General features: G+C 36.3%; 4 protein-coding genes across 17 annotated transcripts; 2 read left to right on the top strand and 2 right to left on the bottom strand.

Annotated features, from left to right (window-relative positions):
* The first annotated feature begins 10,591 nt into the window (after positions 1-10,591).
* LOC112289655 (uncharacterized) lies at positions 10,592-12,948 on the top strand. Its single transcript, XM_024535038.3, has 2 exons — positions 10,592-10,929; positions 11,435-12,948. Exons 1-2 carry the CDS (start codon positions 10,843-10,845, stop codon positions 12,608-12,610), a joined length of 1,263 nt encoding a protein of 420 aa, XP_024390806.1. The 5' UTR covers positions 10,592-10,842; the 3' UTR covers positions 12,611-12,948.
* Positions 12,949-14,317: 1,369 nt separating this feature from the next.
* On the bottom strand, positions 14,318-16,118 carry LOC112284772 (uncharacterized). Its single transcript, XM_024524992.2, has 2 exons — positions 15,622-16,118; positions 14,318-15,063 (listed from the first exon to the last, which is right to left on the bottom strand). The coding sequence occupies exons 1-2, from the start codon at positions 15,874-15,876 to the stop codon at positions 14,641-14,643; spliced, it is 678 nt and encodes a 225-aa protein (XP_024380760.1). The 5' UTR covers positions 15,877-16,118; the 3' UTR covers positions 14,318-14,640.
* Positions 16,119-16,984: 866 nt separating this feature from the next.
* LOC112284742 (uncharacterized) lies at positions 16,985-25,892 on the bottom strand. 10 transcript variants are annotated; one of them, XM_090250395.1, is made up of 20 exons: positions 25,531-25,892; positions 24,910-25,020; positions 24,311-24,406; positions 23,607-23,811; positions 23,236-23,451; positions 22,842-22,929; positions 22,148-22,571; positions 21,236-21,773; positions 20,791-20,922; positions 20,400-20,507; positions 19,947-20,134; positions 19,657-19,809; positions 19,235-19,412; positions 18,991-19,101; positions 18,686-18,901; positions 18,286-18,478; positions 17,976-18,046; positions 17,677-17,796; positions 17,276-17,411; positions 16,985-17,079 (listed from the first exon to the last, which is right to left on the bottom strand). In XM_090250395.1, exons 3-19 carry the CDS (start codon positions 24,385-24,387, stop codon positions 17,283-17,285), a joined length of 3,147 nt encoding a protein of 1,048 aa, XP_090106521.1. In that variant the 5' UTR covers positions 24,388-24,406; positions 24,910-25,020; positions 25,531-25,892; the 3' UTR covers positions 16,985-17,079; positions 17,276-17,282. The 10 variants fall into 10 exon arrangements, with proteins under 10 accessions (XP_090106521.1, XP_024380699.1, XP_090106503.1 ...); XM_024524931.3 differs by having other exon boundaries at positions 25,387-25,647; XM_090250377.1 differs by having other exon boundaries at positions 16,985-17,411.
* A 1,423-nt stretch (positions 25,893-27,315) lies between these two features.
* On the top strand, positions 27,316-36,935 carry LOC112287826 (putative serine/threonine-protein kinase SIS8). 5 transcript variants are annotated; one of them, XM_024531322.3, is made up of 22 exons: positions 27,316-27,892; positions 28,612-28,646; positions 29,130-29,390; positions 29,959-30,162; positions 30,447-30,638; positions 30,752-31,023; positions 31,143-31,256; positions 31,648-31,731; positions 32,023-32,097; positions 32,232-32,300; positions 32,626-32,709; positions 32,910-33,038; positions 33,195-33,281; positions 33,558-33,638; positions 33,884-34,001; positions 34,252-34,576; positions 34,792-34,915; positions 35,064-35,083; positions 35,242-35,398; positions 35,674-35,962; positions 36,224-36,296; positions 36,407-36,935. In XM_024531322.3, the coding sequence occupies exons 1-22, from the start codon at positions 27,814-27,816 to the stop codon at positions 36,493-36,495; spliced, it is 2,961 nt and encodes a 986-aa protein (XP_024387090.1). In that variant the 5' UTR covers positions 27,316-27,813; the 3' UTR covers positions 36,496-36,935. The 5 variants fall into 5 exon arrangements, 3 of the variants coding, with proteins under 3 accessions (XP_024387090.1, XP_024387098.1, XP_024387109.1); XM_024531330.3 differs by having other exon boundaries at positions 27,321-27,892; positions 32,629-32,709; XM_024531341.3 differs by having other exon boundaries at positions 27,326-27,892; positions 29,136-29,390.
* The last annotated feature ends 25,152 nt before the right edge of the window (positions 36,936-62,087 follow it).

Below are 62,087 nucleotides of genomic sequence, written 5' to 3'. Positions count from 1 at the left end.
AGTATTAGCACCTTTAATTTTTCTACCCTTTTACTAATATCTATTTTTTCAAGATAATTTGCTACAATATTTTTGAAGTGAGATCCTCAAAACATGATATATTTCTTCACCCTTTCACCTACTAGTCATATTACATCACGACAACACTCTTACAAGTCATGTCAACATAATAAAGCACACAATGTAATGTCTCTAAGACTATTGCAGCCAATTTTGCTACCTTTGGCATATTGGGAGCATGTAACTATGGATCTCATTACATGTTTGCCACAAACACCTCATAATCATACTGTAGTTGTCATCTTTGTAGATTGATTCTTGAAGCAACTTTACTTAGCCATGGTGTGCTCAGATATTAATGCTCCAATGCTTATACAAGTGTCACGGACACAAAATACAGACTTGAAATCTAACAAGAAGTTCAAGAAGAAGTGGCAGAATTAGATTAAACAGATGAGTACAAGAACAACACCAGAAAGGTGAGCTAGAACTCCAAGAGATGTGTTGTCGAGACTGAAGAACCCTTCAGCCTCGACTCCTATATGTACTACTGAATAGGAAGCTTCTCGAGCTACTTCCGCTAACTAGGACGCTTCTCCAACAACTTCTACTAATTAGGAAACTTCTCGAGCAACTTCCTAGAATCTATCAAAATATTCTAGAACCTTCTAAGAATATTCTAGAACCTTCTAAGAGAATCTTTAGGGAATATTCTAAGAATCTTCTAGAACCTTCTAAAGGAATCTTTAGAGAATATTCTAGAAGAATATTCGAAGAATCTTCCAATGTATGTCCATGACATCACCTCCTCTTCTAACTTCGAGGTCTCCGAGAAGCAATGTTGTTATCAGTCAATACCAACGCAAGAAAATGAAAATCTGTCGCATCACATTCGCTATGAATTCCAATTGTTATTCGCGAGGCAAATGATTCATCGGCCCTTGGAGCCAACGGTAGTGACCAACACCTTCAACCTCTGACCAAGCGTGGACTTCTGTGTCTTCATTGTGAAACTGTCCTCCAAACACACCTTCTGGCTGACCGTCGTAGGCAGGCTCGACCTCAAATACAATTACTAGCGATCTGTTGCTCGGTATCCTCCGACGTCGTCGTGGTGCAGGCGGTTCTTCATCTCGCGGTCGTCTTCGTGAGCTAGTCGCTTGAGATGACATAACAAGTGTAGTATCTTGACTATCCATGTCCAAAGGCTAAAATGATGAAAGCAAACTATAGTTGCTAACAAAGTTCTACACTATCGAACTATGGGTTTTGGAGGTGCCCTCCCCCCTTTTTATGCTACTTGATGAGTAAGCTTCAGCAAGAAGCTATCGTTGAATCGGCTTAGGTTTATGAGGATATCGTTGATGAAATTCTTGTACCTTTTTTGGTGTATTGGCAAGATTTTTGGCACGTTCCCACGTTCGTTCATTGATGTCGTATCCACTCCAATGCACTAAATACTCCAATTTTCTCCTATTACGCCGTGAATCTAGTACCTTTTCCACCTCGTATTCCTCATGGTTTTCAATTTCGATACTTGGTGGCGGACTTTGTACTCTTTGGGGAAAAGCTGACTCTCGATAAGGTTCCAACAAAGACACGTGAAAGACTGGATGTACCTTCATAGTAGCTGGTAACTCCAGACGATATGCCACCGGATTGATCTGCTTCTCGATAACAAATGGCCCTAATCTCCGATAGTCCAATTTGTCACATGGCCGCTTGGTCTTGATATTCCTTCGAAGAAGCCATACTTTACTTCCAACTTTAAAAGTAGGCACCTCATTTCGATATTTATCTGCAGATGCCTTGTAACTCTCTTGGGCAGATTGCAATTGAAGCTTCAACGTCGCTTGAAGCTCCGATAGTTGCTTCACAAATCCTTCAGCTGCTGGGTTGTTATTTGCTGAAGAACTCAATAAATCGAGCTTGGGGTGGTATCCGTAGTTGGAGAAGAATGGTGTTTGTTGAGTTGACGCATGAAGAGTGTTGTTGTATGCGAACTCAGCAAGCGGTAGATATGCAGTCCAATCATCTTGTTGATAGTTGATGCTGCATCGTAAATATTGCTCCAAAACTTGATTCACCCGCTCCGTTTGACCGTCAGTTTGAGGATGAAAAGCCGAAGAGAGCTTAATATCCACCTTCAATATCTCAAAGAGGGACCTCCAAAACTTGGATACAAACTGAGTACCTCGATCCGACACGATATCATCTGGTAGGCCATGATAACGATATATGTTATCAAGAAAGAGTCTTGCGGTGTCTTCACTTGACGATGTTTTCTTGCAAGGCACGAAATGCGCCATCTTTGTAAATCGATTGACCACAACAAAGATGCTGTCAAATGAATTCGATGGCGGTAGGTCCGTAATGAAGTCCATAGAAACTGAAGACCATGGTTGGTGCGGAATAGGCAATGGCTGGAGAAGTCCATACGGACGATGTCGAGGGATCTTGGATCTTGAACAAACATCACAAGAAAGGACAAATTCCTTCACATCCTTCCACATTTGGGGCCACCAAAAATCTCGTGAAATGAGCTCCAAAGTCTTGTTGAATCCAAAATGTCCCGCAGCTGGAAAGTCGTGGCGAGATTGAAGTACTCGGAGTCGAGTTGGTCCTTTCGGGATATACAACCGCTCCTCAAAATACAGAAGATCTCCCTCCACCTTAAACTTGTCATTATCGACACGTTGTTTGATGTCAAGAGCTATAGAATCCTTAATGGTCGCAGTACGTAGCTCGCTGAGGAAGCCATCATCGAGAGTTGCAACAGTAGCAAAAATCCTGAATTTTTCTGGTTTCAACAATGTTGTACATTGTTGATCAAACGCTGCTTCTCCAGCCTTTGGCGCAAGATACGATCTCCTCGATAATGCGTCAGATAATCCTTGCTGTTTTCCAGGGCGGTAGGTGATAATAAAGTCAAATCGTGATAGAGACATATTCCATCGAGCTTGACGACGATTCAAAATTCGAGCTGTCATGAAGTACTCCAAATTCTTGTGGTCCGTATAAACAGTCACTGGATGTGCAGCTCCTTCGAGGAAGTGACGCCACTCTTGGAAGGCATCTACTATAGCAAGCAGCTCTTTGTCGTGGATCTCGTAGTTGATCTCAGCAGCAGAGAACTTCCGTGAATAGAACGCAACTGGGTGAAGCTTCTTGTCTATGCCCATCTGTGAAAGCACAGCTCCCAAAGCAAAATCTGAAGCATCGGTCTCTAAATAGAAAGCCTTTGCAAAGTCAGGGTGTACCAAGATTGGAGCCGTAGTGAATGCCGTCTTGAGATCTTGAAATGCTTTTGCTGCTTGTGATCCCCATTCGAGCTTGTCTTTGCTTGTTAGACGCGTGAGTGGTGCAGCAACTTGAGAATAATTCTTGATGAAGATCCGATAGAAGTTAGCAAATCCAAGAAAACACTGAACATCTCTAACCGTCTTCGGAACTTCCCAAGATATAATTGCTTCTACCTTTTTTGGATCCATCTTCAAGCCCTCTGTAGTCGCAATGAAGCCCAAAAATTCCATCTCATTCTGGTGAAATTGACACTTCTCCAACTTGGCGTAGAGTCTTCGTTCGCGTAGTTTTTCAAGAACCAAACAAACGTGCTTCTCATGTTCTTCTTCATTCTTGGAAAATATCAAAATATCATCCAGATAGATGACAACAAAGTCATCGAGGTACTCCCGAAAGATGTCGTTCATCATATGCTGAAAGACCGCTGGAGCATTGGTAAGACCAAAAGGCATGACATTGTACTCAAAATGGCCATACCTTGTACGAAAGGCTGTCTTCCATTCATCTCCTTCTTTGATTCGCACAAGGTTGTAGGCTCCTCTTAAATCAATCTTTACACGTCCAAGTTGATCTAAGAGGCCGGAGATCAAAGGTAAGGGATAGCGATTTTTCTTGGTCACCTTGTTGAGTCCTCGGTAGTCCACGCACATCCGCAGTGAGCCATCCTTTTTCTTCACGAATAGGATTGGTGCTCCAGCTGGCGACTTTGAATGTCGAATAAAATTCTTGGCTAGATTCTCATCGATGTACTTCCGCAATTCTGCCAACTCCGTCTGCGATAGGTTGTATATTGGACCAAAAGGTGGTTGCGCTCCTTCCTCTAAGTCTATGGCGCAATCATATGGTCGATGTTCCGGCAGTATATCGGCGTTCTTCTTCTGAAACACGTCTTCAAAATCCCTATATTGCTCTGGTATATTCGATGTTGAGATATTCTCGCCGCTAGTTGGAGCTGCATAAATGACAAATGGTGCGCCTTCCTTGGACGATCTTAGGAACGCTCTCGCTCCAATAAACATGGATTTCTTCATGTAGGTTCTACCAACATGTTTATTATTATTTTTTTCAGGAAATAATATCCTTCGTAGCCTCCAATTAATGGACGGATTATGATCTTCTAACCAAGAAAGACCAAGGATAACAGGGCTTGATGGGGTTCTAATAATATTAAAAATAACGTGACTACTATGGTCCTTAAACACCACTTCTATAGGTTCTGATTCGTGGGTAACGTTGCCTGACAATAAGGGTCGTCCATCTATCACCTCTACGTGAACAGGTTTGGACTTCTGTACTAAACGGATCTTGTGGCGTTTAGCAAACTCTTCATCTAAAAAACAAGTAGATGCCCCCGAATCTAATAAAGCTAAAGTTTTTTGTTTTTGAGGGCCTAAAAACAAAGGAATTGTAAAACAACGGGCAGGTTGGACAGAGAAGGAGGAACCTGATTGTTGTCGTGATATTAGATTGTCCAGCCGCATGGTTCCTACTGTGGCTGGGCGTCGTCGTTTTCCGGAATCATCGCACTTCTAGTCTTGACAGGGTGCCAATTTTGCTTCTTTGGGCAATTTCCAACCTTGTGACCTTCTTCTCCACAGTACAAACATAACCCTTCCTCCATACGCCGTTTCTTCTCTGTTGGAGTAAGAGATCGGACACGTGTCGTGTCGATTTGCATGTCTGTTGCCTCCGAATGTGAGTTTAAGCTATTTGCAGACATAGTCACGTCGTAACGAGTCATTTGGTGTCTTGGACGTTGGTCTTGGCGACGCTGGAATAGGCGGTTGTCACACTTTACAGCTTGGCTAATAGCTTCGTTGAGCGTTTGAGGATCAGGAAGAGATAACAGCAAGTCCTTCACATCATCCTTCAAGCCCCAATAAAACTGACTCACCAACGCCTCTTCACCCCAATTAATGTCACTTGCCAATTGTTTGAAATCCGAGGCATAGACTGATGCAGAGCGTGTTCCTTGTCGTAGCGATCGGATCTTTGTTGTAGTCCATCGAACTTTATCATACTCGCCAAATGCTTCTGCAAATGCCTCCAAGAACGTTTCAAAGTTGCTCAGGATTGGCGATCGCTTCTCGAACAAGGGAGTAAACCAAGACAGAGCTTGTGCTGTAAGCAAGGTTCCAACAAGCCCAACACGCGCTTCCTCCGTCGGATAACGTTCGGGCTGTAAAATTGTTATCAACCTGATTTGGTTGACAAAACCTCGAAACTTGGAACGAGTTCCATCAAACTTATCCGGAAGACTAACTCGAGGCTCCTTTCGTTGTAGGACTACTCGATCTTGTTGAAATGGAGGTAGAACTGCTTCTTCTGGCGCAGAAGTTTGAGGCTGATATGCTTTAGATGGCGCTATCCCAGATGCTCCATTGTTATGGAGTCCTACCATGACTCCTTCGATCTCTGTTGTCCTATGTGACAACGAGGCAAGAGCATTTATGATGGCGTCTAGTTTGGATTCCAAACTTTCAGCCATTTTAACGTCTTAACCTTCGGCTAACCTTCAGAAAGAAGAAAAAAGAGTTTTGACAAGAGGACAATATTGGTTCAGAGGAGAGTACTCTGCAACCTCTAAAACGCCTTAAGACTCTAAGATGAGGGGTAATCCACTCTCTCCAAGAAAAATAAGGCTCTAATATTGAGAAAGAAGAGATATCAGTATAGAGGAGGGTAATCCGCAACCTCTAAAACACTAGCACACCTTCAAGAAGAGGGGTAATCCACTCTCTAACAAGAAGGAACTAGCTCTGATACCAGTGAAAATGCAGTCTCGACAAACTGTCACGGACACAAAATACAGACTTGAAATCTAACAAGAAGTTCAAGAAGAAGTGGCAGAATTAGATTAAACAGATGAGTACAAGAACAACACCAGAAAGGTGAGCTAGAACTCCAAGAGATGTGTTGTCGAGACTGAAGAACCCTTCAGCCTCGACTCCTATATGTACTACTGAATAGGAAGCTTCTCGAGCTACTTCCGCTAACTAGGACGCTTCTCCAACAACTTCTACTAATTAGGAAACTTCTCGAGCAACTTCCTAGAATCTATCAAAATATTCTAGAACCTTCTAAGAATATTCTAGAACCTTCTAAGAGAATCTTTAGGGAATATTCTAAGAATCTTCTAGAACCTTCTAAAAGAATCTTTAGAGAATCTTTGGAGAATATTCTAGAAGAATATTCGAAGAATCTTCCAATGTATGTCCATGACAACAAGTCTTCTTTGATATCATCTTTTGTCACCATAGATTACCTCATGTCATTGTTTCAGATTGGAATCCATGTTTTAAGGGGAGTTTTTGACAAGCCTTGTTCAAGCAACTAGGCATATAACTTGCGATGTCTGTAGCCTTCCATTCCTAAACAAATTGGCAAATAGAGCATGCAAATTGGATCTTAGAAGATATGTTGTAGGCATTTGTGGTGGTTCATCATAATGATTGGAATGAATACTTGGCATCCTTCGAGTTTTCTTACAATGTTAGTATTTATACAAGTATTAATCATTTTCTATTTTTTTTAATATCGATCAACATCCAATTGTGCAAACAACTCTCCATCATCCAATCGATACCAATAATCTAATAACAGAGGAATTTATACAATATCTTAGAACAATCTTATAATAGACATGGTACTCCCTCCTTAGTACATAAAATCATCAGAAGCAATATGTAGATAACCATCGACAACATAAGATCTTCCAAGAGGGTGATCAGGTGTTTCTCTCCAATGCCAACTTGCCACTTGTTACATCAATCCAAATTTGTAAATTAGCGCCTTAGTGGCTTGGACATTTCTTCATTTTTAAAGTGATTTCTGATGTCGCATACCGCCTCAAGTTTTTGCCACATATTTGGATCTATCCAGTCTTCCATGTTTTATAACTACATGAATTTCATATAAAGCCAAAGCTTTTTTCGGATCGACAATAACGACTACCACCACCAGTTGTAATTGATGATCAACAAGAATATAAAGTGGACAGCATTTTGGAGCATCACTATCTTTGTTGTGATAGTGGACATCCACAACTTCAGTACAAAGTTTTTTTGGAAAGGTTATCCCATTCATGATGCAACATGGGAACTTGCACAAAATCTCATTCATTGCCAAGAGACAATTCAGAGATACCATGGGAAGCAAAACAATGATATTTTGCATTAGTGGAGGAGAATTAATTGTAACAAGGTATAAATAAGATAATTATATAGGAATAGATAGTTAGAACCATAGAAGTTTCTGGAATTGGAGTTAGGTTAGTGGACCAGATAGGATCCACCATAGAACATTCTAGAAAGAATTTACGGTGGTTGTTTAGATAGGGCCCACCATAGAACCTTCTAGAAAAGGCTTAAGATAGTTATCTAGGTAGGATTCACTACCTAAGTATATTTTAGAAAGTCCAAGGTGGTAGAATAAGGTATAAATAGAACTGGTCAAGGTCTTTTGAGGCATTTGGTCATGTATGGCTTCAAATCCTTTCTCTTAATATGATTGGATTTTTTATTTTCTTGTTTTGTTCTGTTTTGTCTTAATTTCGGCTGCTTAGTTTTGTCTTCCGTGTCCCATTCCATTTAGTTCTGTTTAGTTTTGTTCTAGTCTAGTTTGTCCTATCTTGTGATGAGGTTTCATGTTGCTATGAATTATGAAGGTCCTAGACACTTGAGATAGGATAAATTAAATATTATATATATATACATATTTTAAATAGAATATATAATATTATATATAGATTGTATAAAATATAGTTACTTCTTTTAATCTTAGTTGATAGCTTTGTATCTTTAAGAATTTATAATATAAGATTAATTTTATGCAAACTTTAATATTTTTATTAAAAATTGGAATACTTTTTAATTACTAAAATAATTAAAATATTTAATAATAAATTAGAATATTCTTATTAATATATTCTTAATTATGAAAAATTAAGTTTGTAATAAGTTTCAGATTAATCCAAGTACATATTGGATTTTTTTAAGGTCAACCATGCAATTACAAAGACAACAATTGTAAAAAAGAAGTTCAATTTTTTATAATAATTTAGTATGTATATATATATATATATATATATTATTTATGATGTTAGAGATTTAATTTAAATGAAGATTAAGTAGTATATAATTATCAAACAAATATATTATTTTTATAACTTATTAAAAAAAACCTTTGTTCTAAGTTTGGTTTCTCTTGACTCAAGATGCAAATAATTTTTTGGTGAGTTAATCATGAAATCAAGAAAATAAAATAAGAATACCAGATATCCAATCTTCCAAAAGATTTTATTTTTAATTTTTTTGATAGGTTCAAAATATGTGTAACAAGTTTGTTTTGAATATGAATAATAGTTGTTAAAACTTAGGAATTACATCATTATAAATATAAATAAAGGTTGCAAAATACAATAATGCAAAGATTTCAAAAACTTTTGAGGTTTTATATAAGTCATATTCATGTGCCCAAGAAGATACAAATTGATGTGATTATTATAGTCGTACAAATTTTAAAGAGTATAAGAATGGAGACCATGGTAATGAATATTAAAAAAGTCTCTTGCTTAATTTTCATCATCAAAAAATAGTCTTAGGTACAAAAACGTCAATGTTCAAAATGGAGGAAATGGAACAAAACGATATGCATTAATGAATTCAAATGTATATTGGTTCTGTAGATTACTTAGAGAAAAATATGAATAGAACCGATGATTGTTTTCCTTAATAATCTTCATGTGTTTGAAAATAAAATGAAAGAAGATATCATACTTTGTGACACACCTCTATATATATATGTAGTGAGCACTTGAGTTCACATTCAAAACAATCAATAAAACTCCCTTTTATAATTTTGAGAAATAGATAAATAAAGAAAAATTACCCTCAAATTATGAAGCAGCTTAAACTAAATAATCGCCACACACCTAATTAACAAAAATGTGATACTCCCAATCCGGCCCTCAATTTTGATATTTACACAGTACACGTGGCGAACGAAAGAAGCACCTGGCGCCTCACAATTGAGAATGGCAAAAGAGGCAACAGCGAATGGGAACGAAACAAGATTCTCGTGCGGGTGAAGGGAACAGGTTGTCCCGGGACGACAACACTGGGCGACCCTCGTAGAATTGCGTCGCAGAAACCTCCTTGTTCAATCCACTGGCTCCGCCATCGTGGGCCATCGGATCGCAGCTGCCTCTTAGATGCAATCTCAACCGTTCATCGGATTTCTGGGAACGGAGGGAGGGAACGTAGGGGAACCAGGGGGTGGGCAGGCAGGTTGGAAGCCGGGCAGTTTGAAGGGCGGAAGGTTGGAGGAATGGAGATTGATCTGCATTGACATGGGTGTGCTGAAGTTTGTTCAGGGGCTGCCTCTCAATCCCACTTCTCAACCTTCACCCTTGCTTCAAACTTGGGGACACCCTAGTAATCATAAAAAAAAAAACATAAAAGATTCCATGAAGTTTTTTTTTATATTATTATTATTTATTTAAACATATATCTTACTATATATATTTATATTTATATGTGTGTGTAACTTGAAAACAAATTCCATTAAATACAACTTAGAAACTTCTCTAATTTATATTATATGTATATGCAAACTTTTTTTTTTCAATTTTATTATTTTATTTACTTCTTTTGAGGTTATTTAAGTCACACACGTATGTATATATATATTTCATTGCTTAATTTTATTATCTTTAATGTTATACAAACATCTTATAATGCTACAAAACAAGTTTGTAACTTAGATCTTTTTCCAATTTCTAATGTTTAATACGAATTTGATCTTATATTGTACTTCTATTACAACTCTTTGTAATGCTATTTTAATTAGAGCTTATACTTCTAAAAAATTTCAAAAATAGTCATGATAAGATTAAATAACAAGTAAATTGGAACTATATATATATATATATATATAAATTTATGTTTGAAGCAAGGGTGAAGGTTGAGAAGTGGGATTGAGAGGCAGCCCCTGAACAAACTTCAGCACACCCATGTCAATGCAGATCAATCTCCATTCCTCCAACCTTCCGCCCTTCAAACTGCCCGGCCTACAACCTGCTTGCCCGCCCCCCTGGTTCCCCTTTGTCCCCTCCTTTCGTTCCCAGAAATCCGATCAGCGGTTGAGATTACATCTGAGCCGCAGCAGCGATCCAACGGCCAGTGGATTGAACAAGGAGGTTTCCGCTGGGCGACGCCCTCGACACCCTCGACGCCATAGCCGGCAAAATAAGCTCAGTCACTCACGTCACTCACTCACTGGCAGTTCCGCATCTGCCTCGAGCTCGCGTCGTCTTCGCTGTTGCCTGCCGGTGCCGTCGAGTCGAGTCGAGTCGGGTCGAGTTTGAGGTTGAGGTGGGAGCTTCCAGGACCAGCAGCAGCAGATCTGGCGATTGTCAAGGTAGTGGCGTCACGGGTGCCATGTCTGGCTGCGGCCCTCCCTAGCTCTCCTTTCTCGTCTTCCGGCTGGCCCTGCGGCGCAGGCCGCAAGCTTAGAGGCTTGTCGTCGCCTGGAGCCGCTATGGCGTCTATGTCGACGACGCATAGCAATGGCGTGGCGCCAGAGCCTACCATGCCTGCTCCTTCGCAGTACCCTGCTCCTCCCAAGGTGCGCGGCTTTCTTACTCCCTTCGTGCAGATTCGTATTTTGAGTCGGGTTTAAGCTTGGTAGTGCCCTTACTGGTGCTTAAATTTTGGGTTCCCTACTATTGTTTGGTGACGTTACTTTGATTTTAAAAATCACGACAAGTCTAGTGAAGGTCAGTGCGAATTTTTTTGGAATTAGTACCTCGTTTGACCATCCTTGCATTGTACGCGGAGAACGTGCTTAATTGTTTTTTAGGCTTGGGCGAATTTTTATGGTTTTGAGGTTGTGGACGTCCGTAGGGTTATTTTCTAGCTCTCCTTCCTTCTGGTGTTAGGTGTCTTATTCTTTATTTGCTAGCTTATATTGAAAGCAGAGGCAGTATCTCGTGTGGGACGCATTTTGAGGCAGAGACGGAGGTTGTGAAGTTAGGAGGCATGTCCGCCTTGTAGAGGCTTCATTGAGGAAGCGAGTTGGAAGAATGCATCCACTTTAATTTTCTGATTCGCTATCAATGTCTGATTTTCAGATTCAGGTTGCGAAGCGGCTTGAACAGTTTAAGACTACCATATTCACTGAGATTAGCATCCTCGCCTTGAAGCACAATGCAATCAACCTTGGTCAGGGTTTCCCAAATTTTGATGGCCCCGATTTCGTGAAGAAAGCCGCAATTGAAGCCATCCAGGACGGAGGAAAGAACCAATATGCAAGGGGTTTCGGCATACCGCCGCTTAATGCAGCCATCGCTGAGAGCTTCAAGAAAGAAAGTGGCATTACCGTAAACCCGGAAACGGAAGTGACTGTTACATCGGGCTGCACGGAGGCGATTGCAGCCACTATTCTAGGTCTGGTCAATCCCGAAGATGAAATTATTGTTTTCGAGCCTTTCTATGATTCTTACCAAGCAACTGTGTCCATGTCCGGCGCCACCTTGAAGACAGTTACTCTGCGTGCCCCAAATTTTGACGTGCCAGAGCAGGAACTTCGAGCTGCGTTCTCAAGCAAAACTCGGGCAATCATGGTGAACACTCCTCACAATCCTACTGGTAAAGTGTTTTCTCGACAGGAGCTGGAGCTCATTGCATCTTTATGTAAGGAACACGATGCCCTTGCCTTCTGCGATGAGGTCTATAACAAGCTGGTTTTCAATGGGGAGCATGTTTCGCTGGCTTCTCTGGATGGCATGTACGAGAGGACAGTGACGATGAATTCTTTGGGCAAGACATTCTCTCTGACAGGATGGAAGATCGGATGGGCCGTTGCACCGCCGCATCTAATGCGAGGAGTCCGTTTGGCGCATTCTTACATCACCTTCGCAACTGCAACACCGTTCCAGTGGGCAGCTGCTGAAGCATTGCGAGCACCGGATTCTTTCTATGCCGAGCTGATCAAAGACTACAGCGCCAAGAAGGATATTCTTGTCGAGGGTTTGAAAAGCGTAGGGTTTGAGGTTTATGAACCGGATGGGACTTACTTCGTCATGGTAGACCACACTCCTTTTGGATTTGAGAGCGACGTTGCTTTCTGCAAATATTTGATTGAAGAAGTAGGCATAGCAGCGATCCCACCCAGCGTATTCTACACGAATCCGGTAGACGGCAAGAACCTCGTCAGATTCGCGTTCTGTAAGGACGAAGAAACTCTCAAGGCTGCTGTTGAGAAGTTAAAAACAAAGCTGAAGAAACCTGTAGCATCATCTTCTTAACTTGGGGGAGATTCATTCCAGCCCTTCGAAACCTGTATTCTAGCTGTTTCTTGTGTTGTATGGCCGTCTAGTTCCTTGATTAGTCATGATTCTTCCTTAGATTATGTATTCAATCTCGAATATTATGAGATTATTCTTTGCACGAAAGCATTCTTTGCAAACTCTAGTTCTGATGTCCGGGTGACACCCTTGAGCAAGATTTGAGGGGTTGAATAGACATCCCTGTGGACATCCATGGATGGTTCTGGGTTCTGCTCGAGCCCTCTGCAATCTGATCAGGTTAACTTTAACCATTGGGCTTCAGCTAACCCTGGGCCAGGTTGGATTTTAACACCTAAGTTGAAATTTCACCTTATGCATCCCTAGATTTGCTTGGGGGATGGGAGGTTAAGGGAGGGGAAGAAGTTTAATTTTTATATTATATATGTATATATATGTCACAATTTTAAGTTTTATTTTAATGATTTTATGTTGTAGTGCAAGAATCGAACCCTGATCATGAAGACTTAAAATAATTATCTTCAAAATGTACCTCACCTTCAAATAACATCACTACCGTAAGTAATCAAACTTGCAATGGAACTCACCCAAGTTGTAAAATTTTTCATCAAAGCTTAGGGGTTTTGATTGAGATTTATTTATCAGTTTTGTATTTTATGTTACTTATAGTAACAGGTCTCTAAATTTATACTAATTATTTCTAAATACAAATCTAGTCATTAATACCGATGAGTAGGCGAGTAGATGTGCTTGGTCTCAGAGGAATGACATCTACTGAAATGGAATATCTTATAATAATAGGCAAGGGGTGTCAAATACTTGGTTTTGATCACAAGTAGTTGTAACCCAATTCATGGCAAAACTTATTATTTATTTACTTACTAACCATGGTGAGTGGGTTGTTGATTACTTCTTCTGTTGTACGTAAAACTATTTTATTTTAGAGGTGAAATTGTGAAAAAATATGCAGCTGTATTCAAATTGTACAATTGAATTTATGATGGTAAGAAAAAAAATTACAAACTCAATTTAATGCAGATTTTAATTTATGTACTAAAAAAGTTTGGCCAAAAAGTTGCTTTTGAAAAAAATAATGTGGTATTTCGTAGCACTCATGGAATTATCACAGCATTTATTTAATCTAAAAGAAAGATTTATTTACTGAGCATTATTAAAATTTTAATTTTTTTATATAACGACTTTTACACTAGATTTAGATCGTTTTAAAAATAAATTTTTATTTCCAAAAATAATATCATAATCTAGATTGTGCTTACTGTTTCAAGTTGTTTACTATAGAAAAATAAAATACACTTTGAAGCATTTAAAAAAAAATACTACGCTTTGTAGATTGTTGTAAGAGTTGCTTATAACATTTCGAATTGAGATTTAGATTTTTAAAGGTCTAAATTTATACGAAGTAACGCATTCAAATATTTACAGGTGAATGATTGGTAGAAATTTTTATTTTACTCTTTAGTATTAAACATTACAGTAGATATTTCATGGAGTATTTATCACAAAAAAACTCAAACTCTTTTTTCTTTTTTTCTTTTTGACTCAAACCCCTTGAAGCCAGGGTCAAGCATTTTTATATTCCAATAAAGGAAAAGCCATTTGACAATACTAGCATTAAAATCTATACTGTATTAACTAATGCAGCGGAAAAAACTAGTCAACAAAATATCAATTTAAGACAGTATCATAGAAATGCAATCTTATGAATCTTTATTATCAAAATAATACAATGAATTGAGAAATTACATACAATCCTGATACTAATTCATCTAAATCGAATATTGACCAATTGGTTGAACAACCCAAGATTGGGATTCTGAAGCGACCGCGGCAGCAAAATCGTCGAGTGCATATTCACTTTCCATAAAGAAAAAAGTAACAAAGAGAAGTAAAAAGCACATTACCGGCCAAGCAAGCAAGCAGGAAAACCCACCGACACCGGCAACAACCCCGGCATACACACTAGAAATCACAGACATCGAGCTTCCCCTCTCGCAACGTGCGTTGTTGCTTCAGTCTTGCTTGGACTGGGAGGCCTTCCCCAACAAAATGCTCAAAGAAAACATGCCCAAGTAGAGAGTTTGCCAGAACCACAGAGTCTGATTGTGGGGATCAACTCTCCCAGCTAAATACCAAGCATACGTTGCTTCCAAGACGTGTAGGACCACTCCAACGTAGAGCACCGATTGCAGCACCTGAGGTGTTGCAACGGAGTACAATCCCATCCGAAGCACCTCCAGTGGGCCCAGATGATACTGCGGGAATAACGCCGCAGCGATGAGAACTGTGATTCCTATTGTCACCGCCACCCAGCCCGGTAACGGTGCAGGTTGAAATGGAGGTTGAGAATCAGAGCTCATGTCTGGGAGAGCCTGTGACGATGAATCTGCACCTATGCTTGCGGTTTCTGGAGGGTTCATAGATGGTTGATCCACCTGTGGGAAAATGAGTTACCGTAGATAGTTAAGGCTCGTTCTAGACTCAGACCATTCGGACAACTTTGAACTAACAAGCTGTAGCTACTAAAAAGCAAGACTAAATCCCGGAGTTGACATAAAGGGCACATTTTGGTTCTCTCAAGGACTATGCTCGACCTTTGCAACGTAAACCGGGATTCTGTAATTGGGTTCTCCAAGAACTATACAATAAAACGTCTACTAATGGGTGATGATAAACCACAAATATCAGTAATTCATCTGTTCTAAAAGTTTTCAAAGTCTGATCGACAAGGCCCAATGATCCGTGTAAACTACGGTTTTCTGGGAGCGATCCCTATGAACTAACAATTAATGGTAACATGGATGGAGATTCTGAAGATTTTCAGAAACCCCAGCCGGAATGTGGGAGCTTAGACGAAATTAAGCATATTGGTGACCCTGCAACAACTGCTCCGTAGATGGGTTATGGAGGTCGTTTCAAAAAAATTTAGAAGGAGAAGACAATGATGCAAAATGAAGTTCCAGCGTATTGAGAAAAGGTAACGGTGTAAGAACCTCAGATACAGCGTCGTCTGCCACTACGCTCGCTAGAGCTGGAAGAGTCTCCCCCTGCGCGTCAGCCTTCGCGGACGCAACAACGCTCCTGCTGTCATCCCGCTTGAAATTCACTCGTTTCAACCCCGCAGCAGAGAATTTCCGAATGAGGAATCCTCCTCCCAGCGACGTGGAGCTCGCGTAACACGAAGCTCTTGAAGCGGGAGCAGCCAAGGGGAGCACTGCCGCGCCAGCGCTGTGGGCTACAGCTTCCATCGCAGCCTTGCACGACCCGTACTGAAAGCTCAAATGCTAATACTCCGATGTTGTACCAGTACCCACAACATTACATGCAGATTGCGGAGGTACAATGGGGCCTACAAATGTTTACTGCTCATATGGGGTTGAAGAATGGCTTAAAAGTGAGATCAAATGTGAGGTTCAAATCCGATGGCGCTGGCAGACTAGTGGCAGGCCCCACACAAACACACACACACACAGGGAGAGAGAGAAAGAATGAGAGATTTCGACTGCCTGTTCATCAATTTTGTGGGGTTCACCATCCTCGTGCTGCGTCCCTCGAACGCCTTCGTGGCATGACGATGACGACAATTTGAAATCGATGAAGACGATGAAGGTGGATTTTTCAGTTTCAACGAGGCGTTGTGAAAGTTATTTTCATCGTTTCCTTGTGGACAATTACAATGCCATGAAGTTGGTACCGTCTTCACTTCTCGATGTGGAATTGGAGGGATTTCGCAGCGGAAAAAGGCCATGCTATGTGTAAGTTACTATTGAACAAACAAACAATTCTGAGTGTCAGATCCCATCATCACGTGCACTTTTCCGCCATTATATTGCAACGAAACTTGGGTCCAATGAACGCATGCTAATTTCATTTTTACAAGAAGAAAAAAGAACGAATTTGAAAACATTTAGTGTTGAGTGAGCATCATATGAATCCCATGAAACCATTACAATTGTGTTGCAGAGCACTGCAACAGGGAAAAGGATTTAATAGCGAACAGGATTTTTTTAATTATATGAAACTCAGAAGTAAATTATTGGGAAAATGTAAAGTTTTCTCTCGTAGATCCAACACTCTTACGATACATGAATCATTTGGTTGTGGTGCCTCGCACATTCTTAACGGGCAAAAACCGAGAGGTTCTCTCCGAAGCAGATTTCTGCCTCAACCATAACACCAGCTGTAGTTTAAGTCTGTCAGATTGTGGATTAGAATAAGATGGAAGTCCCTTCATTCAAAGTTGCAACAATAGACGTTAGAGCTTATGGACGACATCCAGCACGTGATGAGATTCAAATTGCGGTGCAACCCTTAGCAGGCATTGAAATGTGCAAAACCAAAATACTTCAAGGCAGATGACCAAATGAATCCGCAAACTTCCGCAAATTATTTATACAGTATCTCTCTCAGCCTGCTTGATAACGGGTAGTAGGCTGGTGGCTGACGAATCCCTGCAAGCCACAGTATAAATTGGCATTTACATACTCTAAAAAATCTTCTGCCTATTTGATTCCTATACAAAGTCAAGTGCACAACCTTTAGCTCTCCCATCCTACCCAAAGAATGATATGATACGTACGAGCAATGAAGTCCAGAAAATCATACGGGTCAGCGATCCAACCTAGTCGATTACAACTCATCACGTACCAATAACCTACATGATATCGGGGCAATTTTCCCAATCTAGCTTCTCACGAGCGTCCCAGTAAGTGCCCTTGTACACCCACGACGGCTCGACATTACCCTCTTCAATCGTCTTCACCTCTGATACTTCAGGATCCCTCTGTAACAGAAAAGCACAATACGACGTGAAAATTCGTTAAGATTTGTTATCCGAATATAGATTCTGTGTATTGACCTATCCTTGCTATTTGGAAGTGATGCTTTTGAGGGGGAATCGGCTGGCGGCTCAAGATTATTCGACTGTGTGCCTGATGCTTCTTCAGTGTGGTAAAAGCATGAAAATACGATCACACAATGTCTCTAAATTCACGATATTAGAAGTGAAACAAAATCGCAAGCCCTGGAAGAAGATTTAGCAAATGAACCTGGGTAAACCACATGGTCTGCCATTCTACACCCTGCTCTTTCCGCACCCTTCGAGCAATCCGCTGCTTATCTTCCAAACGCAGCTTTTCTGGGGTAGCTTTATCCAAATCACCATCCTCCTGAAATGTAAAAAGACACATAGCGTTCTTCAGAATTCATTCAAAACCAAAAAATAATAACACACACACACACATACACACACATCAACGGGGATCATGCAGCAAATATAAGAGAGCTTAAACTATGAACATAGCCAAAATAGCATACTACATACATACTCTACATATCTCGTTCTTACCAGTGCACGTTGATCAGGTCGAAACCTTGAATCGGTAGGAGGAAGTGCATAAGATAACTTCGGTGTTAATTCTGCAGTCAACAAAAGAATAAATATATTGTATCAGCTGGATGAATATAGTCCGAACTGCATGAAGCAGAAAGTGTCAGTGTACAACAAAAGGTAGAATCTCTTACTTCTTTCAGGGGGAGAAAAAACAAAATCCAAAAGAAATTCAGATCACCATACATCTGACCTGCTAATATATCACATCCTGAAGACACAAAAGCTGCACATCAAGTAGTAAACCAATAAATGTAAACATTCTCACCATTCAGGGCTAGCGAGTATCGAGTGAAGCAATATTGCTGGCGATAATCTTCTATCTGCTCAGGAGCTTTCCAAAGTAGTCTCACATCGGGGCCATTGATGTCAAAATTGGTGCATGACTCTGGACATGAGTAAACTGCTTCCATATAATTACCAAAAATGGTATAATGGGCAACCCCTTTTGAATCATACATCTGCCAAAAAACAATCAGCAATATCAAGGCTCTTAGTTTCAAAACTCTGGGAGATAGAGTTCGTCATTGAAATCGAATTGGATTTCCAATAGAGACTGACCTTAAGCTACGCCAAACCCAATATACCACAATAGTCAAAACAAGAGTAAAGTTTAAGCAATTTCAATAGTTTCAAACGTAGATATTACTTAAGTGACCAGAATAAACCTTCCCAGTGATGCGACATTGCTCCCTGCTACTTGCTTTGTGAAAACGAATACGACCGACATCGCCCGTCGTGTGGTTTATAACGGACACTTCTCCATAATTGTCAATCCATGCTTTACCTACAAGTACATTATGAATACAAAGAGTTGCCCGATTCCATGTGATATGATCTTCATACTTAGGAATTTTTAAATGGACAGCTCCGTTGCAAAGAACCTGCAGCAAGAAGCGATGAAATGAATGTCATAAGGACATTGACACTTGCCTAAAATAATAACATGTCGAGGGGTGATTATGGCACAAACCTCAATACTTCTTCCCCAAAACTTGTTCTTAATCTCAATCTCGCCATAAATTTGATATCCACCACCTATGTCTTCACTTTGAAAGGCTAGTATTGGTGGGTGATGACTGACCTGCATGAGTACAACCAAGTAAGCAATCAAAAAAACACACATACTCACAATCAGAACAAAAAAAGAATAAAACACAAAAAAACAGATCATTTCCATGCATGAAAATATTTGCATCGACGTCACTAAATCGCACCTGCTCAGCTAAAAACCAACAACGGTTATCTTGATACTCATACGTTTCCCCCAATAAAGGATTAAAAGGTTTTGCATCGCGGTGAATGCTCCCATAATAGCTAGCACAAGCGAATGCACTGGCCAGAAGCAATCGCTCTAAAGAGTTCTCCTTCTGAACTGCTTGTTCCAACAAATGACTGCAAAATATGATCACAATGAAGACATAGTAAGATCAATAAACAGAACACATGATTAAAACAGAATCAAAGTTGGAGATCTCAGTACTACACTATATGACGCAGAAGAAAAATATAAATGTAACGTCAAATTCCGCGGACTCGCCTATAAAGCTTGAGGCAACACACAATTAATTTAATTACAGATGCCTCGTCAACAAACTACAGCGTGAAGAGATAAAACTTCAAAGACAAACATACGTACCGATACTGCAGTTCTTCAGCACACTTCTGAAGCACTGAGAGGGGTTCGTTAATGGTGGCAGGCATTGTGATGTGGTTGAGGTCCCTGCCCACTGCATTCTTCAAAACTGTCCATACCGTGAAACCTCGAGAAAGTGGTCTAGGAGCTGGTAGTCTGAGAGCAGTTAAAAAAGAAGAGATTAGAAGACGCTAAGAGACGCACTTGTAAATGGATCGAGATACCTCGAATGAGATTATCAAGAAAACTCGGATGAGTGGGACTGCCGAAATTACAACAAAGCATGATCCCACCTTATCCTGGGCATATCGATCTCTTCTCCTTCGACTTCAGATAGAAAATCGGCATCCCCTGTTTCAGCTTCTTCAGGGGGTTCTTGATTACCATCAGCAGTCTCAGCTAAAATTCCTTGTTCATCTGGTGAAATTGATCGAGCTGCAAACTCATGATGATTCAAGACCTCCAAGGCCTCAAAGTACTCCTGCAGAGTGAACAGTACACGCCTGAAATTAGATGGCAATGAGACCTGAATAATGTGGTCTATTTTGTCCAGTAACTCCAATACAAAGCTAAATAAGCTACCAAACAACATTATGTAGTCACTTGCAAAATACACGAATCTTAAAGTGAAGTTTTAAATAAAAATAAACTTCGAAACACCGACAGGCACTAAAACGAGGAGTCATCAAAATTAGCATGAAAATCAGTCATATTGCTTTCTCCAATAGATCGTTCGATTTTGATACCTCGTTTCCAACATCAGGATGTACTATTGCAATCTCCTCTTCAGTATCTTCACCATCTTCTTCGATTTCCTCTTCAGAGATGTTTTTACGACCACACTCACATTGTTTCTGCATGGAAATTGGAAGGCATGAGTATGACTAGTGCAAAATGCAAACCACCAGGACGTATGTTGACGCTGCTCCCCTTACACCTCTAGGGAAAACACGAAAATGGCTTCCCTACAAGTCATTGCCTTTTCCATAATCCACTCCAATCCCACTATATAATCTCAACTAAAAATCAAAAAAATAAAATGTAAGAAGAGAATAATCACATTGAATATCTAGGGAACCTAGCACATGAATAGTTCAGAAGAATACTGCAGAAAACACTAATAGTTCTCATGTTAACCTTGTTTCTTTCCTTCAGTCTGTAGAGAGCTGCTCGATCTTGCTGAAGTTGGGGCAATGATCGCATTGCTTGTTGTAGGATGGCATTCTCTGCCTCAAGTTCGAGCACACGGTATATCTCTTCTTTCAAAGCCTAAGATCACCAACAAGGTCCAATTATCTTAACACGTGTATAGCAGCATCGTTAAAAGGGCCAGATAATACCAAACACATCCCAAAGCAATCGATTCATAGCGTAATTAGACTCAAATATTTCAAACGTCTGAATGATTATCACATGATAGCATCCTGCACGTCTATTATTAATCCACTTTTTGGAGACTAGAATCGTGTAAAATTCATCATAACCAACAGTAGAGTGAGTTTCGACTGATATCTATAGTCCAAATTCACAGATTTGTCATGTGATCGCAGTGATATAAACGAACAGAGTTGCAGAATTTGACCTCAGTGTACGTATCCTGCATATTGTTCCAAGCAGCATGAAGAGGCCCTTGGCTGAATAACTCATTTCTACCAGGGCCTGTGGATCCTCCATTATCGATCGCTCTCAGTTGCCCTACCCCAAACCTGACTTCTTTGCTACAATGACTTGAGACCCCACTTGTTTTAGAAGCTGAGCCATGTAATAGCGCTTCCGATTCCTTACTTTGCACAAAGACGTCTTTCTCCAACTTCTTCATTAGGCTTGGATCAAGTTCCTGACTGGAATTTGGAGTGAAGTTGTACACAGACTCCACATTTTTCTTCCGCTGGTGCAAGGGGCTACTGAACCTGACAGGCTGTTTTTTAGATGATGATTCAGTGTCGGATGCATTTCCATGGCCACCCCGTTTTCTTACTGGAAAACACTCAGCACCGATGCAGCTCATGTCCTGAGGAAAACAGTCGGGATCATCCATCGAAAAAGATAAACTTCTCCGTCTATCACCTCTGAATTTCTTGTCAATCAGTGTTTCGAAGACGGGTACTGACTTCTGAGACCTGAACATGTAAATACACCAGGCCAGGAATTCAATTAAATCACAGTGTAAACAAGGAAATGAATGTGCCGATGTGTTGATTCTATTCGGCACCTGTTGAAAGAAATTCGACAATAGATATTTAACTAGGCTTGGGGGAAAGTAGAACAGTTTCCAACAAGTAGGAAATTTACTGATGACTACACGGAACACTTCAAGCATTCCTGCCTCAAAAACAACTATTGATCCTTGGAACGTTGGAATTCCCTCACATAAACTTATTTCAAATTTCTTAAGTGCGGGAAAATCCCATGCACAAGCTACACAACGCAGATGAATCACAATACCCCAATATGATGCCTCAAGGATCATAACCAGCATAAGATAGACTGTAACCTGATACAACTTAGATCTATAGTGGAATCCGTGAGCGTTAATGTATCAGGGTCACTCTTCCATTTCAAAAATGAACGAGAAGCACTTCTGCTGTTAGGATCATTGTCATGAAGCTGAGATGTTCGTGGTGATATAGGCGCAGAATGATTCTGACGAGAATTTGATGCTCCCATCTCTGGAGACGATATTCTGTCATCTCCTGTTGCCGGGGAACCGTTGTGCTGTTGAGGAACGTCCGAGTCTAAAGCTTCATGCTCTGTCATGAACAACCCATTTGACCTCCAGTTAGTCTCTGGCAGCCTTGGCAAAGCAGGGAGTGCACTTGTCGTGGATTTTTGAGGCACCTCCGGAGTGTCAGCGAATCCAAGAACACCGGAGATTGTCGATAATGAATGTTGCAATGTCTGCAATTGATCAAGAAAAGCTGCACACAACGGGCGTAACGAATCGACACATTATAAAACTACAAAACACAGCGTGCTTGATCACGAGGTGATAGTTCTGCTCTTATCACCTCGCAAACCTATGTGACTTAAAAGAAGACACAAGGATGCCTGGAAAATTCAGAAGTAGCATCAAATCATCTTGTCTGCAACTTAAACTTGGTTAAACAGACTTTGACCCCCCAAATCCTGAAACAGATATGCGACTCAGCATTAAATCTAAAAAAGAGTTGGTAGAAACTACTTAATACCCTTCCGAGTAGGTTCCAGGTCCCTCAGGCGTTCCCTAACCCTTCTCTTTAGCTCCTTTTCTTGAGCCTCCCAATCCTCTCTCTTATGCTGTAAAAAAGAGGCGTTAATTTCTTCAGCAAGGGTCGAGAAAGATCGATTAGATGAGACGCAATTTTTACAAAAAGGCACTAGAAATATTCAAAAAATGTTCTTTTTACAATTTCTACCATGCATTACTGTGAATTTAAAGTCTCACTGACAAAGATCTCCTTCGCCATGTTAGGTACGACGAAACTGTCAAGATGTATGCTGATCCTCAGATAGACACATAAATTACAGGGGATACTTGAAATGCAATTGAAAACAAGCACGACTCTAAATAATACTGCATGCCAGCTCAGTTTCTGAGTCTACCGAAGGTACAGAGTGCTGAGGTAGTAATGAAGTGCCACCGCCAGCTCCACCTTGAGCCCTCTCTAGAGAATCATGAAACACCCGTAATGAATCATGAATGGCATCCAACCAAGGCTGTCGATAATCACGCCTAATAGTACGCAAGTAATACACCATAGAACCCTTCATAATCTTGAACTGCCGCTCCTTGCCAGGAGTAGGAACCACTGTCGCACCCTGTCCATAGAGAAATAAACGGGCGAAATAAATAGCAGTCTACAGTGCATTAAATTTCACACACGGTGATTGTATCATGATTAACAGTGAAGGTATTCTAAACCTTCAACTTCTCATGTAGTTCAATAAGACTCAAGAGAGAGAGCCTCACGCACAAGGAGACTGATGCACCCGTGACGGCCAATTTGATTTGAATTCTTATAGTGGAGAAGCAGCCCGGGAGGGTTTGCAACAAACCACCGCCTACGCCAGCGCTTGAACCTTCCAGCCCATATAAGGACCCAACCTGCTGGGGGCTGCCCACCTATCTCTGAACCACTGTTTGTCCGCTTATGCCACCGTCGTGGATCATATATTTTCCTGAATATAACCACGCAAAAAATTGGTAAAAGCCAGAGTTTTCGAGAATAATTTGGCAAAGAGAGCATCACCTTCAAGATGAGAAGAGGCTCAGAACTCAGATAACAAGGGACAATTCTGTTAATCCTGTGTTTCTGTATACAGTTACTGAACAATACAGCTTGAAGCCATATCCACCGTGCCAACAAGCAGTAGAGGAACGAATGCACAGAATACCAATTCAAGTTCCACATATAAGAGTTGAATGACAAGCTGGTCTATACCCACAATACTCATCTACCCTAACAACTAACCTGTACACTCAGCACCACCAAATAACAAACCAAAGAAGTAGTTCAAATGTAGAGTAGTTGAGTAGTCAATCCAACCTACTTCTCTAGCTTTCAATCCCAGAAACATACATCAAGAACTTCAACACTAAGGATATCAATACACAATCCTCCCACTTGAAAGAGTGTAATTCCATATGACAAAGATAGACAAAAAATCCCACTCTCACCTGTTGCCGTGCGCCAATTCCTTCGAAGCTGTGGAACGACGACGCCGGCGTTGTTGATGATGAGCCATAGCCTCCATTGCAAATCGAATGCGTCAACTAAGAGGCAAGGAGGCGATGGATCAGTCAGGACGTGGAAACTGAACAATGAAAGCTTTAACTGACCGAAAACCTCAAGTGACCCAAGATCAACCAAGGAAAGTACTCAACTCAAACAGGTCACAGAAAGCAACCAAGCGCGTCTGTACTGACATCTACAACCTTCCTGAGATACCAAGGTTCTAAGTGCGGGTTTCAAGAATCACATGTCCAACAGAGAACAGCTTGAAGTGCAATACTATCGAAAGGTTCAAAAAAGAAAACTCGAGAGGTTTATCATAATGAAACCGCGGATATACGTTGCAAAACCGGTATAGATTCGGGCAACAAACCTTGCGTTCCTGATAACATCCGATAACAATTAGGAGTATCTCCCCTACTATTCAAATCAGCTCTAACGAACGGTGCTCCTCTCCAATGCAGGGAACATACATACTTCCAATGTTCCCAAACAAAAACTCGTTAAATCGAATAGTTCAAAAGGGAGCTAATTGAGAAACTACCTTCAAATTCCAACTCCGTCCCCTTCGATTCTCCCTGTTTTCTCGGAAATTCCAAAGCCATCTATCGAACAACCAGAAACCGCTCAAATTCGCAGAACTTCCATACCAAATCTGCACGCGTCCACCAATCCAATGATCCCACAGTCACACGCTAAGTTCCTCCTGTCTCAGAGTTTGCTCCTACCTACTGCGTTCTACGTCCCATACCAGAAAACCAAACCCGATCTCAATGCGACAAAATCCACGCACTTCCAACCTACAAGAAATTAGAGCCAATCACAAAGCTGTAAAGCTTGAGATCGACATTTCGGACGCGCGCGAATCCGTATCGTTGAACATATCAGAAATATTACACCCAAAGCAGTATCCAGGCTAGCAATCGCTCCAGGTCCACATGCCGCATTTCTCTACTCAACGCAGGAAAAAAACTTCAAAAATAATATTAAAAAATAACTTTCAAGGCGTTTCAAAACCTACATTACTCCACGTCGAGGCCAATTTCACCGATGCAGAGACAAACCGCAACAACATTAAACCTAAGAAAACCCTAGCAAATCGGTTGCGTCCAACTCCATATTTTCCAAATTAAAAATCGAACCTACTCCTCTGACCAAGACATACCGCACCAAACTCGATAAGGTGGGCAGGGCAGGGCATCCCAGATCTGCATGTGCAGAGAAGCACCGCGGGATTCCCTCCCCGGAGATCCACATGGGAAGGAGGAGCAGCCCCTGAGGAGGGTGGATCGATCGCAACCTGATCATCCTCGAATTACCGATCCCTGTTCAATCTATCCCGCAGCAGCGCACCACCACCGCGCCCGCGCTTCATTCATTCCGCATTTCCACGGCCACGATGCGACTGGTCACGATCCAAAGGCATCGAACGCCGAATCGATGTTTCCACACAAAGCCTCCCCTCCCCGCGCGGAATCATCCCCCTGCTCCCTGCTGAAGGAAGCGCCTCCAGATGCTCGCTCCATCGCTCGAATGGATGAGCGTTACGTCTGCTTTGGCTTCCCCTACTGTAAATTCCGAACCTAGGGGGACATGGCACGGTCTTGCACCATGTCCCCAGGGACATCGCACACCCCCATGTCATATCTGACTCCATTCATTCATTCATCCATTCGAAGTCTATATTCGTTGTATTCCCGACAGATTGTGTCGTTTATCTTTATCGTAAAGGTATTTCTGTATTTCTGTATATATGTATGTATGTATGGGATGTAGTAACAAAAATATGGAAAAATATGGAAAAATAAAATAAAAAACTGACGATCACACTCCCAAGAAAATTTTAATTTTTCAAAAATCAACATTTTCGGCAAGCACAAAAAAACTAAACGGGTTGAATTGTAATTCAAGAAAACAAAAGATGTGGCTGGAAACATTAGTATGCCATTTTATTTTTTATTTTATGTTCAAATCATTATTTTGTTTTATTTTTTACCATCGTGAAGTTGGAAGATATTCCTAAAATCTAATTGTGACTTCACTGATATTTTGGAAAATTACTTATACCACCCCTAGCTTCATAAATGTATAGAGTTCATACTTGGAATATATATTGGCATCATCAAAATAATTTAACTTTGAATTGTTGCAAAAATGAACTTTGTGGTGTTCTGGTGTTTAAAACAAAATTGCTAACATTCACAGAATCCACATAAAATAAAGTGAACATAGTAAAAAACTACATTGTAAAATAATATATTTGTGTTGTTTTGGTTGATTGCATAGTTTTTTAAAAACCAGTGAGCTCTTTGGAGTGATGTCTATGAAGTGCCTTTCTTTAATTCCAACTTTAATTTTAAAGCTAATTATTTTTTCACAAAAAATCACAGCAACATTTACACTATTCTACTTTTAAGAATATGATTTGTAAATAAGCCTTCAAACAATACGTTTTCAGTTACACATATTAGTCTACGATGCTTCACTATTCAACCTCAATGATTTAATTAACTTAAAAACAGAATTAATCTTTGTAAAGGTTTTAATTGAGAATTTGATTTCTTTTTCAAAGTTTTAGATAATAGGAACTGAAACATGTTCACATGAAATATGTTGGGTTCCTGTTCAGTAGCATAAGATTTGAAATGGCGATGTCAGAATACACGGTAACAGGTGTGCTCAGAGCCGTCAAACTCCATTCCCTGTAACCACGGCCACGGTCTTAGAATGGCTCGTCAAGCACAGATTCGAGCGTTGGAGCCGGGTTCACCTGGTCGGTGTAGACACCCGGATTGCAGCCAAATATTACTAAAGCTGAGGGGATGTGTGCGTTTAGGGTAAAATCAGGGTATCAATCTGGACAGTGTCCATAGATACCCAACAGTAGCATCGCAGGTGGAGAGCTGCACACAGCACATATTGAAACAAACGAAGGATACAGACGAAACGCATGTACACGCTGTTGCTGGCGATGGCGGCGACGGAGCCGATGAGCTCTGCGATATGCGCGCATTGACACACTTCCATCCCTCAAGGCAGCTCCTTTTGCAAACAGTTTTCAGATTCTGTTTTGGTCTTGCGCTAGGCTGTCGCTGGATGGTCAGCTTACAAAGGATTTTTGTGGCAGTAGAAGAGTTGTAGTGATCGAGATGGTCGTTTAGGGGAGATGGGTTAGGCGTATGGATGCTCAAGGTGTGGGAGGATGGCCTGGTGCTTGAAAGTGGCATTTCCAAGGGGATGGTGATAACCAGGAGGAGCGTGTCCGTGCTGATTTGTTGCGGATGTGTGACGGTGTGTTCCGGTTGTGAGGGCGTTTAACGTGCCATTTTTGACATTGTGGGTATTGCTACCTCGCCCACACGAGAGTGCGAACGTTTTTGCTGCTGGTGTGCTTGGAGTAATTGGAGACGCAGAGGATAATTGTGAGGCAATCAATCGGTATCTCTTTATGTCAGAATTTCTTTCTAGGATCAAGGCTCGCCTTGAGACAGGCCAACATTACAACCTGAGCTATTCTGAGGAGTCAGGTACATATATTAGCGCTCCGCCCTGTTTTTGTTGACGCTTGAGTCCGCATTCTGGCTGAGCACTGGAAAGGTGCTGTTACATTGGTTTGAACTAATTCTAATTTTACGTTCTAGGTTGTTGTTCGAGGAATTGGGATTATATAGGGTTTCTATGCTCTGCATTTGGAACCCTCACTGGTCAGCGGCCGTCAGCTGTTCCTCACAGATGTATGGGAGTTCGCTATATAGTGACACATGTTGTTGGAATGCAGTGAAACGTGCTGCCTAGTTGGTGCTCTGTGTTTCTCTGGTTTTTTGCGTCAATTCGTAATCGTCTTTTCATTGATAGTAACATTCACTATATATATGAAAAATTACGAATAAGCGGTTGTGCAAGCGAGGTAGGTTTAGGTCGTGGTCGTTCAAACTTATTTCAAGTTTTACAGTATCTCAATTGCTCGTATCATGTATTAAGACTGCAGACTTGAGGCAATTTAGAGTTGGGATTCGAGTTTGAAGTTGTCGTCAGTTCATCAGAATTGTTGCGTACACTGTATGGAGCTTGGAAAGTGTACTGTTTTTTGTTTTTCGCTGTACAATTTTTTTCCCTTCAACTTGGCTGATGGGTTCTGATCTCTTGAAGTGTTGCATTAATAGCGAGTAGGGTCAGATGTATGAGGGATCCGGGCATGGGAACTTGTGGATTAACCAAATGGACTGATCTTTTCTGATTAATGCAGGATGGGTAAGAGCAGCTTTGGCGAACGTCGGCGAAGTGAGTGGCTTCATATGGCTTTAAACAATGATACCTTTCCTGCCTCTAGACATTAAAGCATTTTTGCATCAGAAAGTGGGATATGGTGGATTAATGATACCCTAAAGTATCGCAAAGAAACTAAATTCCAGTCGCATTTGTAGTAGCCACATGATTTTTTTCAATTGCAATGCTTAACTTCTACACCTATATGTGTAATCATCTATATAATAAGGAAGCTTAGTTACAAGACAAATACATTAAGAAGCCTTCTCATTGGCCGAAATCAGGCCGAAATCAAAGAAATCGTTAACCTGCAGAAAAATCTCCAGAAAGCCCTCCAGATTGCTAACTGTAAACAGCTTTTCCGTGCCCAACGGCACGAGTTTCAGCTACTGTTCATTAAATGGTCTTTTGAAGAAACAGGCCTCTCTTGGGTATGGTGTTATCGGGATTTGAAATTTTGTTTTTTTATGCTGAATTGGCGTTGATGACTTGTTGTAGCAACAGGAGGAATCAGCAGAATCCCGCGAAGAAGGGCAAGGTGGAGGAGAGATATCACAGCCGTGTTCCGAGTGGCAGGCGCAGTTGGTGAAAAGAATGCAGGGAGTGAGACTTGGAGCTGCGGAGAGATCTCCTGTCTTAACCAAGTCTAGAAGCAGTCCTGCTCTTGGAAGCGTTTCGTCTAGAGATGCTTCCCAAACCCTGTGGGATTCCAAAGTTCTGGATTCTAGGCTGCCCAATGGGTTTTACTCTGTAATACCTGTACGTTAGGCCTGCTTTCCAACTATAATTTATACTTCGTTTTAATTTGTACAATTTGAAGCATTGCCTGTTTACACATCAACTCTTGAAGAAAAACTCTAATCAACATATTTTCGAATTGGAAGCGCTCATATACATTTGATTTTAGGGGTAGGAAGAATTCTCATTCTAAACATTGTGATTTCTGAGAGTAAACCATCAGATATACTATCAGACATCACCATCAGACATCACTATCAGACATACCAATGAAGTTTATTGAGTATGTGTGCTTAAGATAGGATATCTGTGTAAGTAGGAACAAAGTATGCTATGAGAAACCGATATCGAGGCTAGGATGAGTTTTGTGGTTGTGTGATGTTGTCATCAGTAAGGGTTACGAATTCTTGTGGGATCTATTTTCTGATAATAAAATATTTTTAAAACATGAGATATATTCGCAGGTTTTCTTGTTAGAGTCAACTGCCTTGAAAACTTCACTGTTAGTGTTTCCTTGTGACTTGCAAACTAATTTTTATTTTCTTGCATGAGCTAGTCTCATCTGTTTTGACTGATGGATCTTTCGCAGAATCAAAGCATGAAAGTTCGCTATCGAACTATACCAACTCTGAATGACTTGCAGCAAATGGGTACCATGTTTCGTGGACTGGACGTGTTACTTGTTGACACGAACAAGGATACAAATCTGTTAAAGCTGCTGGATTTGACTCGTGTTATAGTCAAAGGAATAGGGATTAACATCCCTCTCATGATCAAGAAAATTGCTGAATTGGTAGGATTTCTCTCATTCGCAATTTGAAATATCTTGTTAGCTGGCGTCTGCTTTTCAGTGTTTTCGATTGTTCAGCGTTTGAACTTTTTATTTTGAACACTTGTAATTTGATATCATTAGCAAGTAGGACTGAAAAGTCTTTCATTCTTGGGATGTAAATGCTGAGTGCTTTATTGCAATGAACGGATTTTCGGTTTATTTAATTATATTGCAAGGCATTCTCATTTAAGTTTGTTGCATATGATTGGTATGGTATGAACAGTAGTACGTGGACATGTTGTCAGGTAGCTGACTTCTATGGTGGCCCGCTTTTCGAGGCTGGTTCCATGAAGACGACAGGAGACGGTTACAATGACACAGACGAAAGTAGCGTTGTTCGGTTGTTGGGAGATGTGAAACAAGGCTTGTGCCGACCGCGTGCTATTCTCTTTAAACTTCTTGGAGACTCTGTTGGGCTTCAAAGTCGTCTCTTAATGGTATATCTGAGAGTAATTATCTTTGTGTGTGCTGAAACATGCTGGTTTCAGGTTACTGCTGGATAGCAGTTGGTGCATACTGAACTTCTTTTTGTTGATGTTTGCTTCGACAGGGTTTACAACTGGATGCTGTACCCAGTAGCTCTTTGATATGTGCAAATCCCAACAAGCACTTGTCCAATGTGGTAATAGTGAATGGTATTGAGCTCTTGGTGGATGTAATGCGAAATCCGGGTTACCTACGTCCGTTTTCGAAGAAGGCATTAGTTAGGTACCACATAGCAGGGGCAGGGGATAGTGATTCTGCGGATTACGATTCATGCGACTCTCCTCTAGAGCCAAATAGCCCACTTTATGATGCCCCTGACAAGTTGGATCATGAAAAGTGAGTTCCTCATCTGTCGAAACTTTGTGTCAAGTCTGTTTTGTTTTGTACTTCAAGTACATTTCTCTACCATTTTTCTGTAAAAGAGAGCTTGAGTACTAATTATTTGGGTCATTCAGCTTGGAGCAGGGTATAGAATTTGGTCGTTCACTATATACAAGGAGAGGTCGGACTGCTGCTGCTGCTGCAGGGTTGGGTTTCAATCCAGTTCTTGGGATTTGTGGCAAATTAAGGTGCGTCTTAGTATTGGTTCGGGCCTTTACTTTGGAGTTGGATTTTGAGTACTTGATATCTCTGGTTTTAAAATTTCATTATTCTGCGACACTGAACTTGATCTTGAGGAGTAAGGAACTTAGTTGTCGATTTCCATATGTTGAATGAGCGTGCACAATTGATGTACTAATGTAAAAACTTCATATCAAGTTATTTTTATAGTTTGCTTTCACCTCGGCGTTCAGAAATGATCTGTATGTAATATCATCCTTTATGATACTTCTGACGGCGTTGACTGGAAAGTCATTGTAACGCAGTATCATAAGATGGCAAGTAATGATGCATAGCGCCTCAGCCAATTGCCTTGAATCTTTGTTTCGGTCTTAAACGAGCTTGTAAGTGCGTGTGCAGTCCATCTCGGAGTGAGTCAGATCTAGTCAATCCTCGTCGACGCAATCGACGACGTGCCTTTGAGGAGCAGAATACCAGTCTCAGGTTAGTTTCTTGACTTGTCCGAAGGCTGCACTAAGAAAATTCCTCTCTCTCTCTCTCTCTCGCCTTTAATGTATATATATATATATATATATATATATTTTATCTCGAAGGATTTAGGAACGTCTCACAGGATCACCATCTGCTCAATATGACCTGGGAATATGAACGTTAGGGAAATAAAAAGAAAACTGCATGTGATAATTCATGTTCTTGTTTATTGAGGGTGTGATGACTTGGAAAATTTTACAATATCTGCTGGTAAATTTGTCTCCTTGACACTGTTTCCACTAGTCCCGATCATGGTGCGGAATATCAGCTGGAGCAAAGGAATCTGGGTGTTGATGGTTTTCGAAGTTTTCCTTCCAGGTCAGATGCCTAAGTAACGTTCTCGAAAATCGCTTACAGCTGCTTTCTTACGTATGCTTTCCACACAAATAGTTCCCACTGTTACGATTATGAGGAGGTGTATTCAATGTCTTTTATGTACCTACACAATGCAGTCCAGAGCATGTGCAAACTCGATTGCGACCGTCGCAGCAGGTGGGATCAGACGATGGAAGTCTTCCCAGGTCAGAAACTTGATTTCAGTTTTTATTTTTATGTATTGTGTTGTATTTTTGATTAAAACAAGTATTAAATTGTGGTGCAACTTAAGTTAGCTGATCACTCGGATGGTGGCTTTCTAAATTCACTTACTCTTATCATTGGTTGGAATTCGTCTACTCAAGTGAAGTTTTAGTGCAGTGTGCGAGGTGACTTATGCAGCACATGAAGAAGAAGCTCGTATATGTAATGTTGCTAGATTGTGCTGACTTTTATAGGCATGGGTTGACTTGGTAGTTGTTTCATTCTTGTATTTCTGATTTGGATTTGTTCGTTGTTTGCTCCTTTCAGCAGTCCTGAATATCCAGTATTCAGACCTCGTGCGCATTCCATGTTGAGTGGGAGTCGTTTGCATGTAGGAGAGACCACTTCCAGGTATGTCTAATTTTGGCAGCCTTGCTTGGGCATGACACATGTCAGCCATGAGAGATATAAGACTAGTGCACTGCAGACATGATTATATTCAAGATACCAATCAGCACGTGAACTTTCTAACGTATTGAAGATTTGTCTTGTAATACACGATTCACAGTGAACATATAACTTGCTCTTATAGTAAGACGTATAATGTACAGTCCAGATGGATCGCCGCAGCATCCGAGCGTGACAAACAATATCGCTCCTATGATCAGGAGGAGGTCAGGCTTTTTGTCGAGTACAAGAGCAGGAGATCTTGAAAACAATTTATCCTACAAACAATTCATGTAGGACCTCCCTCGGCTGCAGGTTTTGCCTTGAGTGGTGGTCAGGATGACTCACATCGATGTACTTATGCTTGCGCTTTACTAGTCTGTGTATGCACAAAATGACAAATAGTTAACTCTTGTAGTTTCTCTGACGAAATGGCGTATTTGCTGTAGGCGGGAAAAAGCATTATCTGTTGATGTAAGGCACGATGCAACGGGGACGGACCTTCCTCAAAGCGTGGGGGATCCTTCATCATCACAGTTATTACTTTACGCACTTCCGTAACTTTGTTGACGATGTGATTGAGCGGAGAAGCAGGTTGTTGACTTAGGTGCTGTCAACATGAGGCATGGACATTGAGTAATTGTGGATTATAGGATACGTTATCGCTGTTAGGGGCCTCCAAGATTACCAATTTCTTACGGTTTCCAAGATTCTAAATATCTTTAGGATATTTAACCTGGTCTGTGTGGGTATTCATTTGGGAAGTTGCTTGAAGTAATTTACATTTTCACTCTAGAAGTCTCGTTTGACAGGTTAAGGCACAATCCACATGCGGAAATGCGAAGGCCCAGGAGACGGACTGTTGCACCTGAGGTTCCCGACGAGGTTGTCAGGTGGCATCTTCATCTTCAATTCAAATTTTTGATGCAGTGAAGCTCATTTGTTACTGGATTGTCTAACTATGAATAAGGAACATTTGAATGCCGCAATTACGTGTCATAACCTGCTGATTTTTGAGATCTTTTCCATTCTATTCGCCTTTTAATTCCCTATTGTAGCAGCTCGGCATAAATCAGGCATACAAGAGACGAGGAATGAACGTATTCATTGATTTTATGGTTGTACTTCGCGTTCTCAGGGTTGTAAGGGCCATGAATGAGGCTCTCAAGCAAGAGCGGTCTCGGAAAAAAGGACAGGACCCTGATTCTTCTTCGTCCGATGGTCACATGCTGAATTGCAGTCGAGAAGGCAAAGTGGTGTGTCTTCTTGGCTTTATGTCGTTGTGATCATGGCGTTATCAAATATAGTGAAAAATGCGTTTCAGCAGGGTTTATTTGTTGCTTACTCGAAGGTTTCTGAGTGCTTGCTTCTCTCTTCACGTTTCATCTTATTGAAACAATTGTTTCGCACGCATTTCAACCTAGGGCCTATACTCGAAAGATACTCACATTCTCTTGCGTTTTGATTAACTGGGATGGTCTCACGTGGTGGCTTGATTTTTTACAGGCTTCTGAGAAATTACTAGATGCTAGCAACGCAGATGCTGATGATAAACAGGAACATAGGGAGGAAGTTTCTGGTCCAAGCCATTATGACTTCAATGTGATGGGCAATAGTGAATCTGATTCTCACTCATCCAGATTGACCTCAAAAAATAATGGAGAAGCAGCTTGGAAAGGATCGTCTGGTGTCGTATCAGACACAAACAGTGCAGCAGCCTCATGGACTCTGCCGATGCAGTCAGCGTCTCCACCAAGCCAACCTCTTTTTCCATTTCCGGAGTGGAATATTGAATTTTCAGAACTTCGGATTGGTGTCCGTGTAGGAATCGGTCTGTACTTCCGACATTCAATCTCTAATCTTTAATCCTTATTTGCATTTTTGTCCGCAGGGTACTTTTACTGATCAGGTGTGAGCTGTATTTTTTTGAAGTGATTCGAATTAATTAGTACTAATTCTTCGCTATTATAGGTATGCATCAATGTTGTCTTGTGAATATAAGCCAAATAGTTAGTCTTTCTGAGATGTTTTGGTTGAACCATGCAGGATCCTTCGGAGAAGTATTTCGTGGTATCTGGAGAGGCACTGAAGTTGCCATCAAGGTGATGCTTGAACAAGACCTTACTGATGAAAACATGCAAGACTTCTGCAACGAGATTTCATTGTTAAGGTTGGCCACAGGACTTCATGGACCCTGCAGAGTTTCGCAGACTGTCTTTCTGAGCAGTGTTGTTTGTATCAAGTATTCATGTTACTTAGTGACAAGTATCACTGGGAATGACTAATGTACATCTTCTCTTGCTGTGTCTCTCTTGCAGCCGGTTAAGGCATCCAAATGGTAAGATCCATCTTATGTAGTTTGACGTATGAGTAGAGTCTTTAGTTATTTCACTCTTAGAAATGGATATTTTATAATAGAATATTGTTACCTTGATGCGTATTGTCGTAATCTTGAAAGACTTCTTTCACTTCTCATTGGAAAATTATATTTTGCAGTGATATTATTTCTAGGAGCTTGTACAACGCCACCACATCTTTCTATGGTGACGGAGTACATGAAGTATGGCTCACTTTACCGTTTGATTCACTCGGGTGAGCGGGGTAAAAAGTTGAGCTGGCGGCGTCGTTTGAAGATGCTTCGTGATATCTGCAGGTTTTGTCTCTGCTCTGACTTTGACTGGAATACTATTGAACTCTGGTCATTGTTTCAATTACCTCAAGATATCTGAGACTCATCTGTATTCCGTGTACTTGATAATGCGCACACGCCTCAGGTGTAAACAGTGTATTCCGAGACACTTGTAGTCCGCTTGAATTGGCAAGAAAATTTGAGGCATATTGTCCTTTTCAATTCATGTTGTTTAGGGCTCTGTTCTTGATGTAAGAGATCTGACATTGTCTGTACTGGATGCGCCTTGGTGGTTTCAGAGGAATGTTGAGTGTGCAACGGATGAAAATTGTTCATCGGGATCTGAAGAGTGCGAACTGTTTGGTGGACAAGCACTGGTGTGTCAAGATTTGCGACTTTGGCTTGTCCCGAGTCCTATCAGGCTCCACTTACTGTGATGAAACTGCAGGGGGAACCCCTGAGTGGACTGCACCAGAGTTATTGCGAAATGAACCAGTCACATATAAGTGCGATGTCTTCAGTTTAGGAGTCATAATGTGGGAGCTATGCACATTGAGACGGCCTTGGGAAGGGGTCAAGCCCATGCAAGTAAGTCCTGCCACTTGGTTCGAACTATTCATATGAGGGAGCAAAAGTGGACTTATCCTGCTATTGCCAATCGATATGGTTTAGTTTTGCGTTGTGTCTTTGCCAGGTTAGAGCTTCATTAGTGGTGAAAGCTTCAGTCTGTATGCATATGCTGAATACGAGGTGATCCTGGTCAGTATGACTTACAGGAATTAAAAGCTAGGTCGATGTCTAGCAACATATTCTTCTAAGTGTTTTTGATTGATTTTTGGGATGGCGCAGGTGGTGAATGCTGTTGCTCATCAAAAGGCTCGTTTGGAGATACCAGATGGTTTCATTGGCAAACTGATTGCTGGTATGCTGAAGGTTTGAGATTGTGAGTTGAGGTGATGGAATTTATTTTTCCTCTAAGGTGCGTTAGTTAGCCTATAGATGTTCTGACTTGTTTGTGGTGTTGGTTTTTAGATTGCTGGGAGGAAGTTCCAGAATCTCGTCCCAGCTATGAAGAGATTCTTACACGGCTTCAAGAATGTGACTTCCTGAATGAAAGCTGAATAGGAAGGGAGGAATCACTCTTGTAATCTAGGTGGAGGGTGCTACAGGAACGTGAAGATGCTTCCTCTGCAACAGTTTTGCATACTTTGGTAGGTTTGGTTGCCTTGTTTGGCAGATACACTTGTCAGATCGGTTTCTCACACGAGAGTTCTTACCTTGTATCATAGATTGAGCAAGTCCATCATTCTGATATTTTAGTTTATGTTGTGGTTGGGAAAACTACCTTGTCTCCCTCCACATGAAGGGTTGTTTGAGAGGACTGTTCATTTAGTGTGCTATGATCACATCCGTAGTGTATACTATACCGGTCTGTCGCTAACAGAGCTGACACAGTTAATAGAAGCTTGTTGAGATGTTCATTTCCGTGTTATAATATGGACGGAATCAGGCACAGTTATCTTTTTCTTGGGTAATTCGACGCCAGTTCTACTTTCCACCACTTCATTCTATGCTCCAAATTATGCAAGATTTATTGCTTGTAACGATACTTGGTGAGTCTCTAAGGTTCGAACATGTGTCTCTTTGTACAGTAGGGGTGTTGGTCATGGATTCTTGGAGTATCTGCAAGGATGTGGTAGGCTGTTTATACGAATGTTAGTAATTAATGAAGGTAATTGTACGGTGATAAGGAGACGTTGATCGGTTGATGGACAAAAATCAGGTCGTATTAAGTTCCGGCGGGGCAGCCTTTGTACGAGGAGTCTGATTGGCAGCAGAAGGATCTGCGACACATCTTGAAGAGGCATAAAATTAAGGTAGAAAGCTGGACGACGCTCTAGCTCAGAAGATCAGCTATTTGAGAAAACTTAAAATGTTGGGGAATATGGGCCGGCGTCGTCGAGGTTATAGTCAGCCGAGACATATTTTAGGAAAAGAGTAGAGGTCGCCGGGACCTGAACAAGCATGGCATTGTCATGTTGGATAATATATTTCTGTAGTGGTCCAATGCAGTGACTGACCAGTCTATATCCTCTTTCTTGGTCGGGTCTGTTTGTATAGGTTCTGTTGGATGCTAGTCTTAGTTATTACCGTTTTATGAGTATGTGGGCGGAGGTGGTGCAGCTAGCGTATATGACGATGGTTTCGCGATGTATCGAGCGTGCAATCCTCGTTGTATTGTGTCACGACCTCGTCGTGGCTGGAGTGCAAAAACCATTGTGAGAGTGATTGAGTGCGACAACGTTCCTGTTTTACTATTTTTTCGACTGAGTTATTTATCTCCTTCGATCAAATTTTGTGCTTTGCATCCATCGGTTTTGTCGTAGACAATGAGCTGGGCTCTATCATCTCTGTTGAGGCACTGTAATGAGTCTATCCTCCGTCTATCACGAAGTGAGACCCTCGGCGAGTTTCCGAAGTTGTGAGAGGAAGCCTCGACTCTTGTGTTCATTTATAAAAGTATATTACAGCCTCGAAGCTCATCATTGATATGTTAGGCCTCCCACAGTTCCATAAATTGCACTGTCTGGATTGTGGCCCTTGACGTCATTCAAAGGTCAAAGCTCATGCGTTTTTGGGTAGAATTGTTGATCAAATGGTTTTAGTTGTACTGCATTAGAGAGTTCTTATTAGATCGAACTCTTGGGACAAGAGCATTTTGTCTGGATCCAACCACCTTGTCTTCAGGGAATCGTGTAGGTACCTGGCCCTTGTACTTGAAACACGACACTTGTATAACACTGAATCGTAGAGTATTGCTGCAAAGAACAATGATACGCAACTGGGTATCCAGCACTTGGCCTACCCGACTGGTTCCAGCATCTCCCACTTTAACGTTAGAAGGAAGTTTATAACCACATGTTTTAACTTGAGGTCATTTTACAAATAGGGATTGGGCCGGAATATTACTTAACTAGGCATGGTTTATGTGACAAGGGACTGAATCAAATAAAGACTGCGAGTTAGAGTTTGTTGAATCGGTGACTAGTGCAGGTGAAATGCTCTCAATATGCATTATCCTAGCCCAGTTCTCGCACAATCAACTTTTAAAGCTAGCGTCAGAGAGCCATAGTGGTGCAGGGTTGAGTTATAACTGATGAGGGATTTCACTTGTGTACAGCATACAAGGTTTAGGGCCCAGTGGTCAGCCTTGGTGAGATGTAAACAGAAAGCGGGTATAAGTAATATTACAATCAGTGTTATCTTGCAATGAATAAAGTGAGTGTAGAGTAGCCACCAGAAAACATTGTTGGAATTAAGTCCTGACCTGCGAATGTGATTGGAAACCCATTGAATCATTCTGGATACCTCAATGGAATTTCAATACAAACTCTCACCGTTGAATGGATCACGTTGAACAGCACTAGTCATAGTCCACTTTTCGTACCAGAAATATTGAAGAAGTTGTCGATGACCCTTCATTTGTGCATGCTTTTATGGTTGGCGAAATGTTTTGTTTCTATTTCGATGCTCACTGATGTGTTTTCAGCTCTTAATGTCCCAATTGCAAAGCAAGTTCTGAGAACATGTTGACGGAAGCACCATCAGAATCAGGATCGATCCTCTCCAATTTCTAACAACTGTTACACATCTTTAGGACTGAGATGTAGATGGATGGGCTGAATGCACTTTCAAAACCTTGTTCAGGGAGAGAGGCTCCTCGTCGCAATCTCAAAAGTCAGTGAAAAGGTTGAATCGGCATTGCTTCAGTTGGTGCATTCATTTGAGGAGGGGTTCTACTCTTCCTAGATTAGATGAAGATCCAGGGGCTGAATAAACGCTCTTTAGGCATCGCAGCTCGTGCGCTGCTCTTTTGCTGTGCAGGCACTTGGTATTATACATGCTAACCAGGGCACTTGACACTAGGTGCCTGGAGGAATTGTGCGGTTGATGGGTACTCATTGACGCGAAGAAAGTTGACTTAGATACTGCAGATTGGAAGCCATATATGCATCTTGTTCTTATGCAACTTGATATGCAATGCGCAGAGCAGTCTGCTTTAGAATGAGTTAATGGGTGGGACGGAATGTTGAACATTTATCTTCAAGTTCACTCATCACAACAAGTGGTGTTCTAAAACTCCAGTTGAAGCATATGCAATTTAAACACCAGTTCAAGATGCTGTCATGTAAAAGAGTGATACAAATTTCTTCTGGTATCTTGAGGTGGTGCAGCTCTAGGTTCCGCAAGCAAGGGCGACTTTGAGAAGATCTTCATCATCGGGGATTCTTTCGTGGACACAGGCAACCGCGACCCCAACAACAGCACCTACACGCCCATAGGCAGAGTGAATCAAGACCGGGAGCCACCGTATGGACGAACTCGACCGGGAGACTCAGATGGGCGATTCTCCGACGGCAAAGTGCTCTCTGATTTTCTTGGTAATGTGGCATGGTTAAATGTACGTTCCGATCTAGGTGCTCGCTACTGCCGCATGTAAATGTTGTAGCCAATTTGTGACAGTTACTTCAGATTCAATCACTATGTACAACAACATGCAACCATACTTAGGATTTTGTGATGTTTTCTCATTAATTGCAGCTGACTTCATGGGTCTCAAACCCCCTCCCTACCGCTTACTCAACGGGTCAGCCAATTCGACCCGACTTGAAGATGGCATCAATTTTGCAGTTGCAGGATGTGGGGTCTTCGACAACTTAGGATTTACAAAAACTGGAGATCAAATTCGCCAGCTCACTGACATGCTGAACACAGATCTTTATTCTAAAGATGTTATATTCAGCGAGGCTCTTATCATGTACGCCAGCTCCGGCAATGACTACGCAGCATATCGGCTCAACAACGGTTCTACCGACATCCTCTCAATCATAGAATTCGTCAGGGATGTAGTCACCCAGCTAACGAAAGACTTGACTACTCTCTACAACCTGGGATTTCGGACATTTGCAATTAGTAAGCTGGCTCCAGTCGGGTGCCTGCCATATTCTGCGGTGGCTAAGAATTATTCTGTCTGCGACGAGGCGTACAACGCCATGGCAACCTTGCGTAACTTGAATCTGATGTGGCTGGTGGCTGCATTCCCCAGTGCCAAAATTATATTTCTCGACAATCAACTCCCGTTTGCCACAGTCGCCTACAACCTCTCTAATCGATGTGAGTCAGTCTCGTCCTCTTCCCTGGGTAGGTCTCGTCTTCCGGTTAGAGTGGTCCTTGCCAAGGTCGTGTGATTTTTGCACTAGTGTAGTCCATTGATAAAAAGAACTACAGAGATTTCTTTATAGGATATAACGTATGGTTGAGAGCCCATGATTACAAACAATCCATCGGTTATCTTTGAAATTCATATCATGGCAGAACGTTTATTTTTTGAGGGCCGTGATGATAGACAAAATTTCATAACATGGTTCTGACTCAATCCTCGAACATAGCGTCGATTTTTTGTATGATTACAAACTCGAGAGGGTCTGAATTTAACCTTGTATAGAAACAATTCCATAGAACTGGCAACACGAGCATGCGTTCTAAATTGAGAATCAGTGGTGAAGTTTTTGAGAAAACAGAGCTTGCAACTTAAGTTTTTTAAATGTGTGCTACATAATTAGCTTGTTTTGCAAGCTATCAATACATGGTTAACTTGTTGATGAAGTTTCTAACTTATCAATCAGCTACAAATACATATAAAGTCAAAATAACATCTATGAAGCTTCTAAGAAGCTTTTTTAGAAAATATTATGAATTAAATCCACTTTATTTACTTCCACTTAATCATATAGGTAAATATTAGAGTAAATATGTATGTCTGTAACATTACCTTCTCTTCTAAGGACAAGTTTCACGAGGAGGGATCATCATCTTTCATAGATCTTATAATTCTTTAGTATGATTTTGATAGATGTTGTCAATAAAAAGCCTCAATTCTCTTTGTTGCATTTGCAAAATTCTTTATTGACTCCTATATACATTCACTAATATCATATCTGTACCAATGAATAAGATATTCCAATCTATTTTAGTCTTACCTTAAATCTAAAACTTCTTCTACTTCAAATTCTTAATTATTATTTACTTCTATAAGAAAAGATGGAATTTATCTTCTTCTCGAGATATTTATTGTGTTATATGGCTCAAGAAGAGACAGAAGAAATACAAGATGGATCTTAATAGATTTTGATAGATATAATTAATAAGCAATAAGATTGACTTATTCACAAATAAGAAAAGATCTAAGCTTACAATAGTCCAACTTGTTACAAGGACAAGTAATTTTAATATTATGATGGAGTAACCATAGCTTGTCACCTACATTGAATTGTGGTTGTTCTTTATAATTGGCATCCATATTGATCTTTTGTCATTTTTAAGTTCCCTTTAGGTGTACCATTATTGTTGTATGTAGCTCTTACAAACGATTTGCTAAATCTTTTGTTAGAAAATTATTAACTTTAAAAAAGTCAAAAGTATCAAGTTGTTGATGATAACCATAATCAGAAAAAAAAAAGATGTTTGTTGAATAAAAAAATATATAAAATTATTATACACAAACTTTGCTAATGGCAAAAGAATTGTTCAATCATCTTGATGATAATTGATGATACACCTCAAACACTATTCCAAAACTTAATACACCTATTTTGTTTTTCCATGAATTTGAAGATGAAAAACCAAAGAAAGCTTTATATTTATCTTTAAAATCTTGAAAAGAGTTATCTAAGATCTTGATATAAATTGAGTCATTCTTTTTGATATAATATCTTTAGATAATCCATGATATCGATAGATGTTGTCAAGAAAAAACTTAGTTATTTTTTTATTTATGATAGATTTTGTACATGGTACAAAATATGCCATCTTGGTATAATAATCTACTAGCACAAAAAATATAGAATCATAGAAACTTGAGATTAGAAGATCTGTGATAAAATCCATAGAAACAAAAGACCATGGTTATTGTACAATAGGTAATAGCTGAAGAAGTCTATAAGGTCGATGATGAGGAATTCTGGATCTTAAATAAATATCATATGATTATAAAAAATCTTTGATTGCCTTTCATATTTGATGCCACCAAAAATCTCTAAATATTAGCTCAAAATTTTTGTTGTATCCAAAATGTCTGATTGTTAGAAAGTCATGACAAGCTTGAAGAATATGTAATCATGCTTTTCCTTCTAGAATATATAATTGTTCTTCAAAGTAAAGTATATTATTTTTAAACTCAAATTTAAAAGTATCATAAGACTTAAAAGAATTATTTTTGATATCATAAATAAGAAGATTAGAAGATATACATTATTGAATTTACTTGATAAAGATTGAATCAACAAACAGTGTTGATTTTATTGCTCAAAAATGAAAATGCTCTAACTTCAAGAAAATCATTTTTTATTGATCAAAAGTTGTATCTTTCTTCTTTTAGTGCAAGATGAAATGGTCTAAAAAAATTATTTAATAAACCTTATTATTTTCCAAAGCTATAGTGATCTTAAAATCAAATCTTGATAAAAACATATTCCAACAAACTTGGTAATAATTCAAAATATGTATTGACATGAAATACTCAAGATTCTTGTGATTTCTATACACAGTAATTTTAGATCTTAAATAAATATCATATGATATATAGTTTTTTATTTTGATATATAATCTTGCATTTCTAAATTATTATAACACATAACGAATATGATATTCATGTTCTTTAGGGTTCTTAAAATAGATTAGAATATTGTCAAAATAAAAAAAATAAAATCATTAAAAAAATCATAAAAAATATCATTCATCTAATGTTGAAAAGTAGCTGGTATATTTATGAATCCTAAAAGCATTTTCACTTTTATTTCACAAAAATCCAAGTCATCTAAAACAATCTTCACTTTGTAAGGCTTTTATAAAGTCATTACAAATTCAAATCACCTAAAATCAATGTTTATAGAAACCTTATTCAGTTTGCTTTCAAATTCCACTATTTGATCTCCAAAAGAACCCTAGAGTTGCCATAGGAGTGTAGTTTTGTGCCTCAAGGTTTGATTTTGATCCAAGTTGACAACTAGCCCTTTTCGGATATCAATTCTTGGCTTCTTGAGATAAATTTTGCTAAAATCTATTTTTAATTCCTTCTTATACATGATTCCATCATTTAATTTTCTAATTTATTCTATTTTTCTTTATTTATGGTCCTACAAAGTAAATAGAAGTCTATTTTATAAAAGGCAATATTAACACTTTTTAGTTTTTATTACCTTTTTGACTATTATCTATATTTCTAAGATAATTTACTATAATATTTTGAACTAAGGTCTTCTATAATATAATAATTTTTACACTCATTTATCTATTAGCTGTATTACATCATGACAACATTATCGTATTGCATGGTTTTTTATCTGGAAATATACTAGGTACCTAATTATAGAGAGTTTAATTTTAACTTATTGGCCAAGCTCTAATAAGTTATTTAACTTTAAAAATAGAAGACAAATAAATACTACAATATCAAAAAGATATTGTATTAATAAACCCTTTTATATTTAAGAAGATTTGTATATAAGACTTTCTAAAATACCTAGAAGTTTTCTAACATTCTTGGCTATACCAAATACTTAGAGTCTTATTCTGGTTTAGTATAATGCCTAGTAAAGGTGACTCCAAGTATTTAAAGTTACTACTAACAAAATCAATTTCAAAAGCCAGTATCAAAAGAAAATAAAGTTATAAAAATTCTAATAGTAATCCTTTTAAACAACCTCCTTTTAAAGTAGTAATTTAACCACATTCTACAATCAACTAAAATCCAGTAATATGGCTTTCATCATGTTGCTAAGTAAATTGTACATTAAATATATAATCACATTATTTTCACATGGTAGCCAAACCACAATATGACAACATATTGTCAAGACATATATATTTACTTCAATAATTACTTATATGATTAAATAGAAGTAGGTAAATATAGATTAATTTTATAAAGTCTTTTAGTAAAGCTTCCTTGAAGCTTCATAGATGCGGTTTTGACTTTAGATGTATTTGTAGGTTGGAAACTTAGCCAACAAGTTAACCACATATTGATAGCTTGTGGAATAAGTTAATTCCGCATAGTAGCTTCTAGAACAAGCTAACCATATGGCACATACATAGATAACTTGCCTTACAAGTTAAGATATGTGGCTTGCAAAGTCAACATGTTTTGAAGGTCCTATAGGACATTGCCATGTAGCTCCTAGTTAAGAGTATATATGGAGGCAAGAGTGAAGCCTTCTTTAGTCTTATCAATGCCATTCTAGTCTTTAGTCTTGTTTTAAGACTTTCCAATCTTTTTATTTTTGACAATATCCATTCTAGTTAATATTGCATTATCTTTTGAGTGACTTTCTAGTTTTCTTCAGTGACACAAGAGTGTATTGAAGATTCTTTTTTTTTAAAATTTATGTTCCTGACAATTTGATAAGAGTGCTAATATATTATTCCTGTATTGTTTTAGAAGTAAGTAGATTATCTCACTTCTGTTATTGTATTTTGAAGGTTACGGACTACCCATCTTTTAAACAATTTTTTTTTTTTATTTTTTAACACTGATCTTTCTTTAAAGAGAGTAGATTATCCCTTTTTGTAGAAATTTTTATTAGAGATTGTAGATTATCTTCCTCCAATTTAACCTTTTGGATTTGTTTGAGTTGCCTAAAGAAAGAAAGATTATAGATGCTACACCTAGAGGAAGTGAGAATAGATTTGTAACTATTGTAGATCTTCATTAGCTTGTCAATAGTCTTAGAGTGGAAATCTCATATATTTCTAATGTAAATCATGGAGATACTATGCCTACACCTATAAAAAATTTTTAGAGTGTGTGGCAAAAAGTTGTGGAATTGAAGGAAGCAAGTAGATCAATCTCACAATCAAATCCATGGAGTTTTGTTTCTACAAGTATGATGAGGACAAGGATTAATATGCTTGAGAATTTTAATGGAACAAGATCAAAATTTCAAGGATTTTTGCAACAAGTCAAGCTCTATCTAAGCTTGCATCCTTTCCAATATCTTCATGGATTTACTCAAGTTGGATTCATAAGCGTTCTTCTATTAGGAAGTGCTCTCTCTTGGTTTGCACCTTTAATGAAAAAAGATTTGTAACTCCTTTATGATTTGAATTCATTCCTTGAAGTGTTTACGGCCATATTTGGAGAAAGTGATTGAGAACGAGTAGCAGAAATCAAACTCTTATTTTTATGATAAGGATCACGATGAGCCACCACATATACCGATGAATTCCAAAACCTTGCTTGCAATGTAGACTAGAATAATAAAGCACTCATCAATCAATTTTGATATAAATTAAAGGATAGTATCAAAGATTTTTTTTATTAACAATGCCGAAAGCAAAATCTTTTGGAATAATTTATTGTTTAAGCCATTATATGCCACAATCAATTATTTAAAAGACATCAAAAAAAAAGATTTGGTTAGAGAAGAATAAGTCAAGTAATGGAAAATAAGTTTTTTGAAATGAATTCATCAAGGCTAGAACCAATGCAAATTGATACAATACATTTTAAAATTCTCACAAAGTAGAAAAAGACTCAACATTGCCAAGAGGGTTTGTGTTTATATTGTAGAGAAGCTAAGCACACTGCTCAACATTGTCCAAAGAAACAATGCAATTATAAAATGATGAGGATAATTACTAAAAAAGATAATGTATTGAAAAATAAGTTTCTCCAGCTACAATAAAGACAGTGTGGCTGAAATCATGTACAATAGCTAGTATAGGTCCTATTTTCTCCTCAGTTCCCTCACATTGTTTTATAATAGATATATATTTAGGATCTAAAAATCATAAAGTCTTTGTCTTATTAGATTCAAGAACCTTAGTCTATTTTAAAGACAAAGATTTTGTCAAAAATCAAAAAATATCTTTAATAAAAAAAAACTAAATCCATACATGTAAAAGTCATAGATGGCTATTCATTGTCTTTTAGAAATGTTATCCATGAGACTGTTCTTTTAGATGTAACAATTAAAGATCATAAAAATGTAGTAGTATTTAATATAATAAGATCTACATCCAATTTGGTTATTTTAGGATTATCATGGCTAGAAAAATATAACCCTCAAATAGATTGGATTTCTTGTAATCTTAACTTTTTTGGTAGTATAATCCAAGATCAAGTTAGCAAAGTAGAAGTACAAAAGTCTAGTGCTTCTAAACCTTTACTGATAGGTACGAGAGCTTTCATGCATGCTACAAAAGAAGGATCATCTTTTGGTATATATGCTATGTCCATTTCTAATGGTAAAAAAATTTCAAGTGGTATTTCTAGCCAATATGAAGAATTTCAAGATATTTTTGAAAAAAAGAATGTAAATATTCTTTTAAAGCATCAACCTTATGAATGTTTAATTTATTTGCAAGAAAGAGCTCAACCACCATTTAGTCCAATCTATAGCCTATCGTAGAATGAGCTAGCTACATTAAAGGAGTACATTCATGAAAACTTAGCAAAAAACTTCATACGCCATTCTAAATCTCTAGTCAGAGCTCCTATCTTATTTGTGAAGAAAAAAGATAGATTTTTGTGAATGTGTGTAGATTATCGAAGACTCAATAAGATCACCATGAAGAATAGGTATCCTTTACCTTTGATTTCAGGACTTCTTCATCAATTCAATCAAGCAAAGATCTATACCAAAATAGATCTATGAGGAGCATACAACTTAGTTACTGGGTCGAGTTTGTCATCCATTTCTATTTCTAACAACACGGCACCTATAGCAAAGTTTGACATGTCTATTTTCACAAAAAATATCTTGGAAAAGTTGACGCAATGCAGAATTGGTGCAAAAAAAAAATTCCTACTTTAAGTCACCTAAAACTATATCTTACCATTTATTGAAGGAAAGACATATCATTCTTGAGGATCTTCATGTTAATTCCATCGTCTTGAAGGTTGTGACAATCTCAATGTTTCATCTAATAAATCTGCAAATAAAAGCTCTTGAATTGAATCTATTGGTTGTGGATTCTCCATCTCCTTAGTGTCATAAATACACACAAGCTACAAAGAAAGTTAGAAGATAGAATGTTATCTTCCTTTCATCTTGTTTCTTTTATACTGAAGATTTGCTATTCTTCATCTTGATTTTGATAGATTTTATTGATGAAAAGCTTCAACTTTCTTTGCTGTATTTATAAGATTCTTTGATGGCCCTTATGTACATTCACTAATATCATATCCATGCCAATAAACAAGATATTCCAACCTATTTTGGCATCGCCTTGATTCTAAGACTTCTTCCACCTCAAACTTTTGATTATTATCTATTTTTATAAGAAGAAGTAGCATCTGTCTTCTTTCCAAAATATTCATTGTCTTATATGGCTCAAGAAAAGATACGTGAAATATAGGATGGATCTTCATAGACTCTAATAGATGTAATTGATAAGCAATATGATTGATTTTTTTACAAATAAAAAAAGTATCCTAGCCTATGTTAGTCCAACTTATCACAAGGACAAGTAGTCTTGATATTGCAATGAAGTAATAATACCTTGTCACCTATGTTGAATTGTAATTTCTCCTTGCGATAGGCATCCGCATTGGTCTTTTGCCATCCTTGAGTTTCTTTTAATTATATCTTCATTGTTGTATGTAGCTCTGACAAATGATTTGCTAAATCTTTTGGTGCAGGATTATCAACTTTTGAAAAGTCAAAAGTATGAAGACATGGATGATAACCATAATTAGTAAAAAAAGGTGTTTGTTGAGTAGCAATATATATTTATTTCAATAATTACTTATATAATTAGATAGAAGTAGATAAATATAGATTAATTTCATAAAGTCTTTTAATAAAGCTTCCTAGAGGCTTTATAGATGAGGTTTTATGGATTTAGGTGTTGCATATGATTCTAGCCACATGATTCTTATTGTAGCTAAAAGTATTCATTTTCCAATACATTATTCTTTAGAAATTAGATTCATCATTTTGTGATTGTATTGTTTTTTTGAAAAATATTGATTAGTGTATTTAGCTTCTTCACAATATAAACACAAACCCTCTTAACAACATTGAGTATTTTCTTTCTCAATGAGGGATTTAAAATGAATTATATCAATTTACATTGATTTTTGCTTTGATAAATAAGTTTCTAAAAACTTGGGAGTTGCCATCATTAACTAGTTTATTTTTTTTAACCAAGTCTTTATTCTTCATGTCTTTCAAATAATTGATTGTTGCATGCAATGATTTGGATAATAAATTATTTCAAAGATTTTGCTTTGGATATTATCAATAATAAATCTTTGACATTATTTTTTAATCCATATCAAAATTTATTAATAAAGGCTTTGTCATTCTAGTTGAAGTCATAAGCAAGGTTTTAAAATTTAGCAACATATATGGTAGTTGATTGTAATCCTTGTTGTAAAGATAAGAGCTTTGTCTCTACTATTCTTTTTTAATCACTATTTCCAAATGTAGCTATAAAGACTTCTAAGAATGAATTCAATCATAAAGGAGTTGTAAATCTTTTTTCATCAAAGATGCAAACTAAGAGAGCTTGAGTTGGAAGGGATGCAATCTTAGATAGAGCTTAACTTATTACAAAAATCTTTAAAGTTTTAATCTTGTTCCATCAAACTTATTGGGTATACTAATCTGTATTTTGATTGTACTTGTAAAAATAAAACTTCTTTAATTTGGTTATGACATTAATTTACTTACTTTCTACAACCATATAACTTTTTGATATTTTTGAACTTCTTTCACAGACATAGGATTGATATTTTTGTAATTGGTGTTGTTGATGTATGAAATTTTCACTCTAAAAGTATTAACAAGTTCATGAAGATTTGCAATAGTTACAAATCTATTTTTATTTCTATCAATGTAGCATCTATGATTTTTCTTTCTATTTTAAATAACTTAACAAATCTATAAGTCAAATTAAAAGATGATAATCTACTACCTCTAATATGAAATGAAAATTTCTACAAAGTAGGATAATTTTCTTTCTTTAAAAAAAAATCAATGCAAGAAAATTAAATAGTTTATTAAAAGGTGGATAGTTTGCAACCTTTAAAATACAACAATAAAAGTGGAATAATCCAAACAAATAAGATAAGAAAAATAAGTAAGCACTCTTGTCAAACTATCAAAGATATGAATCTTAAAGAAAGAAAACTTCAATATACTCTTTTGTCATTCAAAAAGACTAAGAAATCATTAAAAATGGTAGAATATTGAACTAAAATGACTATTGCCAAAGAAAAGAAGATTAGAAAGTCTTGAAATAAGACTAAAGATTAGAAAGGCATTGATAAGAGTGAAGAAGGCTTCTCTATTGCTTCCATATGTATTCAACTAAGGGCTACATGGTAATATCCTAGAGGACCTCTAAAATGTATTGACTTTATAAGATATGTAGCTTAACTTGTAAGACAAGTTTTTTATATATGTGCCACATAATTAACTTATTCCTTAAGCTATTAATATATAATTAATTTATTGATCAAGTTTCTAACCTACCAATCAACTAAAAACACATATAAAATTAAAATAGCATCTGTGAAGCTTCTAAGAAGCTTTCTTAAAAAATATTATGAAATAAATCTATTTTTATTTACTTCTATTTAATCATATAAATAAATATTAGAGTAAGTATGTATGTTTGTGACACTTACTTTTTATTTTAAAGAATCATTTAAGTGACAATAATAGATAATATTGATTAATGAATAGATGTATGATTCTTGTACAAGCGTTCATACTAAGTACATAGATAAAAGAAAGATGATATTATTTTAAAATGAGCAAGGAACTACTTTGATTAAATGATTGAAGTTTAGTATGAGATAACTTATTTAAAGATTAAAATGAGTTTATTATTACATGACATGATTGTTAAAATAAATAAATAAATAAAAAATAGAATAAATTATATTATAAAAGATATTATCTTAAGTAAGTTATTATGAGTTAAAAGATTGATTCGTGGTATGTAAGAAGGCTAAGAGATAAGATAGATAAATGGACAAAGAATCTTAAAGATATAGAAGTTTTGCTAAAGGCATATTTTTATAGTAAATAAGATATGAATGGATAGTCTTAATAGAATGTTAGATGGATGTATTCATCAAAGAATGGATGTTATTTTTTAAGATAGCAACCACCACTTATAAGTAATGGATGTTAGAAGTGAGAGATATCTTATTCTATACTTTCTTTGTAAGCAACCTTGTTGATGTTATGTATTGTGACTTCAAAGTTTTTTTTCTTTAATAAGTTATATGCCAATACACCTTTAGTTTTGAATTTTGAAATTCTTTGAGTTCTTTCTTGTTGTAAGGAGTAGATTTTATAATTGTTGCTGATGTTACGATTTGATATCTTCTAAACTACCTTTTGCATCTAGTTATTAATGTAATTTTTGTCTTATTTATTGTTAAGTGTATTCATTGTCTTAGAAGGTATCAACCACCTTAAAATGATGTTATAGAATACTTTTATTATATTTTTTTGCTAAGTTATATTATTGATGCACTAGTATTGTGTTTTTATATGCTAAATTTTTTAAGAAGTATTCTTATAGTGATAAGAAGATAATTGTAAAATTAGAAGTATTTTTGTAAAAATTGAGAGTGATTGAAGAATGAAATCATTAGTTTACTCACAAAAAAGATATTTTGGATTTTCAAGGCAGTACTAGCTTCTTATTTATTTAGAGAGCTGTATCTTCTCTTTTTTTGATTTTTTTTGATACACCTCTTTAGTAGACATGGCTTCAAGTAAAAGTGAAGACTTGAAAGTAATTGAGAAGTTTAGAAGTAATAATTTCTACACTTGGAAGAAAAAAATAAAACTTTTATAGGCTTTGTTGGACCTTTGGAATATTATTGATAAAAATAAAGAGTCTCCAAGTGACGATACTAATGTTAGGGCAAAAAAAGAATATAAATATCATGAAAGAAAGGCTTTTGGTATGATTGCAATAAATCTTAATGATGCAAATTTTTCATATATTTTTTCTTGTAATAAATCAATGGAAGCATAGAAGACTCTTTCCAACATCTATAAAAGTACAAATCTTGCTAATATTCTATGAACAAGGAAAAACTTAATAGTAAAGTTGGAAGAAAGAGATGACATCATGGCTCATGGCAACAAGATAAAAGTACTTGTAAATCAATTAAAAATTGTTGCTAAGCTAATTGATGATATAGACATTGTATTGACATTGCTTATGAGCCTTTCAAAGTTCTACCACTATTTCATTATGGAATTCGAGTCTCTCAAAATGAACCAACTTACTATGAATTATATCACATTAAAACTAGCCATGAAGTAATTAAGAAGAAAGAAAAAGAACTTCAAAGTGATGATTTGACTTTATTTTCAAGACAAGGCAAAGGTAGCTATTTTCACCCTCATAGTCAAGAAGACAAGCCTCCTCAAGAAAATACAAGGTCTTTGATTTCAAGTAGGTTACAAGAAGGTACAATATTATTTCAAATGAAATCAAATATAAAAGGCAGCTCAAAGGCTATGTATAATTCATAGATTAATTTCTTTCTTGTACTAGGATGCACCCAATTCCTAATTCTAATCTCAAATCCAAACCTCTTTTTACTAAAATATCTTTAATTTACTTATTGTTAATTTAATTTGAATAAAATTTAGCTCAATGATAATAAAAAAATCCAATAAATGGCATAAAAAACTCCAAACCAATCTTGAAATTTATTGTCCAAAAACTCTAGTAACTTCTTTCTATAAATTTACTTACATCTTCCTTTTCACAACTCTATTTCTTATATGCTATGGCTTGTTGAAAAACCTCTTTACTAGATCTAGAATTTTCTTAAATATCAACAAAAAAAAGATAAAAACACAAGAAGTAGCATAAAAAAATCTGAACTAGTATTAAATCTCTCTTTTCAAAAACTCCAGCAACTCCCTTCCTACAAATTTGCTTGGATTTCCATCTTTACAGCTCTATTTCTAATGTGCTATGGCTTGTTAGAAAGTTCACGACTAGATCTAGTATTTATTTATATATCAACTCAAAATGATAAATATACAAGAAGTGGCATAGAAAATCCCAAACCAATATTGAATCTCTTTTCCTAAAAACTCCACCAACTTCCTTCTTGCAAATTTGCTTAAATTTCTCTCTTTACAATTTTATTTCTTGCATGCTATAGCTTCTTAAAAAGTTTATAATTAGATCTATTTTTTTTAAAATATCAAAATAAAAAAACAAAAATACATCAAGTATTGTAAAAAAACCAAACCAGTATTGAATCTCCACTTAAAAAAACTCCAACAAAAAAAAACTCCTATTTGATTCTAAAACCCCTATCCTAACCTTTTCTTAATATCTACCTTGAATTATTATATAGTTGGATATCTATTCTAAAAGACAATGTTCTCAAGCTCAAATAATCCATTCGAGATAATAACTTCATATTCTAAATTCCATTCAAATTTGCAAAAATATTAGCATTTTGTTCCTCTCTTCCTACAAGTAAAATTAATTACCTTCCAAATAACTTTGATACAATTAAATTAAGTGCAATATGACACTCACCCCTTTCAAACCTACACATACTCTAGTATATGCCAAAAAATTATACCATATTACATGTGTCATTAAAATCAGAGTCATTGTGAGTTGTATCATTTTTGAACCATTAATCAAAATGTTGAGGCTCAAAAGCCTCTAAATCTTCCATATTATTCATTTTATCTTGCCAAGTGAATATTTTAATTTACTTTCTTGCAATCTTAGTCTTTAATAGTATTCCATCTAACTCTTAAAGACAATAAGTTGCATAATAATGTACTTCAATTACTACATAGGATCCAAACCAAACTTATATAAACTTATAAAAAATAAAATATTGGTGCATCAAATTACTATCATAAATCAAAACCTAATTATGTAATTTAATTGATTTAGGCTTCAATCAATTAATTTCATCAAACCTCTCTTTGTTGTTCAACCTTCATACTTTAAGCTTTTCCATAATAATTTGATAATCCTTAAATAAACTTTTTAGTTGATAAATTTGAAGTCCCTAAAATGCATGCAAAGAAGTAACTCTTTTGCTCTTCTTCAATTCACTCATCTGTCACGGACATATATATATAAATTAATACTTATCTATATGATTAGATAAAAGTAGATAAAAATAGGTTAATTCCTTAATATCTTCTATAGAAGCTTTTTAGAAGCTTTATAGATGCTGCTTTGACTTTTTAGGTATCTATAATTGATTTTTTAGATTAGAAACATGGCCAACAAGTTAGCCATGTACTACACATGTTGATAGCTTGAAGAACAAGCTATCTATGTGGTCCATATGTAAAAAACTTGCCTTGTAATCTAAGGCATGTGTCTTACAAAGTTAATACATATTAGAGGTCCTATAGAACATCACCACATAGTTCTTAGTTAGATAGGAGATTTAGAGGTAAGAGTGAAGTCCTCTTCATTCTTGTTAACTTCTTTCTTGCTTCTAGTTTAGATTTAAGATTCTCTGGTTTTTTTGTCTTTTGGCAATAGCCATTCTAGTTTTTTTTTAATATACATACTACTTTATTGCTATTTTGTCATTTTTCTTTTGATACAAAATTTTCAAGTTTATGCATCTCTTTCCAATTCATATCTTTGATAGATTGATAAGTGTACACATACTATATTAGAGCTTTGTCTTTGTTTGATTAACAGATCTATAAGGAGCATACAATCTAGTATGCATCAAAGAAGGAGATCAATGGAAGATTTCATTTTGAACTAGCTACAGACATTTTGAATATAATGTCATGCCTTTTGGACTTACAAATGCACTAGTAGCTTTTCAACATCTTATGAATGATGTTTTTTTTGAGTTTTTGGATGATTTTATTGTCTATTATGTAGAAGACATCTTGATCTATTCTAAGAACACAAAAAAATATGAACTTTATGTTTATCATGTGTTACAAAAATTAAGAGATGTGGAACTCTATACCAAGATAGAAAAGTATATATTCCCTACTATTCAAATTTACTTCTTAAATGATATCATTTCAAATGATGGACTTATGATAGATCCTAAAAAAATTTAAATTATTATGGATTGGAAGATTCGAAAAATGGTCCAAGACGTCCAATATTTTTTGAGATTTGCCAACTATTATCGGATCTTTATCAAGGACTTCTTTCAAATTGCACCTCCACTTATACATTTGACTTGTAAAAACAAACTTCAATGGAATCAAGAAGCGGAAGTAACATTTGAAGCTTTAGAGACAATCTTTGTTTTTGCACCAATCTTATATCATGTTGACTTTTCTAAGGCATTCTTTATGGAAATAGATGTATTGGACTTTGCTTTGAATGCTGTATTATGAAAAATGGGAATAGATGATAAACTTCATTTAATGGGTTTTTATCCCAAGAATTTTTCAGCAGTCAAGATTAACTATGAGATACATAACAAAGAGCATTTTGCAATTGTGGTTTCTTTTTAAGAATGGCTTCATTATCTAGAAAGCACTTCTAGTTTAATCACCATTGTCATATTGCATGGTTTTCTATTTGAGAATATATTAAGTACTTAGTTGTAGAAAGTTTAATTCTAACTTATTGGTAAAGCTCCAATAAATTATTTATCCTTTAAAGTAAAAGGCAAATAAATACTATAATATCAAAAAGATATTCTATTAGTAAAAAAATTTATATTTAAGAAGGTTTGTACATAAGACTTTTTAAAATATCTAAAATTTCTTAACATTCTTGATTATACCAAATCATAACTAACCATTTTTTGATAAGTTAGATTTTCAATAATTCCAAAGAAAATTCATAATCTCATCTAAAAAATTCATCTTTATATCAAAATTTAACCATAGATCCAAATATTCATCTTTAACATATATATAAAGTCTTAACTTCCAAAAAACCCCTTCAATTTGTATAAAATACTCAAATTGTAATAAAACCCCTTCAAAACATATTTTTCTTGCAAAAAATTTCTTCTTTTTGAACTTTAGAAATTAATATCTCTTAATCCAACTATTCAATTTTTGTCTAATTTATAAATAATATAGAATTTATCCTTAAGCATTACTACAAAAAACTCAATCCTAAATTTGCTACCGATCGTTTGACATCTTAAACATCCTAGAAGGTGCTTCAAACCCAAACCTACAAGTACTCAAGTACTATTTTCTTCATATCTCACAAATCCAAAATCCAAATGCCACAAAACTTATGTATAAAGTTTAGTAATATGAAAATATACATTCTTAGAAAGTTTTAATCAAAATCTTATCAAATTGTACAAGATATAGCTCATAATACAACCACTATCAATTTGGATCACTTACTATTCCTTAGATTCTAAGTGTTGACTTCAACTTCCAATATCTCTCTCAATCTAACTTAGAATTCATCAAAAAATATATATAAAGTATAGCCAAAAAAGTTTTTTCTTTAATTCTAATTATCGATCTTCTGTTTCTTTTTGTACGCATGTGTTATATTCAAAAGAGTGATAATAGATACAAAATTGACATCTTGACTTTGAGTGCCTATATCTCTTTCATAAAAACTCCAAATGACTCAAAAAATACATTGATAAGAACTTAGCTAAGAATTTCATATGTCATTTAAAATCTCCTACAAGAGTTTTTGTTTGATTTGTGAAGAAAAAAAATGGGTTACTATGAATGTGTATAAATTATTGAGGATTCAACAAGATTACCATCAAGAATAGGTACCTTTTACCTTTAATATTTGGACTTCTTCATCAACTAAATTAAACTAAGATCTATAGAAAAATAGATCTACAAAGAGCATACAACTTAGTCTGCATTTAAAAAAAAGATGAATGGAAGATTACATTTCAAACAAAGTATAGGTACTTTGAATATAATGTCATGCCTTTTGGACTCACAAATATGCCAACTGCTCTTCAACATCTTATGAATGATATTTTTTATGAGTTTTTAAATGATTTTGTTGTTTGTTACTTAGAAGATATTTTAATCTATTCTAAAAATATAAAAGAATATAAAGTTCATGTTTGTCATGTGTTACAAAAATTTAAAAATACAAGATTGTATTCCAAGTTGAAAAAGTATGTATTACAAACTACTCAAGTTGATTTCTTAGGGTATATCATTTCTAATAAAGGAGTCATGATGGATTTGAAGAAAGTTCAAATTATTATAGATTGGAAGATTTTAAGAACAATAAGAGATGTACAATGTTTTTTAGGCTTTGCTGATTAATATCTAATTTTCATCAAGAATTTTTCTCAAGTTGTGGCTCGTCTTATATGTCTTACATGCAAAGACAAACTTAATTAAAAGAAAGAAGCTGAAGTATCTTTTGAAGCCTTAAAGTCGGCATTTATTTCTATACTAATCTTGTATTGTATTATCAAGATAGAGAGAGTTAAGCCTCAAGAAAGCACTAGGCTCCTAGCTCCTACTAATTGCTTAATCAAGTCTTGAGATAAGATAGATCAAGTTTGTGTATGTGTATAATAATTTTAGGAGCAATTATACCAAATATATAAGTCTTAAGTTCCCAAAAATATCCAAAGTATGATTAAAAAAAACTCTAAATTCTTATATATCCTTATGGGATATTATTTTTGAACCTCAAAAACTCATATCATCCAATCGAACTATTCAAACACACTCAAATTTTATATAAAGTATTAATGTGCTTCTAACAACTATCACAACAAATTTCAACTACAAATTCATTGCAAATCTTAAAATATCACCAAAACCTAATAGTAGCTTCAAGCCCTAGTTTTTATATACTTGCATGTAATTTTCTTCATATTTCACAAACTAAGTACTGAAATACCACAAAATTTATATTTATAGCTGTTTAACACAACAATCTACTTTTTTCAAAAAATTTGAGCCAAAAATTCGTCCATAGACTTAAAATATGGCTCCAACCATTACTATGAATAAAATTACTTACTTATTGCCTTTGATTTGGATGAGCTCATTTCAACTCTGTATTACTTCTTCATCTGAATTCCAAATTCATCAAATAGTATATAAAAAATATAGTAAAAAAATTAATCTTTCTAGCTTTAGTGGCAGATCCTTCATTGCTCCTTGTAAACGTATGTTATGTCCCAAAGTGTGATAGTAGATATGAAATTGATATCTTAACTTTGAGCATCAATAATTCTTTCATAAAATCTTCAAATTACACAAAATTTGTATCCAATCTATATTCAAAAACCTAAACTTGCTGATTCTAGCCTCAAAAGCTTGAATGCCTTCAGAAAAAAAAACCCTAATTCCTAATAAGGCCTAGGGCAGCCTCCTTGAAGCCCATTGGACATGGCCTTCGACCAATAGGAATGAAGATCTCCATTCCTTGCCTTTATTCAACCATGCCTTGCTTTCATTCCTTCTAATAAGCCTCCTACTAGTTTAGATTTTCATCTTTAGGCTCTAATCTCCTCTCAAGGCTTCATACTAAACATTTAGGTCCTATAGTTTTTTAAATGTTATAATCAAAATAGATAAAATTCAAAATAAAGTTTCTTATATCCTATTTCTTTAAATTAATCTATTAACCATTCTAACATATACCAAGATATATGAACATATTATATGTTCTAACTAATTTTTATATACTATAAGCAATTACAATACGATAGCGTTGACTTTTTAAAGGTATTTTTTTAAAGAAATTGATGCGTCAAATTTTGCTATGGATGTTATTTTGTCACAAATAGGAGAAGATGATAAGCTCTATTTTGTAGCTTTCTATTCCAAAAAATTCTACGTAATCAAGATTAACTATGAGATCTACGACAAAGAATTTCTTGTAATTATGGATTCTTTTCAAGAATGGCATTATTATCTAGAAGGCACTTCTAGTCCAATCACCATAAATTTAGATCACAAGAATCTTGAGTATTTCATATTAGTACATATTTTTAATCATTGTTAAGCTTATTGGAGTATATTTTTTTCAAGATTCAAATTTAATATCACTTATTGGCCAAGAAAATAACAAAGTTTATTTGATGCTCTTTTTAAATATTCTTATCTTGTATCTCAAGAAGGAGATTCAACTTTTGATTAACAAAGAATTTTTTTATTGAAGTTAGAACAATTTCATCTTCAAGGAGTGAAATCAATATTGATTGATGATTCAACTTTTTTCAAGCAAATTCAATCAAGTATGTCCTTTGATCTTTTTGTTTATGATATCAAAAATAATTCTTTTGAATTTTTTGATACTCCCAAGTTTGAATTCAAGAATAATATACATTATTTTGAAGAATGCTTATATATTTCAAAAAGAAAAGTAAGTTTACATGTTTTTAAAGTATGTCATGACTTTCCAGCAACATGACATTTTGGATACAATAGGACTTTGGAGCTAATATCTAGAGATACTTGGTGGCTTCAAAATTAAGGCAATAAAAGAATTTATTTAATCATGTGATATTTGTTCAAGGTTAAAAACTCCTCATCATTGACTTTATGGACTTTTTCAACCATTATCTATTCTAAAACAATCATAGTCTTTTGTTTCTATGGATTTTATTACGGATCTTTTAGTCTCAAGTTTGTGTGATTTTATATTTTTGATAGTAGATCATTTTATTAAAATGGTACAGTTTGTACTATGCACAAAATCTATTACAGGTAAAAAAACTATTAAGCTTTTTTTTAAAAATATCTATCAAGATTATGAATTAAAAGATGTTATATTAGATAAGAGGACTCAATTCGTATCAAGATTTTAAGAAATTCTTTTTAAGTTTCTAAAAGTAGATATAAAGCTTTCTTTGACCTTTCATCTTCAAACTAATGAATAGATAGAGCATGTAAATCAAGTTTTGGAGCAAGACTTCAAGTATAGAATCAATTATTAACAAGATGATTGGAAAACCCTCTTATCATTGACAAAGTTTTCTTATAATAATACGATGCATTCTTCTACACAATAAATATCTTTTTTTGTCAATTATGGTTACCATCTATGACTTGATATTTTTGACTTTTCAAAAGTTGATAATCTTGCAGAAGAAGATTTAAAAAATCATTTATCAAAGTTACATGCAATAATAAAGGTGAAATTAAAAGAAGCTCAAGAACAACAAAAGATCATTTGAGACACTTATCAAAAAGAACAACTACAATTCAATATAGGTGACAAGATATGGTTATTTGATCATAATATTAAAACTACCCGTCCTTGTGATAAGTTGGACTACTATAGGCTTGGACTTTTTTTTATTTGTGGACAAATCAATCCAATTGCTTATTGATTATATCTACCAGAGTCAATGAAAATCCATCTTGTATTCCACATGACTCTTCTTAAATCATATAAGAATGTGAATATACCAAAAAAAAGACAATTCCAACCTCTTCATATAGAAGTGAACAATAATAAAGAGTTTGAAGTGGAATAAGTTCTAGATTCAAGTGGGCACCATAATAAGTTAGAATATGTTGTCTATTTGCATAGATATGATATTAATTAATGCACAGGGAAATGAACAAAGAATCTTATAAATATAACAAAGATGATGGAGACTTTTTATCAACAACATCCATCAAAATGAAGATAAAAGATAGAAAATCTTTGCTATAAAAGAAATATAATTCAAAAAATATTGCATTTCAATTTTTATCTTTTTTGTAGTTTTTGTATAATTATTACATAAAAGAGATGAAAAACCAACAATTGGTGGATTTAATTCAAGGACCATCATTTGCTAACTTATCAAATAAGATATTGTAATTATCACAGCCTTCAAGTTGATGTAATAATGATGAAGACTTTCAAGAATAATATGTTCTTCTTCAAATAGATGGCAAGATACAATGCATTTGATATTACAACTTAAAAAAAGATTCTTGATGTTTAGTGATTTTATTGGAAGTAAGCACTATTCTTAATGGTATTACAAATGTTCTATTTGAAAGAAGTTATAAAGGTTTCAAAAATGATCAAATCATAGGGTGGTCTTCTTGTGTTAGAATAGAACATTATTGATGGTTGAGAGGACCTATCAACTACCTTCAAAGGAAATAAAGATCAAAATACGTAACAAATATAATTTGCCATATCTTAGACTTTTTCAATATATAATAATCGCTCCTTGTGGAACTCATTCTTACAAGGGGGAATAATATTATAAATATATATCTATTGTAATTATAACCTACGTAATATGAATAGATAGAATTAAGTAAAAATAAATTAATTTCATAATATCTTCTATACAAGCTTCTTAAAAGCTTTTTAGATGTTGTTTTGACTTTACATATATTGTATTAGATATTCATTTTTTATTGAATATTATAGATCAAAGTACTTTAAATAGATCTATACAAATAGCATGTAAATTTTTTTTGATGATCTTTGAAAGAATTGTAGTCTATATTATTTTTCATGTTAGAATAGACATTACAAATTTAGTCAACTCTTTGAAATCAGTACTATTCAATTACATGAATAATTTAGAATTATTTCAAAATAAAATAGACTATGGATGCTTGTGGAGACATAATGGCTATCATTGAGGAGAAGCCTATGCACGAAAAGGTAAGAGATCAAAATTATACACTCTACCTTCAAGGAATTTTTTAGCTTCAAAATTTTTGTTAGCTTCAAGGTATTTGGTAGAGTGGTGAGGCTAAAGTTTAGAAGGTTTTTAAAAATATGATTATATGTAGGAGTTTGTTTCTTTGATAAGTAGGTAGAATATTAATATGAAATATTTAAAAAGTATATTTAAACTTTTAATGTTTGATGAATTAATAGTAAATTATAGAATTAGATTTGATAGAGATAATTGTATTAGAAGCATCACTTTTACGTGGTAAACATCACTATGAATTATTAGATTGCAATCAATTGGAAATTTATAAGCCACCTTCAAGGAATATCTTAGCTACGTTCATCTAAAGCATTTTTTTAGATTGTATTAACAAGAAAAGATGAAGTAAGAAATTTTTGTTTCTACTATTATAGTCTTGTATGAATGTAAAGTTGTATCAAATATTTTATAAATTATTATAAAAAATCTTTAAAATTAGTATAATAGAAGTATAAAATGGCTTCTCATTTTTTAGAATTGGAGTTATTTAAATCTTATATAGCATGTATGCTTCCAATAAACATAAACTCTATAGAATTATTATGGTGCTTATAATTGTGAGCTTGAAAAAATGATTATATTTATATGTTATAAATATTAGATTTATTAAAAAAATTTAAAATAAAAGTACTGGATCAAAATTTATATAATAACTATATATTGACATGCATGAAGGAACCTCTATATCTACCACTTCTTCTTAATTTTTCTAGACTTAGAGAAAATATGACCAAATTAGAGCAAATATTGAAAAAATCTTCTAGTGTTGGTATAATAGGTACAAGAAGCATTGGAAAGACAACATTGGTGAAAGCATATTATTAAAAAAAAAATAAGGAGCAATTTGAAGTAAAAAACATCTTGCTTAATATATAAGTCCAAAGATGTTCTTCATCATCAAAAAAATTACTTCATGTTATTATAAAGAATGGAAATTATAAGAATATAAACCTTTATAAAAAATAAAAAATAAAATATAAAAAACTTTTATAAAAGTATTTACTTAGAATAAAAATATTAATTATTTTGGATGATATTGCTTAA

Source organism: Physcomitrium patens, chromosome 1 (genome assembly GCF_059467195.1).
Source record: "Physcomitrium patens ecotype Gransden chromosome 1, ASM5946719v1, whole genome shotgun sequence".
Taxonomy (NCBI): domain Eukaryota; kingdom Viridiplantae; phylum Streptophyta; class Bryopsida; order Funariales; family Funariaceae; genus Physcomitrium; species Physcomitrium patens.
The sequence above is the reverse complement of the archived record's forward strand: the minus strand, read 5'-3'. Positions and strand labels throughout refer to the sequence as shown.

Excerpts from the sequence above, each read along its gene's own strand:
- LOC112287826 (XM_024531322.3), top strand. The coding sequence starts at position 27,814 with ATGTCAGAATTTCTTTCTAGGATCAAGGCTCGCCTTGAGACAGGCCAA. Across the intron at positions 34,002-34,251 it reads GCAGTCGAGAAGGCAAAGTG|GCTTCTGAGAAATTACTAGA; the intron begins GTGTGTCTTCTT and ends GATTTTTTACAG. Across the intron at positions 35,963-36,223 it reads AAGGGGTCAAGCCCATGCAA|GTGGTGAATGCTGTTGCTCA; the intron begins GTAAGTCCTGCC and ends GGGATGGCGCAG.
- LOC112284742 (XM_090250377.1), bottom strand. The coding sequence starts at position 24,387 with ATGGAGGCTATGGCTCATCATCAACAACGCCGGCGTCGTCGTTCCACA. Across the intron at positions 23,812-24,310 it reads GAATTGGCGCACGGCAACAG|GAAAATATATGATCCACGAC; the intron begins GTGAGAGTGGGA and ends GGTTATATTCAG. Across the intron at positions 17,412-17,676 it reads AGACCATGTGGTTTACCCAG|AGGGATCCTGAAGTATCAGA; the intron begins GTTCATTTGCTA and ends TTTCTGTTACAG.
- LOC112284772 (XM_024524992.2), bottom strand. The coding sequence starts at position 15,876 with ATGGAAGCTGTAGCCCACAGCGCTGGCGCGGCAGTGCTCCCCTTGGCT. Across the intron at positions 15,064-15,621 it reads CAGACGACGCTGTATCTGAG|GTGGATCAACCATCTATGAA; the intron begins GTTCTTACACCG and ends ATTTTCCCACAG.
- LOC112289655 (XM_024535038.3), top strand. The coding sequence starts at position 10,843 with ATGGCGTCTATGTCGACGACGCATAGCAATGGCGTGGCGCCAGAGCCT. Across the intron at positions 10,930-11,434 it reads AGTACCCTGCTCCTCCCAAG|ATTCAGGTTGCGAAGCGGCT; the intron begins GTGCGCGGCTTT and ends TCTGATTTTCAG.